Source organism: Piliocolobus tephrosceles, chromosome 5, assembly GCF_002776525.5.
Source record: "Piliocolobus tephrosceles isolate RC106 chromosome 5, ASM277652v3, whole genome shotgun sequence".
NCBI lineage: Eukaryota > Metazoa > Chordata > Mammalia > Primates > Cercopithecidae > Piliocolobus > Piliocolobus tephrosceles.
This window is the reverse complement of record NC_045438.1, coordinates 36,680,578-36,742,175: the sequence shown is the minus strand read 5'-3', so window position 1 is coordinate 36,742,175 and position 61,598 is coordinate 36,680,578. Positions and strand designations below refer to the sequence as shown.

Below are 61,598 nucleotides of genomic sequence, written 5' to 3'. Positions count from 1 at the left end.
TCCTTCCTTCCTTCCTTCCTTCCTTCCTTCCTTCCTTCCTTCCTTCCTTCCTTCCTTCCTTCCTTCCTCTTTTCTCCCTTTCTCTCTTTCTTTTCTTTCAAGATGGAGCCATACTTTGTTGCTCAAGCTGGTCTCGAACTCCTGGGTTCAAGTGATTCTCCCACCTTGGCCTCCCAAAGCACTGGGATTACAGGCATGAGTCACTGTGCCCAGCCATAGTTTCTTTTTCAGACAGTTATTTTGAGCACTTCAGGTGAGGTCCATTTAGCAGTAAGACACAAGGGGAATTTTTAGCAGGTGGGTGCAAAGAGTTCACTTCCTCACTTATAGAATAGAAAGAAAGATATTAATAACATGGCCCAGGCCATGCCTTTGAAACCTGGAAGCTCCAGCTGCCCAGGATGTGATCCTTGCTCCAAAGGAGCTAACCAGTTAGCACACGGTGCATAGACATGGAAAACATATGCTAATAAAGCATTATGGGGCAGGAAAGGCAGGAGTAGCTATTGCCATTTTTATTCTAGAGCAGGGCCTGCTACAGAGTTGGGCAAGATTGCAATAAAATATTGTATTCATTAGACAAGCACGCCATGCTTTGGTCCCTTATCATAGACATAGAAGAAGTGCATGTGTTTTTAAGTATTTGAGGTGGAGAAAGAGCCCAACTACTTCTTGGGTGTGGCTAAAACTATCCTTTTCAAGAGGCAACAGATGGGATAGGGGCTTTGGAGTCTGACAGATTTGAGTTTGAGATCTACTGCTTAACTTGAGGTGCTGAATCTTTCTGAGGTTTGGTTTCCTCATCTATAGAATGAGAATAATGTTATGTGCCTCAATGTGTTGAGTACAGACATAATGTGATTATATGTGTAGAGTGCCTGACATCTGGCAGATATCCAATAAATATTAATTTCTTTCTTTTCCTCCTATGTGGCTCATAATACTTTGCACATACTTTGATGTTATTTCTCACTAGTTTGATTTATTGTGAATTTCTTTTTCTCTTCCTTACTAGAGTCTCCAGAGGTCCCATTTAATCCATCTCTGTATTCACTGAACATGTCATAGTGCCTTCTCCATGCAGTAATCAGGAATGTTAAATTTAATTAAATAGGTGAAGAACATCTATTACAGAGAGGAAGAAGAACATCTTTGTCCAGCCCCAAATCTTGATCTTGGCTTTGAAATTCTCTTTATTTAAATGTCCTTTGGGCAAAGCAATAGAAATAGACTCTGGTTAACTGGTTAACTTAAGCTAAAAAGGACTTACAGGAAGGGCTCTTCAACAGTCTTAACACATTTTTTTTTGAGATGGAGTCTCAATCTGTCACCCAGGCTGGAGTGCAGTGGTGTGATCTCAGCTCACTGCAACCTCCGCCTCCCGGGTTCAAGTGATTCTCCTGTCTCAGCCTCCAGAGTAGCAGGGACTACAGGCATGCACCACCACACCCAGCTACTTTTTGTATTTTTAGTAGAGACAGGGTTTCGCCATGCTGGCCAGGCTGGTGTTGAACTCCTGGCCTCATATGATTCACCCAGCTTGGCCTCCCAAAGTGATGGGATTACAGGTGTGAGCCACTGCGCCTAGCCTCAGCAGTCTCATAGGGGAACTCAACAAGCAGCCCTGGGGAGCACAGACGCAGGGGAGCTCCAGAACCTGCAGTGCGGGAGTTGCTCTAGATGCCACCATCAGACCTGCAGTTCCAAATTTATCAATTACTGGGATCACCACCAAAAGTTCAAATTCCCAGAAGAAAATCCAACTTGTATCAGGTGCCTTTATTATAGCGAGAGCACTAAGATTGCAGAGGGAAGCAATAGTTGGTCCACATCGCAGATCCTGGGACCCTTCTAGGCATGCCTCCTTGCCAGCTTCTGGTCAAGCATGAGAACTTTAAGCTGCCACCTGTTTATACCATCTGTGTCAGGTGTCATCTCACATCTAATTCCCTCCCACTCAGCCATAAAATGAAAGCAAGTCAAGGGAAGCCTCAAGTAAAGAACTACTGGCTGGGTGTGGTGGCTCATGCTTGTAATCCTAGCACTTTTGGAGGCTGAGGCAGGCAGATCACTTGAGGTCAGAAGTTCGAGACCAGCCTGGCCAACATGACAAAACCTCGTCTTTATTAAAAATACAAAAATTAACTGGGTGTGGTGGCACACGTCTGTAATCCCAGCTACTCGGGAGGCTGAGGCAGAAGAATTGCTTGAACCTGGGACGCAGAGGTTGCAGTGACCTGAGATTGCACCACTGCACTCCAGCCTGGGTAACAGAGCAAGACTCTGTCTAAAAAAATTAAAGAAAAGAAAAAGAAAACTCACTGAAGAGCAAGTCCTAAAGCTAACAAAAAGCCCCTCACTCCTTCCCTCCCTTCCATCCTCCATACCTGCCATCCTGCCATGAAGACCTCTTTGGTGTCTGTTATGTAGCAGCCCCTATGGGGCACTAAGATACACACAACATGATTCTTGCTCTAAAGGAGGTGACTCCTAGCACAGGTACACAGACATGGAAAAATAATTTGTTAAAATGTAATGAAATGTAAGTAGGGGGATGGAGTGTCCAGTTGAAGAGGACAATATGATGCTGGGGAAAAAGCACAGATTAGATTACGATGAAGCTAGGATCCAATTCAGGAAGGCTGATGTAGTGTCATTACCATCCATGTGGGGATGGACATCTGTTTCCAGGTGTCTTCCCCCCTGCCTTAGCCACAACAAATGCCCAGGTAGTCCTTTAGCAATTATTCTAGGCTAGTCTTATTTATAGACAGATGTTCACTGTGCACTGGAAGAGTGTCAAATGGCCCCTTGCCCTAGCATCGTTTTCTTAACTCACTGCTCTGATACCCAAAGTTTCCAGATTGATTAGAATGATTGCCATGGGTAAGGCAATGTGTCCAGAAGGCCCCATTAGAATGCTAAGAGGTAACATCCACAGTTACAAATATGTTATCAAGAACTAGCTCATCTATCATACAGGCTTTCAATTAGCTATGAGTTGGATCCACTGAGAACTTGTCTCAAGACAAGTACAATCTATTTGAAATGAGGGGCAAGAAAACATTGAGGCTTGAAACATTGAGTACTTCACAAGAAAGGTTAGATCACAGAAGGAAAAATGTGAGGGGCACGAGATGGAAGGGAGGGGCTGAGAAAGAAGGAGAGGCAGTGGCCTGGAGGGAGATGGACTCTTCTTATTTTTGATTTAAGAGAGGGTGGTGTCTTTGAAGGCTTCTGAGGAGTACTAAAAATGTATTCTCCAGTCACATAAATTTGGGCAAAGGTGGATTGAACAAAGTAAAATTTCTATTCTAAAAATTCTCAGATTCTTAATTATGCCAACATGCCTGTAAATCTTAATAAAAACACCCATAATATCAATAATAATATTGATAATAACTAATACCTATTAAAGACTTGCTCCTTTTCAAGTACTACACAGTTTGTACTTTAAATGTTATAGTTACTGAATTCTCACAACCTTACAAGCAAGTGCTATTGTTACAGATAATGTTTTACAGATTAAAAAAACCCCAGAGATTTAGAAGAGGTTAAGAAACTTGGATAAGGGCACAGCTAACAAAGTTATGGCACTGGATTCTAGTTGGAATTTTTGCTCTGACTTCACCATTAAAATTCTTAACTACTAGTGTAGGGTCATGTTTTTTAGGGAATAATGTTCTAAAGCAGAGGTTGGCAAAGTTTTTTTTTGGTAAAGGGCCAAACAGAAATAGTTTTGGTTCTGTGAGCAATATGGTATCTGTCCCAACTACTAATACTGTTGTAGTGTGAAAGCAGCCATGGGTGATACATAAACAAAGTGGGTCGTGGCTATGTTCCCATAAAACTACACATACAAAAAAAAAAAAAAAAAAAGGCCTATCCTAAATACACCAAAAAAATAGTAGATAGTCTAAATGACCCTTCAAGTAACAGTAGTTGCTTACAAGAACTACCCTTAGCACTATAGCTGGGCCTATCAAAGCACAACAGCAAAAACTGATGTTTTTTGTGTCTTTGAATTTCAGGGTTCTCTCTTTCTTTGATGATGGAGAACAAGTTTAGTTTGAAATGAGAGGAGAGAAATAGAGGATATATTTTAGCCTGTTCTCTTACTGCTATAAATAAATACCTGAGACTGGGTAATTTATAAAGAAAAAAGGTTTAATTGGCTCGCAATTCCACAGGCTCTACAGGGAGCATGGCTGGGGAGGCCTCAAGAAATTTACAGTCATGGTGGAGGTGAAGGGGAAGCAGGCATGTCTTACAAGGCTGGAGCAGGAGGAAGGTGGGGAAGAGGTGCCACACACTTTTAAACAACTAGATCTCATGAGAACTCTCATGAGAACAGCACCAAAGGGGGGAATCCACCTCCATGATCCAGTCACCTCAAATCAGGCCCCCACGTCCAATATTGGGGATTACAATTCGACGTAAGATTTGAGTGGGGATGCAAATCCAGACCATACATAAAAGGACGTAAATATTCCCCCACCACCCTTTTTTTTTTTTTTTTGCAGGGTAAGTATAGTTGAATTCTGGTAAAATAAAAATGCATGTCTGGTGGCCATTCCACTAAATATTCTTTCTCAAATGATTTAACTCCCTCCTGCTTTGGGGCAGGAGCAGAAAATTTTATGAACTTAAAGAATCATGTAAAATTCTTGACAAAATGCTGCCTGGGATTATTTCAACATTCCCTTCCTGACTGGCAAGGAAAACTACCTTCAGAAACTTAGCTGGAAGAAATAGTTTGAGGTGGAAAAAGGTGAATAGCTAGCTCTGGAAGTTACCTACTAACCAGGTACCATGGAGGGGTAACTTGTTTGGATTGTGGAGATGATTTCTTTGGAGACATTTAACAGTGAACCTCTTGAGACCTAAAAGGAAAGAAAGTTTTGTTTTGGTTCATTGTAGGAACATGACTTAGGTCTGATTTCAGGGAAACTGAGACTAGCCCAATGGAAGTATGCATATTTGAAATACCCGAAGAAGTACTAAGAAGACCCCTTTGTGCATCATAATATCTCCTAGCTGGAGGCTAGAAGGTCACTAGTACAGATTTATTTCTCGTGATTAAAGCTGTGCTTTCTGAAACTATAATCTTTAGTTACAAGTGCCTTTGGAGGTACAAATGAGGGATGCAGTGTTGTATTATGGCTACATACCAGGCTTGTGTGTGCTGCCTGGCTCCATCCACCATCTACCACCTTCCTAACTTACCTGAGAATATCCAGCTCTTTAAGTCTAACTGACCTCTTAAAATGAAGGTAATAATAATGCCTATTTCCTAAAAATGTGCTAAAGGTCAAAATATTGCATAAATATAGCCTTTTGCTCAGTGCCTAGTATATGAGTGCTCAATAAACCTTAGCTATTATGATAGCTATTAGTCTTTGTTAGCTACTATCACTAGAGTGCATTTAGTTAATCAGATTGATTTCCACAGTAGTAGTTACCTAAGAATATTGGACAGGCAAGAGAGAGAAATCTTTCTTGATCTGTGAGGGGGAACTTTAGAAAGTATAATTGTGAATTGAGGAGGAGTGGAGGGCTTAGGCATGACACATACCTGGATTTCAAACCTGATTTTATTACTTGCAGTACTTAGGATATTAACTTGGGAATTTACATAATTCTCTTGGCCTCAGTTTCTTTTTACATAAAAAATGTGGAGGCCAGTCATGGTGGCTCACGCCTGTAATCTCAGCGCTTTGGGAGGCCGAGGTGGGTAGATCATTAGGTCAAGAGATTGAGACCGGCTGGGCACGGTGGCTCAGGCCTGTAATCCCAGCACTTTGGGAGGTCGAGGCGAGCGGATCATGAGGTCAGGAGATCAAGACCATCCTGGCTAACACGGTAAAAACCCGTCTCTACTAAAAATACAAAAAATTAGCTGGGCGTGGTGGTGGGCACCTGTAGTCCCAGCTACTCGGGAGGCTGAGGCAGGAGAATGGCATGAACCTGGGAGGTGGAACTTGCAGTGAGCGGAGATCGCACCACTGCACTCCAGCCTGGGCAACAGGGCGAGACTCTGTCTCCAAAAAAAAAAAAAAAAGTTGAGTCCAGGATTTACCCGGGCGTGATGAGGGGTGCCTGTAGTCCCAGCTACTCAGAAGGCTGAGGCAGGAGAAGCGCTTGAACACAGGAGGCGGATGTTGCAGTGAGCCGAGATTGCGACACTGCACTCCAGCCTGGCAACAGAGCAAGACTCCATCTAAAAAAAAAAAAAAAAAAAAGGGTGGAAAGCAATACCTGCCTGTTTTGTAAAGCAGTATCTGGAATAGGGTAAGTCGAGGATAAATGAGTACATGATAAATAACAGCTACCTGAGGTGGGACTCCAACATTTTGGAGCCCTTTTTATTAGTTGTTTATTTTTCCACATCAGCGTAACATATATATGTTTTTATTAGGGTCATGCTACAATTAAAAGTTACTGAGAAAGAGGAAGGAAATTATGACATGTGTTACAACATGGATCAATGTTGAAGTCATTATGCTAAGTGAAATAAACCAGTTGCAAAAAGACAAATACTGTATGATTCCACTTACATGAGGTGCCCAGAGTGGTCAGATTCACATGTAGAATGTGGTTGCCAGGAGCTAGGGGGAGGGGAACAGGAAATTATTGTTCAATGGGGATGGAGTTTCAGTTTTACAAGATGAAAGAGGGCCGGAGATGGAGAGTGGTGATGACTGGGCAACACTGACAACGTATTTGATCCCACTGAACTGTCCACTTAAAATGGTTAAGATAGTAAATGTTATGCTGTATGTCTTTTATTGCAAGGGAAAGATCACCTAGGGAGAACTGACACCTTCTTAGGATTGAGTTTTCTATCCTTGATATTAAGCAAATATCTTCATATTCATTCAGCTTTGTAATTGTATTCTTCAGGAGCACTTTTACATTTTCCTTATATACATTTGCACGTTTCTTATTAATGTTTTATCTGGGTATTTTCTGTTTTTAGAGGCTACTGTAAATATGAGCTTCTATCCCATTTATCTTCAGACTAGTAGTCATTTAAAATATAAAACATTAAGAAGCATCATGAAACAAACCATATATTGCAATAAGTAACTTATAAGGTCAGTCCAGGAAATGCAGAATGAATTAGCTCAGAACCATTTCAGTAAGCAAAATTTGTACAGACATTTGTTCCTACCATTAAGTTACTGTAATACATGCTAGTTATGTAGTTTCTGAAATCTTAACCACAAAGAGAGATGGCTGTTATTGGAAATAATAAAATACCAAAGCACAATTGGAGATACAGTTGTAAAGGATACAGTTTGTTCTCATTTATAACTCCTCATTGTCTTCTAATGGGTGACCTTAGTCTCTGGAGGGCCCTCTGCTTTGCTGATGGTCTAGCTGTGATAATATAAATTAAGCGAATGTTGGGTTGAGTGGGAATAAATGGTTTGGGTAAGAAATAGAAGAGAAGCCTAGACTTCTAGTGAAAGATCCTGGACTGCGAAAGCCTGGAATGAACTGGGCTGGAAATTGGAGGGGAAAGGAGTGAGAAGGAAGCCCTCTAGCTGGATGGAAAGTCTGGGAGTGGAAGAAAATCCTGCCCTGTGACATTTTAATTCGTGTGTTGAGAACTGGGCCATGTCAACCTTTTCTCAGGTGAAATGGTCCTTACAGGTTGAGAAATCAATCCTTATGAATATTTGCACCTATTTTTTTAAAAAAGCAATCCATAAACATTGTTATTTTTCCAGAATTGGATTACTTCTCCCATCATGACTCCCCTCCTGACTGCACAGTGTTACAGTCAATTCTTTTTTTTTTTAATGTTTTTTTTTTTTATTATACTTTAAGTTCTAGGGTACATGTGCATAACGTGCAGGTTTGTTACATCTGTATACATGTGCCATGTTGATGTGCTGCACCCATCAACTCGTCAGCACCCATCAATTCATCATTTATATCAGGTATAACTCCCCAATGCAATCCCTCCCCCCTCCCCCCTCCCTACAGTCAATTCTTATTTGTGAAATTTTGTGAGGAACCGTTTTAGAAACAAAGTTTCTCTTTCATTTCCAGCAATTGACTCTAATAACCCTGATTCTCATTGCATTTTGGATAAAGAGAAGGGCCTTGCTGAGGTCATTTGCATTTGCTGTGGCCTCCACTTTTGCTCCTCCAGAGGACCTCCACATTGCTGGCTTCTTATTGGGTAAGTTCTTGGCTCTCAGGTCACCATGTCTTAGCTTCTTTCTGGGATATACCCATATCTAAAATTACTTTTATTTTTGTTTATTTCTTTGTTGCAGCTTCTCTTCCTGAAAAGCTTTGGTGGAGAGATGAACGTGGATCTTGTCTACTTTGTCAACTGCTATATTCCTGGTTGTCAGAAGGGTGCACATGGTAAGGCCTTAATAAATATTTGTTGAATGAACAAATTAATAAGATATGGTTAAGCCTCTGTATTTCTTTTGCTCCCTTAAGTTGCAATTTGTATTTATGGCATTGGCTGAGGTATAGGTTGAGTATAAATAGTTTCATCCTCATTGCAATAATTAAGAAATGTATGACAGTAATAAATTAAGAAAATGACTTGAGTTTCTTCTCTGCTCACAGCTTTTTAATATTAAATGACCTTGTGTTCTCACAGAATAATGATAAAAAATACATAAAAAATACAGTAAAGCCAAAAACCTCAAACAATTCTAGATGTTAAATATTTAGCAGCACAGAGAAAGAAAGGAAAAATTAGGGTGAGAAAGAAAGGAAAAATTAGGGTAGGAAAGAATGGGTGGATTTGGTTTGTACTTGAGAGTATTTTGGTTTTTTTTTTACTTGCTATGAAGGCCCTACTTTTCTTCTTTATATGATGCAGACTGTGATTTCTAGCAATATATTTATTTTAGCCCAGTTATAAAATCTGTTTTTAAAAGCAAACATCATCTGCAAAATAGTAGATGGAAAACAGTTCAAAGCAGAAACATTTTTTGTTAATGGGTACAAAAATAGATACAATGAATAGGAATAGATGCAATGAATAGGAATCTAGTATTTAATAACACAACAGGGTGGCTACAGTCAGCAACAATTCGTGTACATTTTAGAATAACTGAAGGAGTACAACTGAAATGTTGGTAACACAAAGGAATGATGAATGGTTGAGGTGATGGATGCTCCATTTACCAGGAGGTGATTATTATACATTGTCTGCCTGTATCAAAATATCTCATGTACCCCATAAACATATATACCTACTATGTATCCATAAAAATTAAAAATAAAAAAAATTTAAAAAGAAGGAAAGATAAATACCTTGGTCAAAGGTTTGGAGTTAAATATATTAAATTTTAAAATAAAATTTTATTAGGTTCGAAAATATTTGTCACCAAAGCAATAATATTAATGTAGCCCACATTTACTGAGTAAATTTTAAAAACTAAAAGATGAACATAAAACAACTAGGCATTTAACTGAAGATTCTAGAGGAAAAAAAGCAACAAACAATAATAAGAAGAAATAAATAAAAATAAATGTGAAAATTAATGAATGTAAAAGCAAGTACACAAATTAAAGGTAAAAGTTAATAAGTTTGAATACATCAAAATGAAAGATATCTGTTAAGTAAAAGATTCTCAAAAAAGTTAAGGCATACACAATATATTAAGATATTCACAATATTGATAACTAACAAGTATTATCTAGAAAATGCTTCTAGATATTTTCTTCTCGGAACTTCTTGGTGGCTCATGCCTGTAATCCCAGCACTTTGGGAGGCCTGAGGTGGGCGGATCACGAGGTCAGGAGATCGAGACCATCCTGGCTAACACGGTGAAACTCCGTCTCTACAAAAGAAATACAAAAAAATTAACTGGGCGTGGTGCCGGGCACCTGTAGTCCCAGCTACTGGGGAGGCTGAGGCAGGAGAATGGCGTGAACCCGGAAGGCGGAGCTTGTAGTGAACCGAGATTGCGCCACTGCACTCCAGCCTGGGCCAAACAGAGAGACTCCGTCTGAAAAAAAAAAAAAAAAAAAAAAAGAAAAAGAAAAAGGAAAATGCAAGGAACTTCTTCAAATGAACAACAGTAACAGCTATCACCACAGCAAGTGAAACACTCTGGAAGAAAATGAGGAGCGGATTCCTAGGAAGCGGCATGGATAGCAAGCAAGCACATCAATAGATGGTCAACCACATAATAATCAGAGTGCTTCACAGGAAAGCCCCGGATCTTAGAGCTGGCCGGCAAGCTTTGATATGCAAATGAAGGCCATTAGAACCTGGATCCACCCAAACATGGCGATCCCTGCCCTCTTCTTCCTGCCCTTGGCCTCACATGTGCCTGGCAGCATGGCCGCCCCCATGTAGCTCCACGTGTGCAGAACATCATGGCGCCCTATATTTGCACATTAAAAGGCTAGGGTGGGAGGTCCAGCTTTTTCCACCAGCTATGTGAGTGACATACCTGGTCAAACCAATCTCCTGAGCCCTATGCAAATCAGACACTACCTCCTCCAGCCTCCTCACACAAGCAGCCACTTTTCCGAGGCACACAGGGTTTCGTCTCTTGGCTTTGGAACCCACTTCCTCGGTCTCTGTGTGCAGGAGCTTCTTCGTTCTTTCTTGCCTATTAAACTCTCTGCTCCTTAAAACCACCACAAAAAACAAAAACAAAAGCAAAAAAAAAAAACATAGTGCTTCAATGAAAACGGGAAACCATTTTATCCCTGTCATTGTAAATAATGAGAAAATCTGATATTACCATATATTAGCAGGGTGTTGACGAAAATTACAGTCTTCTTGCACCGCAGGTGAAAATGTAAAATGATACAGCCAATCCGGAGAGCGACCTGGGAATAGCTGGAGAAATGGCATGTGTGTGCACACAACAAGCTGGCAGTAGTTCTTCCCAGTATCACCCATGGCTAGTGAGTAGAATTTTGGTTTTGAAGGGAAAATTGCTGTCAAGTCCCCAAACAAAGGTGAACTTGGCAACAATCTTTTCACGGGATTTGTTTTGTTATGCAGTCTAGGTACTTGACACCCTTCCAGATGATGGGGCTTGGGAATTTGTGTCAGCTTTCCCCAGTCTCACATAGATGCTCAGGGGACCATGTTAGAGGATATTTATTGAAGAGATGTACGTGGTAGCAGCTGTCTATTTGTAGGGAATGGATAAGTAAAATATGGGGCAGATATGCCGCAGAACACCGCACTATTGTTAGAAGAGATGAACTGGATGAGCATTGTGGTAGGCTGAATAACCGTGCTCCAAAAATGGCTACATCCACACATCCACAACCTTTGCAGCTGCGGTTAGGTTAGTGATCTTGAGATGGGGGTGGTGATCCTGGGTTCCTAAGGTGAGCCAATGTGATAACAAGGCTCCTTATCAGAGGGAGGCAGTAGGATCAACAGTCAGGAGTGGAGTATGTGATGAAGGAAGTAAAAGGTGGGAGTGAAGCAAGCAATCAGCCATGAGCCAAAGAATGTGGGTGGCTTCAGAACCTCCAGAAAGGACCAATTCCACTGATACCTTGACTTTAGCCCAATGAGACTGATTTTGGACTTCTGACCTCCAGGACCGTAAGAGAATAATTTATTTTTTTTTGGTGGAGGCATAACTAAGAATCTTTATTGATGGACATTTACATTGTTTTCAATCTTACCCTTTTAAATAGATCACAAAATGTACATATGTCATTGTGTCTGTGTTAGTTTATCTTTAGGATAAATTTCTAGATGTACCTGGTTAAAGCATACACAGTCTTACATTTTTGATAGATTATTTGTAATTTTGCCATGTTGCCCTCCAGAGGGTTTGTAACTATTTACATTCCTGCTTGTTTTCCCACAGTCTTGCCAAGATAGTCACTAAACTTCTGGATTTTTGACCTTCTAATGAGAGAAAAGTAGTATTTCCATGTATTTTTAATGTGCAGTCCTTTTGTAAGTCAACATTGATCATCTTTTCACATGTTTAAAAATCATTTGCAGTTATTTTCCTGTGAACAATCTGTTCATATTCTTTGCTCAATTTTCTACAGGGTTGATGGCCTTACTGATTTGTAGGAGCTCTTTATGTAAGAGATTAGTCCTTTGTAATACGAATTGTGAATTTTAGCAAAATATTTATGACTTCTAACCTAGGTTATCATTTGTTTCTTTGTTTTGCCTACAGGGGTGTCTGTGTGTGTGTCTGTGTGTGTGTGTGTGTCTGTTGGCATGGAGGATTTGTAGGTTTTTGTATAGTCACTGTAACAATCATTGTTATGGCTTCTGGATTTTAGGTAATAGACTTTCCCACTTATAGGTTGTAAAAGAAATGTGCTACATTTTAGATATTTTTTTTTGTTCTTTGAAGCCACTAAGTTTGTAATAAGTTATTATAGCAGCATTAGGAAACTAACATAAGCATACAAGGTGTGTAGATGTTCAAATCAAGCAGTTGAGTAAAATAAATTTAAAAACATATTACATTTTTTTCTAGGATACACACAGACCCAAGGACTATAAGAAGTATATTCAGGAAAAGGGAATGGGAGTTAAGAGGAAGTAGAGTGAAAAGACAAAATAATTAAAATAGACTGTTTTGTCCAGAGTAAGTGTGATATGAGCCATAAAGAAGAGAGTATAGTGGACACATCTCTGCATCTGAGATCTTCCATAACACTCCTCCTATCACATTGAAAACAAAGAAAGAAGGAAAACAATGGAATAAAATTGGCTGAAAAACACAGAGCTGATTCTATGGAAAGACTTAGGTAAACCCCTGGCTTTTGTGACCACAGAAGAAAGGGAAAGGGAAGAAAACTGAGTAACATTATCATTTGGTGTAAAAAATTGGTTTGGCCGCAGATATAGAAAATACTTAGAAATTAAATACTACTTAGATGAAAAAACATTTTTTGGGGAGAATTGTAAATTACCAAAATTGATTCAAGGAATGGCTTAAAAAGCCCCAATGTGGTGGAAAATCAAAGAGGAATTTAAAATGTTCTCCCAAATCTAATCCTCCAGAAGCCAGATCCAGAGATTTCAAAAATAACCCAATTTCATCAATATCTTCAATAAATATGTGAGTCCTTAATCCGTTCTGCAATGTAGAAAATGACAAAAACCTTCTGTCCTACCCCAATAGTAAGCCCAGGGAAGATTAGCAGTGTGATAAAGAGGAATTCCTGTTTAAGAAGCAGGTGACCTGTTTTCTAAGCATGCACATTCCACTTGTAAACTGGATGCTCTTGAGCAGTTATCCTAATATCTGCCTGCCTTATATACTCATCTGTCAAACAGGTGCTTAATAAATGCTGACATTAGCTCTGCCCTTCATCTCCCAGCTGTTCTCTGATCTTCACTATTGGGTTTGCTGTTGCCTGCCCTCCCCCTATAATTCAGAGCACATATAGACTGGGGCTATATGCAGTCAGAATTGGCTCAGACACTGGAATGGGATAGAGCCTATATCCATAGGCTATATCCATAGGCTCCACAGGCTGGGATGGAGCCTATATCCATCCATAGGCTCCATCCCAGTCTAGTGTCTGAGCCAATTCTGACTGCATATAGCCCCAGTCTACTCTTCCCCATCTCTTCAATCCAAGACAGACTTTATCTTTGTGACTTTCATAGATTCTGGATGAAGAGGAGGCAGGGCTGACCACTGAACACCAACACGATTCCCTAGCAATCAAAGCTCCCCACATCCCACACTGTTAACCTCATCCCCCAAATAGCTTCATTTTCATGTCAAGGATTCTGGCTTTCTTCTTGCCAACCTGTCCATTTTTAGTCCAGGGTTTCCTGACTTGGTGACTAGGACACTAGAAGTTTGCAGGTATCAGTAGCAAGGGATTTCAGAATGCTTTCTTATACCAAATGTTATCTGTAGATTGAATATCTCATACACATAAGTGTTGCTATTTTTTCAGATGAACTTCTATCACTCTGAGCTCAAGCAAGAGACAGAAACCACATGGTAATGTAAATCAAGAGAAGTTTAATATAAAAAAATTATTCAGCAGTGATGGAAGAGTAACTATAACAATGTAAAGAGAACTTTCAAGGGTATCTGAGGATTGAGGGAGAGTACCCAAGGAAGGACAACTTGGAAAGAGGGTTTTCTCCCTAAGGCTGGGGTTCAGGCCTTGTTGGAGAAGGTGTGTTTGCAGTCCACCAGATGTCAGAGAAGCCTGCTATTTTCCAGGACCAGAGCTGGTCCATAGCTGCTGGGCAAATAGGATGCAATCTCTTGAAGCACAGGCAAACTGAGGCTGTGGTTAAGTGCACAGTCAGGCCACTGCTGGGGACATGAGGCCTGGAGCACACAGTGCCTGTGTTGCAGGGCTGTGAAGTGGCCACAGGCTCAGGATCAGGCCAAATAGTCAGTGAGGGACTGTGCCTCTGGGCAGGTGGTAGGGGCAGGGCACACAGCGGGATGGTCTTACACATAGTATCACTGATGGATAATGCAGCTGGAGCAAGAAGAAGAAAAGTAGCACACCAGAATCAGAAAGAGAAACTCGCTTTCTTCTGCATTACTGCTCCAGTGGCATCTGCTGACAAAGCTTAACGCTGTGCTCACTGTAAAGGAGAAATGCTTAAAGAGTTCAGTGCATGTTTGTAGAGCGGCTGCTGAAGAAATCTGGAACAAAGAGGTAATAAATTGAAAACTGGCATAGCACTGGTAGAATTAGTGAAATATAAATTTATGTTAAATCTCTGCTGATTCCTAGTTGATTTTTATCGTTATATATTTTTAATGAACAGATTTTTATTGTTATATATTTCTCAATTAACAGATATAAAGAAGAAGACAATTAGCACGTGGGGAGTCCACAAGACATTTTGATATGAAATGTGGGTCCTTCTTCTTGACAAGGTGGGAATATGCTGCTCTAGCAAGATTGCAGTGATGAATCCCAGGTGACGCCCACCTGTTGGCTTGACTCTAAAATAGCATTTTCCTGTCCAGCTGTCGGGTTTCTGTAACTCACACTATTAACTCTAGTGTGAATCATTTGCATAAATTATGGTTGCAATTCCTGAACTCCTGGTGTATCACTTCTTGACCTTCTGAGTCCCAGGATGCAATCAGCCCTGCAAATACCTGACGTTTTCTCTAACTACCTGTTCATTGTCTCAAAAAACAGTGTGGTCACTTGTCCTTCTCACGAGCTAGGACAATTGATTGAATGAATGAGTGAATGAATGCCTGTCCCCCTCCTCCATGGTTTTCAGAATTATTATTAAAAATGAATATAAAGGCTATGTCAAAATGTACCAAGCAGCATAAATCATCATAACTGCTATTACTGATAATAGCCACACTTTTAAATGAGGCTTTATTTGCCTTTCAGTAGATCTCATTTGCAAATGGTGGTTTGAAAAAAAAAAATAAGTGGTTTCTACTTATAACCAAGCTCATTGGTAACTAAGCAATTCAAAAATTCGGTGGCATATATATTGTCAACAAGACTCTGTTTTTAGACTCTACTCACTTGCAAACCCATGTCTAAACATTGCAGCTATAGCAACATGCAGGCCCAGGTGCTAAATCACCTGGTTGGGAAGATAGAAACCATCTCACATTGCATCTAAGAACTCTGACCTGAATTATATTTTCCAGGAAGTAGGTGGGAGTAGGGGAGAGGAAAGAAGAAGGGAGAATTAAGAGCAAAAGTTAGTTTCATTTAAACTGAAACAAGTAGGTCAGCTGACATTGTGCTAAGTGAGCCTGCTCACTTTTCAGGTTAAAGTTTTTCCTTAAACTCAATTTTTTGGTAAAAGAAAAAAGAACAAGACAACTCCGGGATACAAATTGTGAAACTTGTAATGATGATGTGATACCTTAATTTGGTTAAAATGCATGACAGTGTAAGTCAGGACAACCTTTGGCTGACACAAATGAGGAGTTATGCTCAAGTGCACAAAAGCTTTCCCATGAGCCACTTGTTTTTGGTTTTAATAAGGCTTCATCTCTTTAAGTGGATTACCAGTAAATTCTTCTGCTAGTTAATACTAGAAAACAAATGGGAAGCCTGAGGTTTTTCCCCACAAGATGGCTATTTCTAATATCAAGATTGTCACAGCCATTTGGGGGATGGGAGCACAAAGTCAAGAGAAAGCATCAAAAAGTGTTTTGGGGTCGGGAAGTAACATGAAGAAACTCGTGCTTAAAGAAGAATATGTTTGCAGGTTGGTGATGTACACAGCTAAGCAGCCTAATAAACCGATGTAGTAATTCAAGTATAAAAGCCCTCAGAAGTTAACTAGTCAAGCCCCTTTCTAGTACAAAGGAGGAAACTGAGCCCCAGAGATTAGAGAGGAACTTGCCTAAAATCTCTTACCTGGTTGTTGGCAGAGCTATGACCAGTCTAAAAAGGTTTGGCTACTATTCTTTTCACCAAATGTCACTGAACTTTAGAGGTGACATGACATTCTCATTTTTAATATTTTATATTTTGAGGTGATCTAAGAGTTGCAGATCCCAGGGGGATATTTTTCCTTTGGGATCTTAGTTATAAATGTTCTTTTCTCTAACTGCAACCTCCTTATAGGTTTCCTCTCTCTTTCCTCCAAGTCTACTCTAGTTGCTTTTCTTTCTCTTTTCTTTTCTCTCTCTCTCTCTATCTTTTTTTTTTTTTTGAGATGAAGTCTCGCTCTGTTGCCCAGGCTGGAGTGCAGAGGTCTCAGCTAACTGCAACCTCGGCCTCCTGGGTCCAAGCAATTCTTGTGCCTCAGCCTCCTGAGTAGCTGGGAATACAGGCTCACATCACCACTCCCAGTTGATTTCTGTATTTTTAGTAGAGTTGGGGTTTTGCCATGTTGGCCAGGATGTTCAATCTGGCCACTTGAACTCCTGGCCTCAAGTGATGCACATGCCTTGGCCTCCAAACGTGCCAAGATTGTAGGCGTGAGCCACCATACCCAGTCTACTGCAGTTGTTTTCAAACCAATCATAGCATAACAGTTTTGTAACATTAGACATATTTCTTAGCTATTTTGTGTCTCAATTTCCACTATAATATAGAGAAAACAATACCACCTACCTCATGGGGCTGTTTTAAGAACACATTAGTTAACATATATATAATACTTAGCACCTGGCATATCAATGCTATATAAATTTTACCTATTTTTAGAGATAGAAATGTAAGAGAAAGAGTTTTTGTGATACTTTGTTTATTTGTCCTATTCTGAAAAGTTTATGACACCTGAACCTGATCTTACATGAGCTGGTAAAGACTTGCTTGAAAGTTCTGAAGTTAATTCCATTCTTAAGGACTGCATAGTGAGCCTCCAAAATGCACATGGGGTGTTGCAGGGGTAGGTCTAGGATGGAAAAGATGGAAGGAAATGTCAGCTGGGGGATTGGGTGAATAGGAAGGTGAAAGATTAGAGAGAGGGAGAGACCCATTTGAGGAGCAAAGAGCAGCAACTCTTTTGATCCCAAGGAGTGTGTGTGTGTGTGTGTGTTCCAGGTATGGTATTATGATCACAACTGAGATATTATATTCATCTGATGCTCAAATCTCCAACCGCTCACCTCTTATGTGAGTAAAAGTTCTGTATCTCCAATAGTCTGTGAGGCATCTTCCCAGGAATATCCAGCTATTCACTCAGCACAACATGAGTTCATTTTTTTAGAGCCACCTCTGTTCAAAAACCTATTTATGCCATTAGTAACACCTTCCCTCCAATCACTCAGGCTTAAGATCTGTATTTATTTGCAACTCTTTACTCTTAAAATTTAAGCTGTAATGTATGCTAGGCAAGTGATCATGAGTAGACTATTTATATTTCTGATCTTTGTTTACTTATTTGTAAATCGTAGTTAATTTTAACTACCATATAATAGTTGTTGAAAAGAATAATAGAACTACTACAGTAGTAGTGTTTTTCTTTTCAACAACCAGTACAAGGTAGTGGAAATTAACTACTAAAAACTATTACTATAGTATTAATAGTAATGTGGCAGAATAGTATTAGTATTAGTAAGACTAAGAATATGGTATTAGAAATACAATACTAATAATAATAATGGCTAACATTTATTAAGTTCTATTTTCTCATTTAATCCTCATAACCACTCCATTGGGCAGGTTGTATTTTTATCCTTAGGTCATAGAATAAGAAAACGAGGCTTATGGAGGCTCATTCACATGTTCAGTAAATGTTTACTGGGTGTCTAGTCTGTGCCAGGAACTCGTCTAGAAGCTTCAGATTCACCAGTACAGAAGATAAGGTCCTCACTCTTATAAAACTTACAACCTAGTGGGGAAAACCAAGACAACAAATGAAACGATTACAAACTGTGAAGAATCCTGCAAAGTAAACAATAGAGTCTTGTGAGAGGGAGTAACAGGTAGCTGGGCCTGCTTTAGGTAGAGTAAGTCATGAAGGCATCTGGAGGAAGGTGACCTTTAAGCTGAGACGTAGGGATGAGGAGGATTCAACCCTGAAAAGGCCTGAGGGGAGAGTGCCAAGGCCTCTGAGCAGGAAGGAGCTGGCATACTTGACAGACTTCAAGACAGGCAGGGGCTGAAGAAAAGTAGGGGCAGGGATGTTGGGGAGAGGAGGATGAGGATAGGGAGGAGGGGCCTGGCCTAGAACATGGAGAACCCCATGCACCACGGCCAGCAGTTTGGAGTTTTATTCTCATGCAATGGCAAAGCTGAATACAGTGAAAGCTGAGCAGCGAGTGGCTGATCTAAGTTAAAACTTTTAAATATTCCTCTGGCTTTATTGTGGCAAAAGGCTTATAAGGGTGTATGAGATAAACCTGGCATACTAAATAGGCACCTATTGCAGTAGTCGAAGCAGGAGATGACGGCGCTTGGACCAAAGGAGCGAGTAGAGATGGATACAAGGGGATAGGTGGGGCCTATTTTTTAGCTGAGAGCTGTAGAGGAAAGCAAGGAGAAGGGAGGAGCCAGAAAGATGTTTCTAGCTTAAGTGACTGGGTGAATGGCAGTGCCAATAACAGAGTTAGGAGGACCAAAGTAGTAGAAACAGGTGTTAAGAAAGAGAAATGGGACATGCAATCAAGAGTTCTATTTTGGCCATGTAAAAAAAAGATGATCCAATCGTCAATTAGAGAGTTGAATACAAGAATCTTGATGAGGAATCTGGCTAGAGGTAAAAATATGGGATTATCTGCATATACACTGTTTAGAACCATTGGCCTGCAGGAGAAAATACACAAAGAAGAGAAGGTGCCTCTGTTGTGAGCTCTGTGGAGCCCAGACATTTCTGAGACAGGCAGAAGAGAAGAATCCAGGTGCGTGAGAAGGGAAGCTTGTCCCACAGCACCCAGTTAGTAAGGAACTGACTGCCGATGCAACGTTTGTGAGGAGTCTTACAAAGTGCCCTGGCCCCTGCAACCTCAATTACTGCAACAGCCCCTTCTGCCTCAAGCTCCTCAGTCTGACTTTCAAGGCCGGCTTTGACTCCTCTCTCCTTCTCCAACCTACTTCTGACACCACAAATATTCCTACACACCCTACAACTTACAAAGCTCTAGAAGGCTGTAGGATGCACTTTTATGTAACAGTAACCATTGCAATGATAACATTCGTTCATTCAACACATATTGAGTGCTTGCTGTGTGTCAGGCCCCCTTCCAGCCTCCGAGGAGACTCCAGAGAACAAAGTCTCTGCTCTTGTGGGTTGACACTGGGGAGGAGGCTTCTCTAGTCTGTTTGTTTTTTTTTTTTTCCCATAGATCCCTTATTGGTCACACTCATTTCCATCTCTACAAATGTTCCCTCCTTCCTTCTCAGCCTCTTTCCTCCCCTCCACTTATCCAAATCCTCCATTTTCCAAGGAAGCCAGCCAGGCTGAAAATAGCATGTTATGTTCCCACATATGAGCACTGATATATCTAAACATAAACACTACCTTATCACCGCTACTTCCTCCCACAGGGATGCACACCTACCTACCGAGAGACCTCCAAACAGAGACATCAACACAGAAACCTCCGCAGAGATAACCGGATCTCCATATTGCAAACCCATGCAAAAAGTAACCTAGAGAAACAGACGCCCAGATGAAGAAGGCTGTGAGTACAAGCTTTGGTGAGTAAAACCAAAGAGTGAATTTAGGGAGAAATGGATACCATAGAGAAAATGAATAGGGCTAGAGAAGATAGAGGAGAGGGTAAATAAAGCTCAACAAAGCAAGTTTAGGACATTCAGACAGAATGCTAAGCCTGGATAGCCCCTAAAGGGCTTTTGGTGGTATTCTGAGCTTACATGCCTAGCTCATTACCTACTGCCAAGATGAAAAGGCAGGGCTAGCCATGTTCAAAGCTTTTCTCAGGAGCCCAAATTCAGGGAAAGGCTCTTGCAAGGAAGGTCAGTGCATCTCCATCCAGCACAGGCTATATTAGGGAAATTTCACTGGGTGTTAACCTATTTAACACTAAAGCCTTCTCAACAATGTAGATTAGTCTAATGCTCTCTGATGGGGTTACGTAAGTAATTCTTTCCTCCGCTTACCTATAGCTAACAAACAACTTCCATTAGCACAAGTGACCTGGTCAAATAGTGAATTGTAATTTAGTACATGCGAAGGCTCATCTATATCAAACAGTGGGACACTGATTAGTTTCCTTCTATTCCAGCAGATGGAGCTACCGCCTGGTAGGACTCAGTGTGCTTCAATGGCTGATGCCCACTCCTCAAAAAACAAAACCAAACCCCAAACAACAAGTGGTGTAGAGAGAAACAAGAATTACCAAAAGGGAAAATAATTACTAGAATTATTTTGTGATTGTCCAACTACCTGCACCAGTGTCTGATCGATAACCCATACTCAGTAGATAGTGAATGATATATGTGACATAATCTGATGACCAGACTGTAGCTTGAGTTTAGAATAGTAATTCTGTCTGCCTTTTTCTGCTTTGTTTTTCACTCCTGTCCCTTTGATCTTTGTATATTCCTGTCCTTCGGACACCCACTTCCATCAAAGTGTCACAGAAAAATTCTGTGAAACCTGACTGCAGGGTCAAAGTGATGTCAAAGGGAGGTTTGGGGAGAGGCACGTGATAAAAACAGCCCAGCTGAGGTTTCCATCTGTTTCCCATGCCGTAGCACTATGCCTTAGGTGGTGTTTCTCGAAGTGTTTCCCCAGCGTCTGCATCAGTATCAGCTGGGTTGTTTGTCAAAAATTCCAATTCCCAGGCCACACCCCAAAGAATCTGATTCAGTGCTGCTGGGCTGGGGCACTCTAAGTAGTTCTGCAAAATGCAGCTTGAGAATCCCACTGGTAGGTTAAGGAGAGTGAACAATCTTTTATCCTTAATCCTGAAATCTAAAGAGTAGTGAAAACTGAAAACTGCTAGGCTTTCAGAACTCATTTTGGTGGCAAAATCTGATCCATGAAGTGACATCACACTATAAATGATCCTTATTTATTGCACATAATGTGGACATTCACACACTTTGCTGCAGAAATATTAGTGTGTTTGATTAGAAGTAGCTCTCCCTGGCCCTATGGGGAATGTTGATGGATGTGTAGTATGTACACTGTGCTGAACTGTCTTTCTAAAATCCAAAGAATTTTTTTTTTTTTTCTTGAGATGGAGTTTCGCTCTGTCACTCAGGCTGGAGTGCAGTGGCGTGATCTCGGTTCACTGCAACCTCCGCCCCCCAGGTTTAATCAATTCTCCTGACTCAGCTTCTTGAGTAACTGGGACGATAGACGCGTGCCACCATGCCCGGCTAATTTTTTGTATTTTTTCTGTAGAGACGGGGCTTCACCATATTAGCCAGGATAGTCTCAATCTCCTAACCTCATGACCCACCTGCCTCGGCCTCCCAAAGTGCTGGGATTACAGGCTTGAGCCACTGCGCACGGCCCAAAGAATTCTTGAATTCAGAAACACTGAATTCAATTCCCCTGAAGCCAAGGGGATTCAAGTAAAGGGCACCTGTACTAAATCCTCATGTGCAGTCTCTAGGTGGTGTTTGAAGTAGTACTATTTGATTTTTTTTAACAAAAAAAGCCTAATAAAAGGAATGTTGGTTTGGGAGCCAGAAGACTTCATCTTTCTGGCTTCAATTCTCTACCCTGAGAAGGAGATGGCATTTAAATCTTCTGTCTCTAAAATTTTGATTTCCACACTTTCTTGCTTTCTTAAGAGATGTTCAGACATTACTGCCATAAAGATGAGATTGTTGTGTATTGTTGTTTGTATTACAAATTTAGAAAGGTGAAAATCGTTTTCTTTCTCATAGGTTTCCAGCAGATTCTTGGCTGACATTTCTGTCAGTGATGTGAAAGGACATTTACCCAGATTCTATAGATATTTTGGTTATGCACTCAACAAACCTACAATGAAACTACCAGCATACAAAAGCAATTGTGAACTCCAGAGAGTGCTAGAAAACGTTATGGACGGGGGTATGGTTTATGTTAATTATAGAGGACTAAAGAGATGTAAAATAGGAGAACTGAAAAAGCCTCCAATTCCAGTGGCTCTTCGCGTGTAATTACTCCAAGGGGCAGCAAGCTGCCTTCTAGCAGAATCCTTGTGATCCCAAAGCCTGCGTGAGCGGGGCCCCTCTCTAGTGCTTTATACAGTAATTAATATTTAAATGATCTTGCTAAAGCCCTGTCAAGTCCTGAAGCAAGATTTTGAAAAACAAACAAACAAACAAAACCCATAAAACACAAAATGGAACAAAAAAATGAGCTCTGAGTTTGCTCTGTTGAAAGCAATGGGTGGAATTGCATCTCCCCATAATATGTATGTTGAAGTCCTAACCTCCAGTACCTTAGGGTGTGACCTTATTTGGAGATGCAGACATTACAAAAGTAATCAAGTTAAAGTGAGGTCATTGGGATGGGCCCTAACCTGATACAACTGGTAATTTGGACACAGACACGTTCAGGCAGAACACCATGTGAACATAAAAGTGGTCATCCACAAGCCAAATGGGAGAGGCCTGGAACAGATCCTTCCCTCACAGGCCTCAGCAGGAACCAACCCTGCTAACATCTTGAGCTTGTACTTCTGGCCCCCAGAACTGTGAGACAACAAATTTGTGATCTTTTGTTACAATAACCCTAGCAAAATACACTGTGACACCCAGTTTCTAATCTGATGACAAAGGGAGGCATCTATAGTCTCTGAGGATGTGTGTATTTGGGCACTCATTTCACCACTGTCCCACCACCATTTATGTCCTATTCTTTGTTTTCCATTTGTTTCATCTTTCTAATTTTATCTTCTGTTTTTAAAAAAGTTTACCGTACTAGACATAACTTTATACGCTGTCTGAAATTCGTCTCAGGTTTACAAATGATATAAATTCGTAAACAAAGATTATCTGACCTTAAGCACATATGGCATACATGGTTGGGATGAAACAACTAACTAGCAAAATATTACTTTATAAAACAAATTAAACAGCAAAAAATTAAATAGTAAACTCCAACTGTTCTGGACCATTGGAGGAGGAACTGCAAGGGATGACGAAGATTTCATAGAGCAAATGATTTCTGCACTCTGGGAAAGAATTCTTCAGGCAGCACACCACTTTAAAATGGTGCTTGACTCACCAGAACATCAGGGCTGTCTTCAACTTTTCACAACACAGAGCAGAGAGAGAGGAAGATCACTTCCAGATGGAGTGTGGCAGGAATTTTGTGAAGTGTATGAAGAAGTTAGCAAGTGTATAAAGAAGATAGCCATTTACTAAGCATCTGCTATGTAGCAGGCACTCTGCTAGACATTTGTTATGGAATGAATCATTTAATCCTTATAATAAATTTGCAAAGATATATTTTAGCCCACCCGCATTTAAAACCAATAAATATGTGGCTTAGAAAAGTAAATTAACTTGTCTAAGAGCAAGTAATTAGTAAAAAGTTGAGCTAAGATTTGATATAAACAAAAATCTGATCTAAACTTGACAAGATTTCTGCTTCTCCAAATTGCCTCCTTAAAGTTTACACACTGTTTGGTCTCTTCCATACACATCAAAATTATCAATACCTATAGAAATGTCTGATGAGAAGTCGTCCTTTAAATTAGAATATTTAGGAACTTTAGGCCCAGAGACTAAAAAGTATGTGAAATTAGTATAAAAGTATGTAAAATGTTTGTGAAGAAATGATGATGCTTTCGTAGACCAATGCGGCATGTAAAACATGGGCCACAGAGGAAGATTAAGAAAAAAAAATATGCAATCATAATAATAAAAGTGGAGTTACTCCAGACTATGCTTTTTGCCAATTCCTTAGTGAGAAGGGATTGATAGTTAATTATAGAACCACTTTCTATATTAATTCTAGATATTATATTCTAATCCTTAGAAAGTAGACTGTGGAAGGACTAATAATTGCCCTCCAGGACCCAATCTCTTCTTCTCATAAGAGAATTTATGGTTGCCCAGCTAAAGCTTCTATTTTGCAGCATTCTTTGCAGATAGATATAGCTATGGACTCAGTTCTGGCCAGTGGACTCTGAATAAAGGTACTGTGTGACACTGTTGGCTGTGCTCTAAAGCTAAGGGATGTGTCATCTCATCCCCTGTGCTCCCTTTGTTGGCTGGGAAGCTGGCAGGGTGATAGGAGTTAAGCCAGCCATTACAGACTTTCAGACGGAAACCAGTTGTTGAGGATGAGAGAGCAACATAAAGAAGACCCTCAAGATTGTGGGGCTAATTTACCAGCCTGAATTGCTAACCTGCGTTTTTGTATTACAGGAAAATAAAGTGTGTGTTTTTAAAGCCACAGTTATTTTGAGTCTCATTGTAACTGCAGCCAAACCAATATTCTAATGAATAAACTATATTCTAACTAATAATTAAACAGAACACTCCATTCCCCAAATCTCCTGAATATGAATGTATGCAAGAATTCTCCATGTAGAACTATATCATTTATTTTGGTATTCATATTATGGTCCATTTTCTCCCGACAACTCATTAGGACTTGTCGTTTCCTTGGTTTCTGAACTCTCTTCAACGAAAAGTCTGCCAAGGGATTCTGGCTTCTCACGTTGTCTTAGGAGTATCTTGACTGGGTCCAGAAACCCTGGGTCATTCCTTTTAAGTGCAGGATAGGTACAAAAAGTGGGTACACACTGGGAAAGTGTACACACAACTGGGTGCACACAACTGGGAAAGTGAAGACACCATAGGATGATCTAATATTTATTAGCGATTTTGTTTATGCCCAAACAGTCCAAAAAGTGTCTGGAAATTTCTTCCATAATCTGATTTATAAGAACCCTTTGAAACCTGTGCAGCATGTTGGATCAGGATTTTCTCAGACTTGCCTGAGGTTTTTAGATCTAGTACATGGGCAGCTTCCTGAAGAGTGGTACAGGGGGAAGCATGTGTATGGAGGAGGTGCTATAACCAGAATTCCCCTATAGTTGCCTTTTCTAAAATAGGGTTTAGAGAAGATGTGGGAGGAGTCCCCCTAAACCACTAAAATGTCTCAGTTGTAAAACTGATGACTCTTTGGTGAGCACACAAAGCCAACAGCTTCACATTCTATAGTCCATTTAGATGAAGAAAGAAAAAGTAAAAGGGCATTTACCCAATTTCTGTGGATGATTGAACAGGCTATTGCACTATGCAAAACTAGGAAGTACTAAGCAAATACTAGAAAGCTTATTACAGAGTTTGAAGCAGAGTTAGTTTCAGGTAGGATCAGGAATTGCACATAACCTCTTGAATTCTTTGTCTTCACTTTACATATCCTATAGCAGAAAACAAGGGGTCAGCCTCATATAATGGATGCTAGAGTTTAGGGGGGCAAGGTGGGATGGAGGAGGCAAGGAGACCACCTGGGGATATTAGCTATATCCTGCCTTATAAGAAATGCTATAGGGAGTCGGGTGCGGTGGCTCACACCTGTAATCCCAGCACTTTGGGAGGCCGAGGCGGACGGACCATGAGGTCAGGAGATTGAGACCATCCTGGCTGACATGGTGAAACCCCGTCTCTACTAAAATACAAAAAAATTAGCCAGGCAAGGTTGTGGGCATCTGTAGTACCAGCTACCTGGAAGGCTGAGGCAGGAGAATGATGTGAACTTGGGAGGCAGAGCTTGCAGTGAGCTGAGATTGTGCCACCACACTCCATCCTGGGTGACAGAGCAAGATTCTGTCTCAAAAAAAAAAAAAAAAAAAAAAAATGCTATAGGGAGTTCTTCAAGTTGAAGCAAACAGCAAAAAATGCTAACAATGTGAAAACATGTGAAAGAATAAAACTCACTGTAAAATAAGAATATAGTCAAATTCAGGATACTCTGATATTGTAATGTATGTGCATAAATAACTTTTAACTCTGATATAAAAGTTAAAAGACAAGAGTATTAAAAATAACTATATCTATAATAATTTGTTAATGATACATGATATAAAATAGAGGTAAATTGTGACATCAATAACATAAAATATGGGGAAGGAAAGGTAAAGTGTAGAGCTTTTCTAAATTTGACTACTTACTTTTACAGTGAGCTTTATACTTTCATATGTTTTCATGTTGTTAGTTAGAATCTTTTCATTTGTTTTCATGTTGTTAGTTAGCATCTTTTCATTTCAACTTGCAGAACTCCCTTTGGCATTTCTTATAAAGCAGGTTCAGTGGCAATGAACTCCCATATGCAACTGAAGTTGAGTTGTTTTCTGCTTAAAACAGACTATTATAACTACAAGATGCTTTATGTAAGCCTCATGGTAAGCACTCACCCAAAAAGCTGTAATAGATACACAAAAGATAAAGAGAAAGGAAGCAAAGCACATTACCATCAAAAATCATTACATTATAAAAGAGGACAACAGAGGAAGAATGGAACAAAGGAACTAAAAAATAGTGAGAAAACAACATGGCAGTAATAAGGTCTTCCCTATCAATGATTACTTTAAATGTAAATGGGTCAAATTCTCAAATATAAAGTCATAAAATGGCTGATGGATTAACAAAAGACCTCCCTATGTGCTGCATACAAGAGACTCACTTTAGCTTTAAAAACACACACAGGCTGAAAGTAAGGAGATGGGAAAAAAATATTGCATGAAAATGGTTACCAAAAAAAGAGCAGGAGTGTCTATACTTACATGAGATAAAATATACTTTAAGTGGAAAACTGTCAAAAGAGTCAAAGAAGGTTACTATATAATAATAAAGAGATCAATTCATCAAGAGGATGTAACAATTGTACATATATATGCACCCAACATTGGGGCACCTAAATATTCATAGATTAAGCAAGTACTAAAAGAACTGAAAGAAAAAATAGACAACAACAAAATAATAGTGCGAGACTTCAGTACCTGACTTTCAACAATGGATAGATCATCCAGACAGAAAATCAAAAAGAAAACAGCAGACTTGAACAATGCTATAGGCCAACTAGACCTGATATACATGTACAGAATATTCTGCCCAACAGCAGTAGAATACATGTTCTTTTCAAGTGCACATGGAACTCTAGGATAAATTATATGTTAGGCCACAAAATAAATCTAGGAAAATTAAAATCTTATCAAATATATTTTCTAACTGCAATAGTATGAAACTAGAACTCAATTATAGGAGGAAAATTGGAAAATCCACAAATATATGAAAATTGAACCACATACTCCTGAGCAATAAATGGTTCCAAGAAAATATTTTTAAAAATCTTGAGACAAATGAAAATGAAAACACAACATACCTAAACTTATAGGATGAAACAGAAACAGCTGAAGAGACAAGTTTATAGTAATAAATGCCTACATAAAGGAAGAAAAAAGATCTCAAATAAATAATCTAAACTTACACTTCAAGGAACTAGAAAAAGGAGAACAAACTAAGTCCAAAGTCAGCAGAAAGAAGGGAAAAATAAAGACCAGAGCAGAAGTAAGTGAAATAGAGGCTAGAAAACCAAAAGCAAAATGCAATGATACTAAGAATTGGTTTTTGGAAATAATAAACAAAATTAAGAAACTAGGTAAATTAACTGAAGAGAGAAAGAAAATTCAAGTAAGTAAAATTTTACATAAAAAGGAGATATTACAATGATATCACAGAAATACATAGAATCATAAAAGATTACTATTAACAATTATATGCCTGGCTGGGCGCGGTGGCTCACGCCTGTAATCCCAGCACTTTTGGAGGCTGAAGTGGGTGGATTATGAGGTCAGGAGATCGAGACCATCCTGGCTAACACAGGGAAACCCTGTCTCTACTGAAAATACAAAAAATTAGCCGGGCGTGATGGCACACGCCTGTAGTCCCAGCTACTCAGAAGGCTGAGGCAGGAGAATGGCGTGAACCTGGGAGGCGGAGCTTGCAGTGAGCCGAGACCGTGCCACTGTACTCCAGCCTGGGTGACAAAGTGAGACTCCGTCTCAAAAATAAAAAATAGGCCGGGCGCGGTGGCTCAAGCCTGTAATCCCAGCACTTTGGGAGGCCGAGACAGGTGGATCACGACGTCAGGAGTTCGAGACCATCCTGGCTAACACGGAGAAACCCCATCTCTACTAAAAATACAAAAAACTAGCCGGGCACGGTGGCGGGCGCCTGTAGTCCCAGCTACTCAGGAGGCTGAGGCAGGAGAATGGCGTAAACCCGGGAGGCGGAGCTTGCAGTGAGCTGAGATCCGGCCACTGCACTCCAGCCTGGGTGACAGAGCGAGACTCTGTCTCAAAAAAAAATAAAAAATAAAAAATAAAAATAAATTATATGCGAACAATTGGGTAATCTAGAAAAAATGGATATATTCCTAGAAACATACAATTTACCAATACTAAATGATGAAGAAATAGAAAATCTTTACAGGCAAAAAGCAAGTAAGGAGATTGAATCTGTATTTGAAAGTCTTTTAGTGAAGAAAATTCCAGGATCTGATGTCTTCACTGGGGAATTCTATCAAAGAATTCTTCTTAAAGAAGAATTAATGCCAATCTTTCTCAAACTCTGCCAAAAATTTAAAGAGGAGGGAACACCTTCAAACTTACTTTACAAAGTCAGCATTACCCTGATACTAAATCTGGAAAAAGACATCACAAGAAAAAAAATTGTAAGCCAAGATGAACAATGATGTCAAATCCTCAATAAAATACTAGCAAGCCATATTCAATTGCATATTAAAAGATCATACACCATGATCAAGTGTGATTTATTCCTGAGATACAAGGATGGGTCAACATACACAAATCACAATGTGGTATATCTGTTATGTGGTACACCACATTAACAGATTGAATAATAAAAATAATATAGTCATCTCTATAGATGCAAAAAACCCACATTTGACTAAATTCAACATCCTTTCAAGATTAAAACTCTCAACAATGTAAGTATTGAAGGAATGTACTTCAACATAATAAATGCCATACATGACAAGCCCACAGATAACATCACACTCATTGGTGAAAATCTGAAAGCTTTTCCTCCAAGATTAGGAATAAGAGAATGATACTCACTCTCAATACTTCTATTCAAGGTAGCATTAGAAGTCCTAGCCATAGCTATTAGGCAAGAAAAAGAAATATAAAACTTCAAATAATAAAGGAAAAAGCAAAATCACATGATCATATGATCTTATATATAGAAAACAGATCACATGATCTTATATGTAGAAAACCTCAATGACTATAGATTCAATGCCATCCCCATTAAGCTACCAATGACTTTCTTCACAGAATTGGAAAAAACTGCTTTATAGTTCATATGGAACCAAAAAGACCCCGCATTGCCAAGACAATCCTAAGCCAAAAGAACAAAGCTAGAGGCATCACACTACCTGACTTCAAACTATACTACAAAGCTACAGTAACCAAAACAGCATGGTACTGGTACCAAAACAGAGATACAGACCAATGGAACAGAACAGAGCCCTCAGAAATAATACCACACATCTACAGTCATCTGATCTTTGACAAACCTGACAAAAACAAGAAATGGGGAAAGGATTCCCTATTTAATAAATGGTGCTGGGAAAATCAGCTAGCCATAAGTAGAAAGCTGAAACTGGATCCTTTCCTTACTCCTTATACAAAAATTAATTCAAGATGGATTAGAGACTTAAATGTTAGACCAAAAACCATAAAAACCCTAGAAGAAAACCTAGGTAATACCATTCAGGACATAGGCATGGGCAAGGACTTCATGTCTAAAACATCAAAAGCAACGGCAACAAAAACCAAAATTGACAAATGGGATCTAATTAAACTAAAGAGTTTGGGCACAGCAAAAGAAACTACCATCAGAGAGAACAGGCAACCTACAGAATGGGAGAAAATTTTTGCAATCTACTCATCTGACAAAGGGCTAATATCCAGAACCTATAAAGAACTCAATCAAATTTACAAGAAAAAAACAAACAACCCCATCCAAAAGTGGGCAAAGGATAAGAACAGACACTTCTCAAAAGAAGACATTCATACAGCCAACAGACACATGAAAAAATGCTCATCATCACTTGCCATCAGAGAAATGCAAATCAAAACCACAATGAGATGCCATCTCACACCGGTTAGAATGGCGATCATTAAAAAATCAGGAAACAATAGGTGCTGGAGAGGATTTGGAGAAATAGGAACACTTTTACACTGTTGGTGGGACTGTAAACTAGTTCAACCATTGTGGAAGACAGTGTGGCAATTCCTCAAGGATCTAGAACTAGAAATACCATTTGACCCAGCCATCCCATTGCTGGGGATATACCCAAAGGATTATAAGTCATGCTGCTATAAAGACACATGCACACGTATGTTTATTGTGGCACTATTTACAATAGCAAAGACTTGGAATCAACCCAAATGACCATCAGTGACAGACTGGATTAAGAAAATGTAGCACATATACACCGTGGAATACTATGCAGCCATAAAAAAGGATGAGTTCGTGTCCTTTGTAGGGACATGGATGCAGCTGGAAACCATCATTCTCAGAAAACTATCGCAAGAACAGAAAACCAAACACTGCATGTTCTCACTCATAGGTGGGAATTGAACAATGAGATCACTTGGACACAGGAAGGGGAGCATCACACACCGGGTCCTATTGTGGGGAGGGAGGGATAGCATTAGGAGATATACCTAATGTAAATGATGAATTAATCGGTGCAGCACACCAACAAGGCACATGTATACATATGTAACAAACCTGCACATTGTGCACATGTACCCTAGAACTTAAAGTATAATAATAATAAAAAAGAAAACCTCAATGACTACACCAAAAAAAAAAAAAAATCCCCAAAACTGTTGCAATAAATAAATTTGGTAAGGTTGTAGGACACAAAATCAACATACAAAAATTAGTAGCATTTCTGCTACTAACAATGAACATCCAAAAAAATCTAGAAAACAATCCCATTTACAATATCATAAAAATATTTAGGAATGAATTTAACCAAAGAGATAAAAGATTTGTACATTGAAAACTATAAAACATCTATGAAAGAAATTGAAGAAAAAAAATTGGAGGTATCTTGTGTTCATGGATTGAAAGAATGAATATTGTTAAAATGTCCATACTACCCAAAGTGATCTATAGATTCAATATAAACTCTATTGAAGTTCCAATGATGTTTATCACAGAAATAGAAAAAACAATCCTAAAATTCATATGGAACCACAAAAGACCACAAATAGCCAAAACGATCTTGATCAAAAAGAACAAATCTGGAGGCATCACATTACCTCAGTAATTGAAAGAGTATATTATTGGCACAAAAACAGGCATATAAGTTAGTGGAACAGAATAGGGCCCAGAAACAAATCCACACATTTATTGTCAATGATCTTCAACAAAGGTCCAAAAACACACAATAGGCAAACGACAGTCTCTTCAATAAATGGTGTTGGGAAAACTAGATATCCACATAAAGAAGAATAAAATTAGGCATTTATCTCAAAATGTACTAAAGACTTAAACATGAGAGCTGAAATTGTAAAACTACTAGAATAAAACACAGGAAAAAAGCTTCTTGACATTGGTGGGCTGGGCAATGATTATTTGAATATGACCCCAAAAGTATAGGCAACAAAAGCAAAAACAGACAAATGCAATTGCACCAGACTAAAAAGCTTCTGCACAATGAAGAACATAATCAACAGAGAGAAGAGACAACCCACAAAAATGAGAGAAAATATTTGCAAACGATTTATATGGTTTTGGGTTAATATCCAAAATATAAAATGAACTCAATCAACTAAATAATAAGAACATAAATAACTCAATTAAAACATAGACAAAGGACTTTATAGACATTTCTCAAAAGAAGACATATAAATGTCCAACATATGTAATAAAAAGAAGCTCAACATTACTAATCATCAGGGAAATGCAAACCAAAATCCCAAGGAGATCTCACCTTACACATGTTAAAATAACCATTATCAAAAAGACAAAATGTAACAAGTGTTGGTGAGGATGTGGAGAAAAAGAACTCTGCTACACTGTTGATGGAAACATAAATCATAAATTGGTATAGCTATTATGGAGGTTCCTAGAAAAATTAAATATAGAAGTATCATATGATCCAGCAATGCCACTTCTGCATACATATCCAGAGGAAATGAAATCAGTATGTTGAAGAGGTATTTGCTCTCCCATATTCATTGCATCATTATTCACAATAACCAAGATATGGAATTAATGTAAGCATCCATTGGTGAATGAATGGATATAGAAAATGTGACACACACACATACATACACACACACAGACACACACACACACATAGGGGAATATTATTTAGCCCCTCAAACAAAGGAAATCCTGTTATTTGTGGTTACAGGGATGAACGTGGAGGACATTATGCTGAAAGAAATAGGCCAGGCACAGAAAGACAAATACTGTATAATTTCATGTATTTATCTAAAAAATGTCAAACTCAGAGAGTAGAATGGTGGTTGCTAGGGGGTGGGTGGAAGGGGGAGGTATTGTTCAAAGGCTACAAAGTCTCTGGCAGGATGAATAAATTCTGGGGATCTACTATGCAGCATGACAGCTATAGGTAATAATAATGTAATGTATACTTGACATTTGCTTAGAGTGTAGATCTTACATATGCTTGTCACATATACACAAAAAGTTAACTATTTAAGGTGATGAATATGTTAATTATATGTTAATTAGCTTGATTGTGATAATCATTTCACAATGTATGCATATATCAAAACGTCATGTACACTGTAAACATATGCAATTTTTATTTGTCAGTCGCACCTCAATCAAGCTGAGAGAAAAAGGACATTGGGAGGGAATTATTTTGTAAGGAGAGAAAAAAGTATAAATGTAATTTTTTTTTTTTGCCTAATATAAGAAGTCTGTTCATCAAATTGACAAAGTCTAAGGTCCTAGGACTAATATTTGAATAATGTCATCACATAATATCTCTAAGTCCTAGGCAAATATTAGGTGAAAAAAATTAAACAGATATGGCTCCTGCTTTTGACAATAAGTTCTGAGTAAAGTCTTGTTTACTGTTTACAGATGACAGTGATCTAGCTTGAAGAAAGCTGTAATGCTCTAAGCTATGAAGTTGGTGTTTAGACTACAATATCATTTTCAACATTCTTGCTACCCTCCCAACATTTCTGCTGTGGTTGTATTGAGTTGAGCTACAATTCAGAAATATATGGGTTATGAACAGAGGCAGTGGCTTATGCTTATAATCCCAGCTCTTTGGGAGGTCTAGGGGGGAGGATCGCTTGAGGCCAGGAGTTTGAGACCAGTTTGGGCAATATAACTAGACCCCATCTCGGCTGAGGCAGGAGAATGGCGTAAACCCGGGGGGCGGAGCTTGCAGTGAGCTGAGATCCGGCCACTGCACTCCAGCCTGGGCGACAGAGCGAGACTCCGTCTCAAAAAAAAAAAAAATAAATAAATAAATAAATAAATAAAATAAATAAATAAAATTAAGAAAAGAAATATACGGCTTAAAAAACCTTCTCCAGAAGGAAAACAGGTTATACAAGAAGCAGCCTGTTTTAATAGAAAGTAACTGTAGGCACCTAAAGACTACCTCTGCATGTGTTTATTTTTATTTTGTTGGCAGGGCATTACTGGTAGACAAATGAGTATTCTATAACAAGTTTGAGTGAATAAGCTCCACATGTGGTCTCAAGCCAGGTCCCATCATCACATCTGGCACGAGAAAAACACCACAGTTCTCTGAACCTTTTCCCCAGACTGCCTGAGCCTCTTTGCTCATTGGAAGGAAGAAATGCTGATGCAAGTTGGTTTCCAGACTGAAGTTGATACTCAGCCTTGCTGGCCAGCTCTCTTGTTTGGCAGACCAAGGTCTTCTCATGCCTCAGGCTAAATGGCAAGGAAATGCCCAAGGCCAGAATTATTTGAAATAAGAGGAAAGTTGGAGGTGCTGCCCAGTTCATGACTCAATGAAACCAAACTCTGAAACACAGCAATCCAGAATTGAGAAGCTAAAATAGGAAGGCCTGAATGGAGCAGTAACCCAGCCAGGACTTGACAGAGTATTTGGAAACAGGTGGCATAAAAGATTAAATACACCAGGCCTGAACGGGATTAATTAAGAATGGCAGGGGCCAGCTGAGTCAGGAACACATGGGCGGATCTGGAATAAGGCTTGGTTGATAAAGATAGGTGAGCCCAAAGTGCTTCAGATTATATAAATGATCCCTACCTTAAAATTTTGTACTGTAGCCCACATACAGATCTCAGACACTAAAATCACAGAGAAATATTTGCCAGAAGCCTTTCTCTTGACCCTGCTGACTTGCGTTCTATGAATTGTCAGCACTGACCTGGGGCAAGAATAAACAACAGGTAGGTAGACGTCCATCTGTTTTTCTAAGACAGGAAGAGATAGATATGAACTCAACATTTTTATTAGAACAAAAAGAAGAAATACATTTTAAGGCCTAACCTGTTCAATTTAATACTCTAATATCATTTTCTTACTTTAACATTTTTGTTTATTGAAAGTCTAACTAATTTAGTTGAGTAATAGAAATCCTCCATAGAAGGCAGGGGACCTGACTCTGTCACACAATCAACACAGAATCCTAGTCACCAGAGTTAGCTTTTATGAACTTCTGGTTTACCTTCCTGAAAAATGGTTTTGTTTTTGAGGATCAAATATGATAATATTTATGAAAGTACTTAGAAAACTATAAATTTTATATAAATGGAATGTATAATTTTATGAAATCATTATTCCTTTTTTTTTTGAAACAGAGTCTCGCTCTGTCGCCCATGCTGGAGTGCAGTGGCGAGATCTGGGCTCACTGCAAGCTCTGCCTCCCGGGTTCATGCCATTCTCCTGCCTCAGCCTCCCGAGTAGCTGGGACTATAGGCGCCCGCCACCATGCCTGGCTAATTTTTTTGTATTTTTTAGTAGAGACGGGGTTTCACCGTGTTAGCCAGGACAGTGTTGATGTCCTGATCTCGTGATCCACCTGCCTCGGCCTCCCAAAGTGCTGGGATTACAGGCGTGAGCCACCGCGCCTGGCCATGAAATCATTATTCTTTGCTCACAGAATCAGAATCATGGCTTGATTACCCTAGGGACCAATCGGGTTTTTTGTTTTACTAAAAACAAAGAAAAATAAAAATAAACTTTATTACTTATCATTGACTTATAAAGAATTCTGCTATAAGTCAAATTATTTAAACCTAGCCTAGCAATTATCTTTCTTTTTCCTTGTTCCTGAAAGGTAAGATTTTGTACACAACTTGCTACTAAGTACTGCTGCAATTTGATTAGAAGGCTTAACACTTGAGCATCACAAAGAAACATCTTTTATGTCTTCTGAATAATAAAAGGGAATATTCATATTCTTACATTTCTTTGAACAGAAACATGTCTAAATGCTTCAGGTCAATGTTTAAAAGACAGTGGAATAAAATATTTAGACTACATCTGATAGATAAAGTATTGGCAGTTTATAAAAGAGCCCCTCAAGATAAACAAAAGTCAATACAAAATAAAAGTGGCCAAATGACATAAACAGGCAATTCCTAGAAGTGAATGTGCAAATGATTAATAAACATATGAAATTTAAAAACCAATGAGGTATATTTGCACCCAACAAATAGTGCACAATGAAAAAGACTGATAATATGTGATGCTAATAAGAATATGGGAAAATAAGCAGGCTTATATATTGGTAGTTGGTAGTACAAATTATTGCAATCTTTTTGGAAAGACTCTGTGGATCACAGTAATTCTAAATATTAGTGCCAGAAAGGATGGTTGACTACCATCTTCATTCACTTATTCATGAAACAAATGTTTACTGCACACCTACCTTGTGCCAGGGATACAGGCTTACATCTGTAAAATAAATCTCTGCCCCTGTAGAGCTCACAGTTTATTGTGGGAGAGAGAGACAATAGCCATAATAAGTAAGTACAGTGCATAGAGTATAAGGAAGTGATATGTACAACAGAAAAAATACAACAGGCCAGGGAACACCTGTAATACTGATATGAGAGTGTGGGCAGCAACTTCAGGTGGGGAGTCTATATAGGTCTGGACTGAGAAAGTGAAATCTGAGCTAAGACTTGAAGGAAATAGGGAGTGCGTCTGAGGATGTACAGGGGAATAAGGTTCCAGGTAGAGGAAACAGCCGGTATAAACATAAATAAGTAAATATAACAAAGTGGTTGAATATAAATATAAAGATGTCAATGAAAGAAGAGTGGATGGAGACTTCCCTTCCAAGGTTAACAGTTTCCTTTCTGCGTATTTTCTTCATTTATTTATTCAGTTAATGGGATCTGTGTCTGTAACATCTAGGAGGGTGTGTTGATCTGTCAGTTATCAAAGAGAGTCTCACTTTTGGCCAATCAGGCATGCTCATAGAGTCCAGAGACTTTTGGCAAACGACTTCCTTATTTTTTTCCATGAAATTGGTCATCAATCCATACAGAGTCCACCTGCAACAAGAGTAGCTTGAGTGGAATCACTGAATCTCCTTATCTGGTCCCCTCTCTTGTCTCCTTGGAGCTTTTTTTTTTTTTTTTTTTTTTTTTTTTTTTTTTTACTTTTCTGCCTACACTCAGAATCTGCTGGCAGCTTCAGAGCCTAAAGATTTTGCCAACTCCTTTAGGTCCTTCATATTGTTCGGCGAGGAACCCTTATGAGGGCAACAGACTTATCTCTTGTTAGTGTGAACTTCTGTTATTGCATTAATATTATGGCATTAATTTTGCTAACAAAAATGCTATTACTTTACTCTGTCAAAGTAAAAAATTATCAGAGACCTCTATAATCATATAGTGGTAATCATTATACTTGACAACATTACGATAGATTTTCCTGTACTCCTTTACCATCTCTTCTGACCATTTTTCATACTTCACAAGTTTTCTAAATTTCTTTTGAGGTATAACGTACTTTTTGTATAGAGTTTGGTGGATTTCAAAATAAACGTGCCCTATTTACCACCCAGATTAACACTGCCAGCACTCCAGAAGCCTCTCTCTCATGCCTCCTTTCAGTCAATAACCATCCCAAGGTAGCCAATATTCTAATTTGGATCACCATATGTTAATTTTTGACTATTCTTTAGACTTTATATAAATAGAATCATTTTGTAAGTACTCTTTGTACAACATTATGATTGTGAAATGTATCACTTTTGTAGATAGCAATAGTTTGGCTGGGCGCAGTGGCTCACACCTGTAATCCCAGCACTTTGGGAGGCTGAGGTGGCTGAATCACAAGGTCAGGAGTTCGAGACCAACCTGGCCAATATGGTGAAACCCCGTCTCTACTAAAAATATAAAAAATTAGATGGGCGTAGTGGTGGGTGCCTGTAATTCCAGCTACTCAGGAGGCTGAGGCAGGAGAATCTCTTGAACCCAGGAGGCGGAGGTTGCAGTGAGCCAAGATTGTGCCACTGCATTCCAGCCTGGGCAACAAAGTGAGACTCCTTCTCAAAAAAAAAAAAAAAAAAAAAAAGCTGGGCACAGTGGCTCACACCTATAATCACAGCACTTTGGGATCGCTTAAACTGGGGAGGTGGAGGTTGCAGTGAGCTGAGATCGTGCCACTACACTCCAGCCTGGGCGACTAGAGTGAAACTCCATCTCAGAAAAAAAAAAGCAATAGTTTGTTCTTTGTCATCAATTTATAGTATTCCATTGTGTAACTATACCAAGATTTATTTGTTCTACTGTTGGCAGACATTTGGGTGGGTTTCAGTTTTTGGCAATTGTGTGTAAAACTGTTACAAACATTCTTACAACATACTGCTTTGTGAATATATGCATTTATCCTCCCACGCAGACAGAGTGGCACACTTCTGCTGTAAAAGGTCAAATAGTAAATCCTTTAGGATTTGCACGTCATATGGTTTCTGTCTGTTGCAATTATGCCATTGTAGTGCCAAAATAGCTCTAGAGAAGACATAAACAAATGGATGTAGCTGTGTTTCAATAAAGTGCTATTTACAAAGACCAGATTTGACCTGTACACCATGGTTTGTTGAACCTTGCTCTGTTCTTAGGTCTATACCAAGGACTGGAAATACTGTGTGTTAGGTAATGCTGTGTGTTATACACCAAGGAATGGTAATGCTGTGTGTTAAGATGTTCATTATGCTTTACCAGTTTTCTAAAGTGGTTGTATCAATTTACACTCCCACCAGCAACGAATGGAAATTTCATATATTCACCAAGATTTCCCAAATATTTTTAAATTCCTGAAAACATTCTATTTTCTCTCATTTGTAAATCAGTGCCATTATTGCTATAATAGTAAAATGTTATTTTTTTCTTCTCTAAGGAGTCACTATGTCAATGACCTGTCACTAATGCCTCTTATTCTTGCAAAGGAATATTGAGGACCCCTACATTGTGCTTTTCTGCCCCTTTAATTTGATGCAAAGAGCACTTTATTGGCAGTTGGGAGACTTAAGCTTAACCACACTATGACTTTAGTATAGGCACTTCTGTGTCTCATTTCCTTTTTCTTTCCTTCTTTTTTTTTTTTTGAGACGGAGTTGTGGTCTGTCACCAGGCTGGAGTGCAGTGGCGCAATTTCGGGTCACTGCAACTTCTGCATCCTGGGTTCAAGCAATTCTCCTGTCACAGCCTCCCGAGTAGCTGGGACTACAGGCATTCGCCACCACGCCCAGCTAATTTTTGTATTTTTGGTAGAGACGGGCTTTTATCATGTTGGCCAGGATAATCTCCATCTCTTGACCTCGTGATCTGCCTGCCTTGGCCTCCCAAAATGCTGAGATTACAGGTGTGATCATTTTCTTAATCTGTGAAATGGGGCTAAAAACATGTGCTCTGGCTATTACCCTGGGTTTTTATAATAACAAATGAAAAAAAGATGGATAAAACTAAATGATAAAAAACTAATTACACTACACGAACTGAAAAAAGCCATGTTATAGAACAGTATGTCTAGTATGATCCCAAATGGAGGAGTCGGGCGGGGAGCTGGGGGGTGACGATGAATATTTAAAGGTATAGACAAAAATGCTAGAAGAATATTTCCCAAAATATTGAAGTGCAATTTTGGGTAGATGATCTAAAACAATAATTTTTTCTTCTTAATGTTCTGCAAATTTTCTCAAAATTTCTGATGTAAACGTGAATTACCTATATAATCAGAAAAAAAGTGAATGTTTACAAGTACACTGTAGATTGAGAGACTGCACCTTCTCCCCTTGCTGGGTGGCCTCACTTGCACTCCATTGTTTGATCCTTGGCTGAACAAATCAACAACATAAACTAACAACAACAACAACAACAACAACAAAAATACACAGACTATGACAAAGTAAGGAATTATCATGATGGGCATTAATAGGCAGCGGGAGGCCTCTGTCTTTGGTTTTGTAAAATGTGATTTTGAGTATTCTCTCGGCACTTAGGGGCTTTTGAAATATTACATTGTGTCAGGACTTAGCAGTGGAAATAAGTCAAGGAAAGATGTCTCAAAATTGCCTGAAAACAGATGACAGAAGCAGTTTGCTTTGCTGGGAATCCTCAGCCTCTGTCACTTTGGGGTTGCACAGTGGAGGGAGGTGGGAGGAGCTTTGCTGTGGGTGGCAGAGGCCTGTCCTGATGCCAGTTTCTGCAGAATGCTGCAAACATCAAGAATGCAGAAGTGGCCCAGGCAGGCTCATTGGCACTCTAAACACAGTCCGACCCAAATTCAATGTGGAAATGAACTTTGAGGAAGAGTGTAAGGATGGGACAAGTTTGGCTTTCTTTATAAAGTGACCATTATCTTTCCTATATATAAAATTTACAGAAAGAAACTGCTACATTTTCCCTTCAGGCCATGGTAAAGGTTAGAGACATGTATGAAGTATATTTTCCAAAATGCAAACCTTTTTTGTTTTTCAAAGCAAATACAAGCTGTTTTATCAAGAAATGCTGGCAAAAGTCCAGAAACTAGCACAGAACTGAGATGAAGGTTGAAAAGGAACGATTCAAAGGAAAACATCTGTTTAAGTGGGAACCACACCAGCACGTGGGATTTGGCTCCCACCAGAGGAGCCCGCAGACACCAGGTGTCACGTTTAACTGATAGTGCTTGTTGCTGACCCTGTGGGTGGCAGGAAGGAAGAGGAGTGACTGTGGCCTTCAGCAGAGGATGAGCTTTGTCCTATCGCTGGCACAGAAGTTGAATTCTTAGATGGCTCGACCACGGGGTTGTGTGGTGAAAAGGGGGATTTCCACTTTCAAAAATAGTATGACTTCAGTTAGGTTTGAGATTGCCTTTTTGGGAAGTTTATTATATTTAGAAACCCCCATTCCCCCCACCCCTCAATGACTTTTAAAGTCCATCTGCAGCATGGCACAAGTTTTCAAAAGTTTAGTGACTTAATTTATGCCAGGGTCCAATTTGGAGTCAATGTGTTTTCTTAAAATGTCTGAAACAACCATTGCATTGATAAAAATACATTTTAATTAAAATGCTGAAAGTAGGAAAATGGCAAGGGACCTTTTTTTCGTCTTCAGGTTTCTCTCTACTTTTCAAATTGCCTATTTTGTGGTTTTCACAAAGGGTATTGATATCCCAGCTCTGGGCAGTGTGCTCTGCTCGCTAGCTTCTGGGAGCCACTGCCTGAACCCAGGCAGCCACAGGGATCTCCATATCACCTAGAATATCAATTACACAAACTGCAAAAATAGAATCAACTAAAATAATTCAATAATGAACATTTTTGTTTAAAAAGTAAAAATCAATGTATTGCATTTAGAAGAAAAAAATCCTTTTAAAATGTAGTAGTCCCATAAGGAAAGATGAGTTTTCAAAGATGAGCTTTTCATGGAGGCTAAGATGACAGCCCACTTCCAGTTCAGCAGGACCCCCTTGGTATGCTTGACCCAGCACAGTGCAATGTGAGAAGGCAGGCGGATTATATATCGTGGATTTAATTTTGGATTTAGGGAGGCACATGGTCTGCCCAATTTGGTTTCCATTTTTTTCTATTCTCCTTGAAAACAACTTTCTGTGCAACTTCAATGTGCTGTTCCTTTCAGTAACTCCAGCCTGTAGCTAATTTGGACCAGGACAAGGAGAAAAGCTATTTCTTGCTATGAATTGCTAAAGGATTCCTAGAAGCTAATTCTTCGCCTCCATCTGAAAAGTGGAAGGAAGGTAAAGAATTCCTACTGATCTCCTGTTTGCTGCCTTGGAGCAGTGATGTCAAACTCTATAATCAGCGGTAGCAGCTTTTTATCACATATTTCAAAATATCTCCTTTACCTGATTACCATTAACTTGAAATCACTGATTTTTTTTGGTGCAGTCACTGCCCCAAGTTTCTACAGAATGTTTTATAACAAATCTTTTGGGTTTTTTTTTCCTTCCCAACCTATTAACCATTTGCCAGAATAAGCAGTAACATGACCAGCAGACAGTCTTTTTGGGTAACCCTGTGACTACCTTTCTCTGTTGGTGGAATTTTGGAACCATGTGTAGCAATGCAACAACTGAGCCTGCCAATCTCTAATGAGAGCTTGGGCCATTTCAGGCTACTCTTTCGTCCTAAATTCCTCTCCTCTCATGGAAACTTTCCTTTCATCTATCCTATCCTTTTGCAAGACACATTCCAAGATGTTGACCAACTGATCTCTTAATGAGCTTCTGGGAGTAAGTGAAAGGGAGTTTAGGTGCCTATAAATGAAGTCTTATAAGCCCAACCCCTTTGTTTACTCAGAGGGCTGTAACTACAGCTGGCACGGGGGAGGGTAACTGGTCCTGGCAGGTCAGGATAAAGAGGTGTTTGGAATATTACCCCTTCCCTTAAGAGGTGGGCTTGGTTTAGTGATGGTGATTGGCACCCAAAATTGTACTTGGAAGCCAACCAGCAGTCTAAAGTTTGGAGGTAATTTTCTCTTCGAAGCTGGACCCAATCCCCCTTTTCCCTCCAGCTTAACTACTTTATTCCGGGCCAGGGCCAGTTTTGTTGATGTTTTTCAGAGTGCCACCTACAGGTATCAGCAAAACCCCTAGCACAAAAGAAGAGATCAATGCCAGTGTCTGGGGGGTAGAGAGGAAGTGGGCTCGAAGGGGTGGAAATTGGAGCAGTTTTGGGAACAAAGCACACAGCCGGAGGCCTGAGAGGAAGACTTCCAGTGGGCAGGACAGTTTGGGGGTCCCACTACCACAGGGAGAGGAACCGGAGTCTGGTGGAAAGGGAGGGGAAAGGCAGAGTGGCAGAGCAGGTGCTCCTGCCGTATCACCAACAGGGAAGTCTGGCAAATCATATTGCCCTTCCAGGACTCCGCTTCCTACTTGGCAAATTGAGGGAATTAATTTCTTTGGATCAATGCTTTCTCTCTGACGTTCCTTCATCTAGCTTTGCTTTTGAGCAAGATGAGTTTCAGTGGAGCTTCTAATCCAACAGAAAGCTCTTAAAGAGAAACGTCGACAGGTCCTGGAAAGGGAATACTGATGGGATTCGTGAATGGCGAGAAGAAAGAAAAGACTGAGAACTGAAATTGTGAGGAGCAGTACAGAGGGGTGGGTGAGGGTGGCTCTGCTGCGCACTAGCTGTGCCTCCTGTGGCTGTGATAGCATCGCTCTGAAGCATTCTCAGCTATAAAACATAAAACCAGGATAATACCAGGACCTGTTGAATTGGTACCTGTGCAAATTGTGAGGTTACCTGACGATGAATGTGAAGATCTCAGCTCAGAGCCTGGCACGTGGGTGAGAAATGTTGGTTGCTGCTGTTATGCACATGAGGATGGAGTATGGAGTACAGTAAAGGAAGGAGAAGAGCACATTGAAGACTTTCGAGGGTGCTGTGGCTTAGGGAAACTCCCACTGGAGGTGCATGATCCACACAGACAATGAAGCAGTCTGGGTAAATCAGAAAAGACCCTGATGAAGGAAACCTATCAGAAATAGATAGATATCCCAGGCCAGTGCTATGCCAGGTTACATTGCAGCCTGCAGCAAAAGGAAAACTCAGTATTATTGACCTCAGGTTTATTTAAAATTATCATATTTTGCTCGTCATAGATTTTTTTTTGCATTAGTGTCTATTTTTAAAAGGCACATTAAAATACTATTTATCTTGGTTATTGAGTTTTTGGCCATCTCCTTAAATATTGTGCTCACGGCAAGTGCTTCACTAACCTCATCCTAGTCACAGCCTTGTCTAAAACAAGGTTGAAGACTTGATCAGTCATCAAAGTCGATTCTATAACAAACTGTAGTAACTTGGTATAGAAGGCCCAGAGCCATCTAAATGATGACAGCAGCAAGGACAGAAGGAAATATGTCTTTCTTTCTACTGACAATGGAAGGAAGTCTGAAAATACGAAATACCCCATCCTAGCACCCATTCCGTAAAGAAATAATCTGGGCCTCTTTAGATCCAGATTCTAGGAAAATTACTACAGCATCATTAACATAGCTTTGCTCCAGAATGCCAGGCATGAGAAAACTCTAAGGAAGCTTTCTAACTTAGGGAAGGAACATGAAATGCTTTACAGGATTTGAGTAGGAGGGGGTAGGTCAAAATTCAGCTAGCTCCAAAGCTAGGTGGTCCAGGAAACATTCTCTGAAGAAGGAAGAGCTGTTCTTACACAGTAGCAGCTATTGGGCAATTTGGATTTTGTCATGATGAATGAAGAGAAACAGAGGCTACAGTCTTGTGCAAAAGGGGGTGTGGAGAAATAGTTGCAAAGGATAGGACAGGCAAAGGCCACTATGGATGATGCACAACCCTTCAGGGCCCCTCTCAGATCTGTCCTGGGCATTCACAGGTGGGAGTATTCTAGCAGATGTCCAGCAGGAAAATCAACATTTTCAAGGAACCTCTGATTATTACCTTACAGCTGGTTGATGACAGTATCTTGGAAAGTTCTTGTTTCCCTTAGGCTCTTATCTGATTTCAAGAGAGACAAAAGCACCATTCACAGCTAAAATGACAGGCAGCATAAGCAGCAAACCTACTCAACAATGCTCACTTCCAGTTCTATGCTAGACCTGGGGGCTGCTCACAAGGGCCCTGCCCAAATAGCTGATGCAACAAACTCCAGGACACCTAAGTGACCAGAACATGATGGGAACAGTGCTTTGCTATCTATATCACTTCACAGAGCATGGAAAGGGTTTTACTGTGAAGAGATTTGACATGTATTACTTAGTTTTGATTTGCACTATGGCACTGTGATTAGGGCAACAACTTTTAGCCATTTCTTTTATGGACGAAAAGACTAAACCCTTGAGTGGTTAAGTGGCTTGCCCAGTGTCATTCAGCTGGTTAAGAAAAAGGCTGAGGACTGAGTTTTTAAATTCCCATACTGCAGTTATTTCTAGGAGGCCACATAGTGGAAAAGTTTGCAGCTATGTACCCCTCTGACCCCATAAGACCTCTCCTTCTTTCAAAAGTCATCACGGTGCTTTTGTTCTCTGATCTCCCTGAAGCAGGTTGGGAAAAGGGTGATAACCTGAGCCCATCAGCCAGTCTTCATGGGCCAGAGTCCCCCAAGCTTCCTTTCACCCCTTCCTTCTTGCCTTCATCCCAGGGAAATATCAGTATCTAAGTGACCCCACCACCAGCCACCAAGAACATTTCTGACTGGGCTCTGTGGTCTAATCCTGGTTCTTTCTCTACTGGAAGGGAAATACAGCAGAGGAAAATCCCCAGTGTGTCCCAGACAGTATTCAAATGTATTCATTAAGTGATAAAATATTGGTTCAAAGCCAGGGACATCATCATCATTATCACTGTCATTATCAATAAGTACTGGAATTAGAAGGAACATAGAAGACTCTCTGTCTTCAGGGAATTTCTTGTAAACAGGGGCATCGTAGGGAGATTTTTAAACAGAAAATCTCCACACTCTGTGATTGCTGAGGGGCAAAACCGAGTCAAGGTGCAATGGGAACTGAGAGGAAAAGGGACCATGATCTCCCTGGGGGTCTAATGAATAAATTCCCTGAATGCAGACCCCTTGTGAGGTTGTGGCCACGTGTATGTGCATGTGTGGAACATTCTGAAGAAGGTTCATTATATATAAATGAATCTTACTTAATCTTTTAGAATTATGCTTGGGGCTACAGGGTCACCCATATTTCTATGGCCAGGATTGGCCAAAGAATTAAGTAGTTGAATAAGACATTCAGTGACAATTTTGACTTTATCATGTCCTTGGGGCATGGTGCTCTGATCTGCTTTATAATCAGAGTAAAATGCAAACACAATTTGTTGAATGCCTACGCTATGTCAGCTAGTCTGGGCACTCAGGTAATTTCTGTGAACAAAACAGGAAAACGAGGCTTATATTCTAGTGGTGTAAGTTGGAGACCATCTCAAATGACATATGCTACCCTTGAGCAGTGGTTCCCAAGCTGCCCATCAGAATCACTGGGGACCTTTCAAAAAATTCCCAAACCTGGCCAACCCAGGCCAAATTCAGAATCTCATGGGTGGCTTATAATTTTTTAAGTTCCCCAGGTGATTCTCACGTGCAAGGTGGGTTGAAAACCACTGCCCTCAAAATTCTGGTGGACTTCCCTAAGGAGGCATGTCTTCCCCGCCCCACTTCCAACCACCCTTCGAAAATCATTTATATAATTCACAGATGAAGAAACCCAGACCTAAAGGCTCAGAGTGACATGTCCAAAAAAAAGGGGGCACATCGAGGTCACCAGGCCAGAATTTGAACCTAGGTCTTCTGATTTTAAGCCTAGTGTGTTTTTCATCACTTTGAAAGAGTTAAGAAAACTGAATATTGTTATTGCCTATAGCAAAAATCTGAGGGACTCCCCAGGGAAGAGAAGAGATTGTCTGCAAGCCTCCTTGTCTCTTCCTGTCACTCATTAAAAACTTTAGCACCTGGACCAGTCTTCATTCTTCTAAGAAAAGTGAATATCCAGGGGCACATTCAACATCGAGCCCACTGAATGAGCTCTTTCCTGGGACCCCCTCATTGCCAATACATGTTTTCTGCACTCCATCTCAGACATCCACTCCCGCGGCCACCCGCTGGACATTACCGCTACTGTTACTTCAAATAAGAACTTCTCCATTGAGGAAGCCTTTCCTTCAGTGCACAGGCTTGAGGTCCCTCGCTGAAACTGTTCTCCAATCTCGGTAGACTTGGTCAGACCACCAATGTACTCACTCGCTTTTTTCTTTTTCAGTACCTCCCTCTTTCATTTCCCTTCATGCCTGGTTTGCATCCCTTGGGCCATCATTTTCATCATTATGCGGCAAGTACCATATTTGTAACTCCCATGCCCACTTCTCTAAACACTCTTTCCCTCGAACACCAGCTCACACACCTGCTGTTATTAATGTCTGAAGCCCTCTTCCCCCACCATTTTGTCTAATTCCTAATCATCCTTTAAGTTTCAGTTTAATTACTTCAAGAGGTCCTCCCTGATCCTTCAGTCTAAAGGAGGGACCCCCGTGTTACACCATTCCTTTTCAATTCTTATCATAAGTTGTATTTGTACGTGTATTTCGGTGCTTTGTTTAACATGTCTTTCCCTGCCAGGCATGGGCATGGGGCTGTCTGTTTTGATTACTGATATATCCCCTGTGATTGACACACTTCTGGCACATAACAGTTACTTTATAAGTACATGAATGAATGAATGAATGAATGAATGAATGAATTTTATTCATTCAAAGTCACCCAGAGTTATTTAGTGGTAGAGCCACAACTTACCCATTTGACTACAGTTTGACCTTTGAGATGATTTTTGCGATTAAATTTTGCAATTGAGCCCCCTCAGATGCTCATTTGCATGGGCCCTGTTGACTGGACTGTGCCAGAGGTAGAGTTTGCCCAGTAGTGAATCCTAGAATCCCATGTGTTCTACATGATAGCATCAAGCAATTGTCCATGGAGATGAGTTATGAACCCAAGAGGCCAGAGTGCATTGCAGTGGGGTTGAGGGTTACACGTTTTAAGAAGCTATGCCTCTGGCTCTGCTGTCAGCCCTAGAGATGGCACCTTTAATTCTTTCGTAGACTAGGCCAAAAGTGCCTTGCTTAAAGTATCATTTCTCTAATCCAGTAGTAAGTGGGTCTTTTACATGCAATTTAAAACCTTTCTTCACATAAAATGTTTCTTTACATAGAAGGACCTTATAATTCCTGAATGTCCTCAACTGCTCTTGAAAAGGTCACCTTCAGACTGGGCCCCCCAGCTTTCATATGAGTCATTATGGTAACATTTTTCCCTATAGGCTATTTGAGATCCCTCAGAAATCTCAAACATGTGTTACTACTTTGAATATTTATTTAGTTTCTGAAGGAGAAGGCTGAGCTAGAGACCTGAGAATGAAATAAGGTATTAGTATCTACTGCCTTAATTGGTTAATTGATTGAGCACAAATGGGAGGCTGACTGTGCTCAGAGTTTTATAGAAAGTAACAAGATGAATAAGTTGGAAAGTTTGGGCAATTGGCCATCCAAAGAGAACTAGGGAAGAAAGGTCCCGTTTATTGTCTGCATGGTGTCCCACCAAGGACAGCACATGACATGTGCTTCTGTCATTCACAGGTGTCCAAATAGAACACATGGTTGGGTGGCCTTCTGTAACTACTGCTTTCAAGTAGCCCTGTATAACCTTGGCTTCCAATCTCACACTGATTTTGATGCTTGAGCCCCTACCCCCTAGAGATCTGATGAAGAGGAACTGGAGAAGTTGGATGTCTGTAGCATCAAAAGGCTCTCCATGTGAATCTGATGCTCTGCCAGCATTGGGCGTTTGCCACCTTCATAGACATCTCTGAGCAGGGGGCCTTTGGTGATTTAGGTTACTGATGGTATGTATTTTTTTTAGTGTCAGAATCATCTACTCCCTGCACTTTAGAGAGTCCAGTGTTTCACAAAGAATATAAATCTATTGACGAACACACGGTGGCCTTTGTTGCTTGGAATTTGCTGCCCAGTGCTGCCTTAGTGTATAACCCATAAACTTAGACATCCACTCAACAAGCAATGTTCTTCAAGCCCCAGGGAAGCTCTACAGTGTTAGGGGTGGGCCTGCATGACAGCACAGAAATCCAGGTCTTTTCTGAGAATAAGTCCCACTAGGCCCCACATCACACATGTTCCTTTTTACCCTTAGCCTACCCTCTTTTTCTGCTTCCCAAACCAGCTAGACTATCTTTTAGCTCTGCTAAGATGTTTTGATAAAAAAAGGAATGATCCACTGGAAGTTCATTCTCAGAAGATCTGTTTTCTTTTGAAAAAGAACCCAGGGAGAAACCAACTGGTGAAAGCTGTAGCTTTGTTGGGGCTATTAGTCTTTATTGAACCATGAATTCCCCTGGATGGAGGCCTAAGCAGAAATCCCTCATTCTTTACATAAATAAACAAATAAATAAAATATTTTGGCTGGTACCTAATAAAAACACACACAGGCAAATCAAGTTTAGCACATATCCTGGAAACTCCCAGCTTTCAAACTTCAATAAGATAGTTAGTTGTAGGGTATTCAGCCCAATTAAAGCATATACACAAAATCCCCTTTTAGCTTAAAAAATAACAAGTAACAGGGTCTTTTTCTTTATTCTAGACCCTTTGATTGTGGTTTAGTGGCTAAGACTGAGATTAGTGAAGAGAAATATTACTAATCCGAAAACTTTTTTCTTGGGAGGAAAATGCCATGAAGTATCAAAATGTCCTAAGCAATTATTCAAACAACACAAAACAAAACAACCAGGCTAAAGATGATCTTCTACAAAGGGATTTGCCATGCTTGACTTCTGGGCTTATTTTGAAAGGAATGAGGGAAAATAGATAGGCATCATACCCTCACTCTGGCCATATGGTTTTAGTTTTATTTGGATCAGTTTGAACAGAAACTTTGAAAAGCGGAGACAGACAGACACAAAGAAAGAGAAAGAAAAAGGAAGAAAGAAAGAGAAAAGAAAAGAAAACAAAGAAAAGAAAAGGGAAGAAAAGCAGCGATTGTTCAGATTTCCGGCTTTCAAATAATGCCAAACCAGGATATATGCCCAGGCAATTTTGGTCTCAAGGCCCAAGGCCAAAATCACATAATGAAGAATCCCCAGCAGACATAACTTACTTTTAGTGGCATGCATTTCCCATTTTGAGTTTAGAAACTCTGCTCTAATGTGACAGAGGTACAGATTTTAAGATCTTTGGGGCCCTTTTGCTTTTCTTCAAAAGCACATAATGCCGTGATTCTCATGGGGGGTGGTTTTGCTCCTCCTAGGTGCATTCGACAATGTCTGGAGACGTTTTTGGTTGTCACAGATTGGAGATGGGAGTGGGTGGGGATGTGGAGTGGGCATTTTCTAGTCTGGAGAAATCAGAGATACAGCTAAATATCCTACAATGCTCAGAACAACCAAAAAATATCTGGCCCAAAATGTCAATAATGCCAAGAATGAGAAACCCTGACTTAGTGGGCCCCCTTAGCCGACTACAGAAGTTACTGTGTGATGGACACACTCCCCGGGAAGATAGAGATTAAATAATTACAGCTATTATTCATTGATGATTACTTGTGTATCAGATGCTTCATGCACATTAACATTTTACATTAATAGACTTTAATTTTCAGTGCAGTTTTAGGTTTACAGAAAAATTGCATAGCAAGTTATCATGTGGCACTACATCCACCCCTCAGTTTTTCTATCACTGACATCTTGCAGTACTGTAGTATATATACTACAATTGATGAACCAATACTGATATATTATTATTAACTGAAGTCCATAGTTTACATTAGAGTTCAGTTTGTGTTGTAGATTCTATGGGTTGTGACAAATGTATAATGTCACGTGTCCACCATTATAGTATCAAAAACAGTAGTTTCTTATCCCTAAAATCCTTTGAGCTTCTCACATTCTTCCCTCATTTCCTCCCTTCAAATCATTGGCAACTACTAATCTTTTTACCATCTCCATAGTTCTGCCTTTTCCAGAATGTCATTTAGTTGGAATCACATAGCATGTAGTCTTTTCAAATTGGCTTCTTTCACTTAGCAATATGCACTTGAACTTCTTCCAAGTCTTTGTGACTTGGTAGTTCATTTAGTCTTAGCATTAATAATATTCTGTTATATGGATATACCACATTTTGTTTATCCATTCACTATTAAAGGGCATCTTGGTTGCCTCAAAATTTTGACAATTATGATGAATACAACTTCTATAAACATTTGTGTGCAGGTTTTGTGTGGAAATAAAATTTCAACTTATTTGGGCAAGTATCAAGAAGTGCAACTGCTAGATTGTATGATAAGACTATGTTTAGTTTTCTAAGAAACTGCACACTCTCTTCCAAAGGAGCTTTGCCATTCTGCATTCTCATCAGCAATGAATAAGGGTTCTGTTGCTCCACATCATTGCCAGCATTTGATATTGTCAGTGTTCTGGATTTTGGCCATTCTAATAGGTGTGTAGTGGTATCTCAGTGTGGTTTTAATTTGCAATTCCTTGATGACATAAGATATCGAGCATCTTTTTATATGTTTCTTTTTTGTCATCTGTATATCTTCTTTGGTGAGGTGTCCAGACATTTTGCCCATTTAGAAATTTGGATTGTTTATTTTCTTATTGTAGTTTTAAGAATTATTTGTATATTTTGGACACTGGTCCTTTATCAGATATGTGTTTTGCAAAGATTTTCTCTCAATCTGTGGATTTTGTTTTCCTTTTCTTAATAGTATCTTTCACAGAGCAGGAGTTTTTAATTTTTATAACATCTAACTTATCAATGTTTTCTTTTAAAGGTCATGCTGTTGGTGTTGTGTCTGAAAAGTAATTGCCCACTTGAAGGTCACTTAGACTTCCTCTTATGTTTTCTTCTAGGAGTTTTATAGTTTTGTGTTTCACATTTAGGTTGATGATCCATTTTGAGTTAATTTTTGTGAAAAATGCAAGATCTGTGTCTACATTGATTTCTTGAATGTTCCTTGTGTACCAGAACATTTCATGTCTATACTTATTTTTTATTTATTTATTTTAGATGGAGTCTTGCTCTGTTGCCAAGACTGGAGTGCAGCGGTATGACCTCGGTTCACTGCAACCTTCACCTCCCAGGTTCAAGGGATTCTCCTGCCTCAGCTTCCTAAGTAGCTGGGATTACAGGTGCATGCCACCATGCCTGGCTAATTTTTGTATTTTTAGTAGAGACAGGGTTTCGTTATGTTGGCCAGCCTGGTCTTGAACTCCTGACCTCAAGTAATCCATCTGGCTTGGCCTCCCAAAGTGCTGGGATTACAGCATGAGCCACTGCGCCCAGCCAATGTACATTATTTTTAATCCTCATACTTATTTTCAAGATTGGTACTTTCATCATTTTAAACTTGAGGAAGCAGAGGCTTAGGGGATTAAATATCATACCTAATTTAATTATGTACTAAGTGATAGAGGTGAGATTGCAGTTAGGTGTGTCTTGAGTCTGACTCCCAAAACCATAATCTTTCTACAACACTATGCTCTCTTTCAAAATGAAACAAAGATCCTTTTTGGAATGGGTTTGTAAAGTCTAATCTTTCACTCTAAAAATCCATATCCATTTCCGGGCAAAATTTATTTTGAAAATAAATAGCTTTTTTTTTTTTTTTTTTTTGAGACGAGTCTTGCTCTGTCACCCGGGCTGGAGTGCAGTGGCCGATCTCAGCTGACTGCAAGCTCCGCCTCCCAGGTTTACGCCATTCTCCTGCCTCAGCCTCCCGAGTAGCTGGGACTACAGGCGCCCACCACCTCGCCCGGCTAGTTTTTTGTATTTTTAGTAGAGACGGGGTTTCACTGTGTTAGCCAGGTTGGTCTCGATCTCCTGACCTCGTGATCCGCCCGTCTCGGCCTCCCAAAGTGCTGGGATTACAGGCTTGAGCCACCGCGCCTGGCCTTGAAAATAAATAGCTATTTTAAGCTATACTAGAATGCTGAGACCCACACTGTATAACAGAAATTCAGGGCTTGACTTATCCAATAAGCTACAATGTATGCAATTAAGTAATTCAAGAAGAGACCACAAAACACTAGTGCGGACCCTCAAAATGTTGTGAATGAGACGTTTTAATAACAAAGATGCATTAAAGTACGTTACCTAACAAGTACCTGGAGGTAGGGAATCCAGTCCAGCAACATCATCAGAGACACTTGCTCTCTCTCACATTGAGTTCTATAATTCTTAGTGGGCTACGCTTCTGTCCTCGGGCTTGTTGGTTCATGATGGAAAAAATGGTTGGTCCATTCATCACAGCTATACTCTACACAGAAAGAAGGGGGAGAGAATGGCACCTGCCTCCTTCTATTTATTTTATCTGGAAAGAGAGAACCGCTGATAGGGTTTGGCTGTGTCGCCACCCAAATCTCATCTTGAATTGTAGTTACCATAATCCCCACATGTCATGGGAGGGACCCAGTGGGAGGTAACTGAATCATGGGGGCAATTACCCTCATGCTGTTCTTGTGATAGTGAGTGAGTTCTCACAAGATTTGATGATTTTATAAGGGATTTTTCCCCCTTTTGCTCAGCACTTCTTCCTGTCACCATGTGAAGAGGGACATGTTGCCTTCTACCATGATTATAAGTTTTCTGAGGCCCCTCCAGCCATCTTGAACTGTGAGTCAATTAAACCTCTTTCCTTTATAAATTACCCAGTCTTGGATATGTGTTTATTAGCAGTGTGAAAATGGACTAATACACCCTCTCACAAACTTTCCTTTACATCTCATTGTGTTACACGGCTGCTTTTAGGTATTCTAGACTCTATAATAGAGGCTGGCAAGAAACTAGGGGGCTGAAAAAAGATGTTGAATGTATCCACTTAAAAATATCTGTGGTTGGGCAAGATGGCTCATGCCTATAATCCAATCACTTTGGGAGGCCGAGGTGTGTGGGTCACTTTAGGCCAAGAGTTCGAGACCAGCCTGGTCAACATGGTAAAACCCTGTGTCTACTAAAAAACACCCAAATTGGCCGGACATGCTGGCACATGCCTGCAATCCCAGCTACAGAGGAGGCTGAGGCACGAGAATCCCTTGAGCCTTGGAGGCGGAGGTTGTAGTGAGCCAAGATCACGCCACTGCACTCCAGCCTGTGTGACAGAGTGAAACTCTGTCTAAAAAAAAAAAAAAAAAAATTGCCTTGGGAACCTCTTATCATAAAAGAGTCCTTCTCTTTCATCCTATCTCTTGCCCAACCTGTTCCTGTGTATAAAACCCCCAGCACAATGACTGCTTAAACTTCCCATCCAATTCTGGCTTCTCTAATCATTAAATACATTTTTCTTGGACTATATATATTTACTTAGAGAACCACTGGAACTGCCCACAGAACCTCAGTAAAGAAGCTAGATTGGTGAAATGGGAACTGCTACTTTAGAGAAAGAGGACCTCCATTGGCTGTCTCAAATCCTGGCATCGTCACTTAGAAGTCACTCAGTTCAATGAATTCATAAGCACCACGTTAGTGCCAGGGAACACATCAAGAACAAAGAAGAGAAATATATACTAAGGGAAAAGGGATCCAATTGTTACACTAAATCTCAAAAAAGCTTTCCTTTTCTCTGTGGTCATCTCCAATACCCAGTAGAGTACACATTCAGATGCATTTTGGAAGTCCTACCGAGAGTAAGCAGAGAAGAGAAAGAAAAGAAAAGACATCCAAATAAAAAAAGAGGAAGTTAAATTATCTCTCTTCACTGACAGTAAGTTTCCATACCTTGAAAACCCTAAAGATTCTGCCAAACGACTTTTAGACAAGATAAATGACTTCAGCAAAGTCTCAGGATACAAAATCAACATACAAAAATCAGTAGCATTTCTCTATGCCAATAATGTTCAAACTGAGAATCAAATCAAGAATGCAGTCCCATTTACAATACACACACACACATACACACACACACACACACACACACACACACAGAGCTAAGAATACATCTAACCAAGGAGGTGAAACATCTCTACAAGGAGAACGCTGAAAGATTCCATCACTGCTGAAAGAAATCATAGATGACACAAACAAGTAAAAAAGCATTCCATGCTCATGGTTTGTAAGAGTCAATGTTGTTAAGATAAAGTAATCTACATATTCAATGTTATTTCCATCAAATTACCAACATCATTTTTCACAGAATCAGAAAAACCTATTCCTAAATTCGTATGTAACCAAAAAAGAGCCCAAATAGCCAGGGTAATCCTAAGCAAAAAGAATAAAGCTGGAGGCATCACATTACCCAACTTTAAACTATGCTATGAGGCCACAGTAACCAAAACATTATGGTGCTGGCACAAAAATAGACCTATAGACCAATGGAATAGAACAGAGACTCTTGAAATAAAGCTGCACAGCTAAAGAATACCCTATCCAATAAATGGTGGTTGGACAATTGGCTAACCATATGCAGAAGAATGAAACTGGACCCCTATCTCACACTACATACAAAAATTAACTCAAGATGGATTAAAGATTTAAATGTAAGACCTTACACTATAAAAATCCTAGAAGAAAACTTAGGTAATACTCTTCCAGACACTGGCCTAGGCAAAGGATTTGTGATGAAGACCTCAATACAACACAATAAAAAAATAGACAAATGGGACTTAATTAAACTAAAGAATTTCTGCACAGCAAAAGAAACTATGAACAGAGTAAATAGACAATCTACAGAATGAGATAAAATATTTGCACACTATGCATCCGATAAAGGGCTAATATCCAGAATCTAAGGAACATAAATAAATCAACAAGAAAAAAAAAAAAAACCATTAAAAACTGGGCAAAGGACATGAACAGACACTTCTCGAATGAAGAAATGCAAGTGACCAAGAAACATGACAAAATGCTCAACATTACTAATAATCAGAAAGATACAAATCAAAATCACATGAGATGCCATCTCATACCAGTCAGAACGGCTATTATTAAGAAGTCAAAAAATAACGGATGTTGGTGAGGTTGCAGAGAAAAGGGAATGCTTATACGATGTTGTTGGGAAGGCAAATTAGTTCAGCCCCCATGGAAGGCAGTTTGGAGATTTCTCAGAGAACCAAAAATAGAATTACCATTTGACCCAACAATCCCATTACTGGCTATATACCCAAAGGAAAATAAACGGTTTTACTAAAGAAACAATTGCACTTGTATGTTTATCACAGCACTATTCACAACATCAAAGACATGGAATTAATGCATGTGTTTGTCAACAGTGGATTGGATGAAGAAAATATGGTACATATACATCATGGAATACTACACAGCCACAAAAAAAGAATGAAATCATGCCCTTTGCAGGAACATGGATGCAGCTAGAGGCCATTATCCCAGGCAAATTAATGCAGAAACAGAAAATCAAATACCACATGTTCTCACTTAAAAGTGAGAGTTAAACATTGGGTACACATGGGTGCAAAGATGGGAACAACAGACACTGGGGACTCCAAAAGCAGGGAGAGTGGGAGGGGGCAAGGGTTTAAAAATTACCCATTGGGTACTATTTTGGCTTGGGTGACAGGATCATCAAAAGCCCCAATCTCAGCATCACACAATATATCCAATAAAAAACCTCCACATGTACCTGCTGAATCTAAAATTTAAAAACAAGAAACTAATGTATTTCATCATCCAACCTGATATATACACATATCTTTTTATATTCTCACAGGCAGTTAGTACTTATAGCATGTGGACCATTATATGAGTTCAGCACTAAGACTACAAGTGACCTGATACTGAACCAAGAATGTCTTTCTGGGTCAAGATGGGTCTATGCCAGAGGCATTTAAAATCCAGTGCAAGACCACTGCTTGGATATATCAGTGTAAGTGTGAGCACGTTAGTGGGGGCACAATATTGTGAAGCAGAATGATTTTTTATAAGTACAGAACACAATACATTCCTTTTCTCAAGAAGCCTACCTTTTAATTGGGGAGGTCATTCACTCACACTGACAAGTTGAAGGGGGGCATTGGGAATATAAATGCTAAAGAGATGCACAGAGGGGCGATCATAAACTTGGATGGGATTAATCAAGTCTTTTAGCAAGAGGTAAAATTTTCAATTATACTGATAAATGCAAGACTGCTTTTATAGTTCAATTTTATTTCAAAGAGCTTAATTAAGAGAGTTAAACATGATGGAGGATATGGTAGACAGACAAAAAAGGAAGCAATCGTGCCTGTTGGATAAATTCATCAGTACACCCTCAGGGCCTGCCCAGGAAGAATCTCTAAACAGGAAATGAATTAAAATGAAAAGCATGGCCACCAGAGAAGAAGAGCTCAAGGGGCAGGATGAAGACAATTTGGCCCCGGGATCCTGTTGTTTCCCTAACACATTCCCTGACTGTCCTCCTGCCAATGGACCTGCTTTGTAGCATGAAGGTGTTTCCCCAGCACTAACAAATGGTGAAGATGCCAAAAAGGAATGAAGCTTTAGCCGTCAATCTTCACTATCATTCATTTCCTAAATCTGTTTGTTTTTCTGCTTGGCTTGAAGGGAGGAGGGTTTTTTTTTTTTTTTTTTTTTTTTTTTCTGCAGAACAGCCTGGTGAGAGACTGTGGCTGTCTGAAGCGTAGAGGGGGACTCGCACTGCAGATGGTACCTGGTCTGAGGGTTTCAGCTGCAGCCAGCTGAAAGTCATATGGCCAGACAGGGCATTTCACATCCTTTAACTTCATTTTGGTTCAATCAGCATTGTCCAGTGCCTACACAGAGGTCGCCCTCTAATGTGGAGGTTGTGCTGGGCATTGGGGATTAACAGGTGAGTGCAGCATGCTTGCCCTGTGGGGTTCACAGTGGAGTCTCTAATATAAGTGTCTGAACAATGGAGGTAGGAAACCAGGGGAACACAGTGAGGGGCTCACAGCCCCCCATGAGGGTCATAGGAGACTTGTGAATGGGCAATAAGCATTGAGCGCCTGTAAACAGCACTTTTTAAGAATGAAAACAACTAAGCCTTTGTTTACTTATAGGAAAATAAAATGGGAATAGAAAATATCCTGTTACTAAAAAGACGATTGGCTGGGTGTGGAAGCTCACATGTGTAATCCTAGCACTTTCCGAGGCTGAGATGGGAGTATTGCTTAAGGCCAGCAGTTCAAGAGCAGCCTGGGCAACACAGATCCTGCCTACAAAATAAGTAGGTAAAAATTAGCTGGGTGTGGTGATGCATGCCTATAGTCCCAGCTACTCAAGACTGTGAGACAGGAGGATCCCCTGAGCCCAGAAGTTTGAGGCTGTAGTGAGCAATGATAGCTCTACTGCACTCCAGCCTAGGTGACAGAGCAAGACTTTGTCTCCAACAAAACAAAAGAATAAGATAACTGGGTTGGGGAGGAGACTTTGAAAAAGTTATGAATTTGAAGCTACATAGTTCAACTGGTGAAAACAATGAATAATCCCCAAACAATTCATTTATAGGTGCCACAACAGCAGATATGGCTACATTATACTTGAAACTAGAAGTTTTAAAGTGGTAGATGGTAAGGCAGAGACAAGGAACCTAGAAACCCTATTAGCTAAGTAATACCTCTGGAAAAACATAGTATGGTATTGTAAGAAAGAATCATATAAATATGTATGGATGTGTTGGCTTTATTTTAGATGATAGAAATTCCCTGGGTTTGTGTTTCTATAAATGGATTATACTTTGGAAATTGTGCTTGAAGTCATAAAGTGGAGAGGAGCACAGACGAGCACAGAAAGGGACCTCAGCCAAGTCACTGTGGTTTGACTTCCCCCAAGCCATCCTCAGTCCTTTCCTCCTTTCCCTCCTCCCAGGAGGCAAGCAGAACAGTCATGCAGTCTCTTTCCCACCCTCCCTTGGAGCTGAGGATGGCCATTTCACCCATTTCTGCTAAATGAGGCATTAAGTAGATTTGCAGGAGGACTTTTGGGAAAGTTATTTTGCTTTCTGATTAAAAGGACAGAACCTGTCCCTTTGATTCCAGCTTGAGATGCTGAATTGAGGACAAAATCTTACAACCATGAAGCAAAATCACAAGGACAAAAAACAACACCTAGAGGTTATGCAGCCCTCTAAAGGACCCAGGAAGGGACTACCTCAAGACTTCTTGTGAACATTACCACTGAAAACATGAAATTTTTGGTATATGCCAATAAAAACATTCTTAATTTCTATAGAAGGATTAAGAAAGATGCCAACTGGTAGAAGCAAGATTTTCTGATCTCAACCCTGCCCCTAATCATACGCTTTCCCCTTCACCATTTCAGTTAAGGTAGATGGATGTTCTACGACAGATACATAAAATATACGTGAATGTTGTCTGAAAGGAGATAAATAACCGATGTTTATTTTCTATTTCGGTATGCACAGCTGTTATGGACGAAGAAAACAACTGAGGAAGGAACCGAATAGTAGATAAATAGATCACTGAGGAGAGTTATAGCATGTCTGCCTATGATGTCTTCAGTAGTTGCCATCTTGTTGAGAGCTGGGATTGAATTACCCCATCTTTCAAGACCCACTTGCACCGTCGGAGTAGGAGCATCTGAGCAAATGGGAAGGCTGTATTCTTGATTTCCTACACTTTGCTTCATTTTTCTGTTGGAGGTGAGCCCCGGATATTGGTGTTCTGTGTACCTCTTCTTCCTCTTCTGTCTACCTTCCTCTGCTTTGACCTCTTTCTATCCCATCAATTTCTCACTCAACAAGTGCCCAACTGGCATCCCTACCTGCCCCTCACAGGGCTCCTCTCTGCAATGGCACTGCTCTTCCTCCTTGTGTGCTTGCCTGTTCCCTCGCCTGGCTTCTCTCGCACTTTCTCTCCTTTCCCTCCTTTTTGTCATTCTCATTTTGTTGTGTTGTCCCGCCCTCTCCTCTCCCCCTCTACTCCTTCCCTCCTTTCTTTAAAGGAAAAGAACAGGTAATAAACCATGAAATTACACCTTCTACTGAAAATACTCACGATTGGCTAAGTGGATTACTGAGCAGAATTGGAAGTACCAAAGATGGTGATGAAATGATGAAATTCTCACACCCTCTACTTTTCATAAACTGACACGATTTAACCTTCTTCTACTTTAAAACCACAAAAGGAGAGAGACTTTCACTCCTGCTTCATGAGTCTCCTCTCTTCCACTCAGTTCCTGTCTTTATCCAGTCTCCTTCTTCTTTGGAGGGTCATTTTGATCATCTGGAGTGGTAGACCATGGAATCCACATTAAGACATCCATCAAGGATCAGAGGTGATGACTTAGGCAAATTAAATCTGAATCTCAGGGGCAAGGCTCAGACATGGATTTTTTTTTTTTTTAATTCCCTAAGTGAATAAATGTGTAGCCAGATGTGAGAACCAATATTCTATCACATGCAATTCTCAATATAACACTGCCCATTACAATTGTGTAAGTTCAAGTTGGGCCAAGGATATAAGGAAATCCCACGTTGGTTTGAGAATGAAGCAGAAAAAAAAAACCTCCTCATGAGGCTATCAGGACTTCCCAAAAGGGTAAGAGGGGGCTGAGATGACAATGTGTAGGCGCTGCCCACGTTCAGGGGTATGCCCGAAGCTAAAATTATTTCCAAAAACCCCTACGTGACCACGGACAGCTCTGAACCTGTCATGCTTATATTTAGAAACAAAGCAGTACATACATGAAGGGATTCTATCAGACATAATACAATTAAAAGAAATAGCTTATCTCTACCCTATAAAGAAAGGAAAATAAAGTATTATACACTAGTCATCTTGTTGAGAAGTACCCAGAAAATAAATAAACTTAAAAACAAAAAAACAAACAAAAAAAGTCAGTGGGAGCTAGCACAGCCATTTCTAGGGTAGGTAATTTTGCAAAGTTTTCCTAGGTAGTTTTAGTGAAACTTTTAGGAAGTTTTTGGTTCCATTTAATGATTCAAGTTTAGAGTCCTGGGGTGTGTGCGTGTGTGGTGTGTGTGTGTGTTTGTGTGAGAGAGAGACAGAGAGAAAGAGAGAAAATGATTACAGAATGGATCTGATACACAGTTGGTGAGAGTCTATATTGGGACAAAATCTCTGGAAGATAATTTGGCAATGCTATTTAAAAAATGTAAAATTTTGCATTCGACTTCCAGACACTTATTCTAAGGGAATCATCATAGGATGATAGAAAGTCATAACTATTTATAATAACAAAATATTGAATACAGTACATATGCAATAACACTGATTAATTATAATACATACAATGAAATATACAATGTATTCAACAAAAATAATGTGGCAGAAGAATTTTCAGTAATGTCAAAAAATGGTTACATACATAGTTTGTGAAAAATATTAGGTTGCATAACTGCATGTACAATATGACCTGTTTGTGTTAAAAATATGTATTCACTTCTAGAAAAAAACCCAAATGAGTATGCTATCAAAACATTTATGGTAGTTGTTCCCCAGAAAGCAAAATCTTTGAAAATAGGAAATAAGTAGTGCATTTAGAGCATATGGTAAGTCATTTAAAACTATATTGTTGAATTCTAATTAATTGTGTGATAGGATTATGGGCATTGTGATTTTCTTCTTATGTCTATTCTCTAAGTTTTCTGAATGAATAAATATTACTTAACTGAGAAAACAAATAGAAATTTATATATATTGACAGAGAAATGAAATAAATATATAAAATAAAATTTATTTTTTTAAAGTGGCAAAATAACAGAATAATGAATACTTTTTGAGTCTTTAATGTATTTTTAAACACACACACACACACCCACCTTCAAAGTCACCCTTCAGATGACACAATTGTGTTTATGAAGAACCCAAAAGAATCCGTAGATATTAAAATGCAAATATTTACATAAAAGTCAATTGCATTTTTATATAACAACAAACAAGTTAAAAAAAGAAACCAGCCTATAATCTCAGCTACTTGGGAGACTGAGGCAAAAGGATGGCTTGAGGTCAGAGGTCTGACCTGATCAACATGGTGAGACTCTACCTCTTTAAAAAAAAAAAGGAAAGAAAAAGACCCCCCCCCCAATTTTTTTTTTAAACGCAGCAGTCACAAAAGCAAAAAGTTAGAAAAGGAAACTAAATTGAAAAAAAAAAAAAGACACTAGTCACAAAAGCAATTAAAAACGTAAGATACATATAAAAACCTTTTTCAAGAGAGGAGCAAAAATGTTATGGAGAAGATTGTAATATTTTAATTATAGAGCCCATATGGTGTGGTTTCAGACTGTGGCTCCCCTGAATTCGTGGAAAAAATAAAATTCAAATTCCTGCC

The 61,598-nt window shown here is 39.6% G+C and overlaps 1 long non-coding RNA gene across 3 annotated transcripts; it reads left to right on the top strand.

The window, feature by feature from the left end:
* The first annotated feature begins 8,060 nt into the window (after positions 1 to 8,060).
* LOC111525559 lies at positions 8,061 to 24,815 on the top strand. 3 transcript variants are annotated; one of them, XR_002726144.1, is made up of 5 exons: positions 8,061 to 8,194; positions 8,292 to 8,385; positions 14,779 to 14,858; positions 19,906 to 20,058; positions 22,225 to 24,815. It is a non-coding gene; the product is annotated as an uncharacterized LOC111525559 (long non-coding RNA). The 3 variants fall into 3 exon arrangements; XR_002726145.1 differs by having other exon boundaries at positions 14,779 to 14,902; XR_002726146.1 differs by lacking the exon at positions 22,225 to 24,815 and adding an exon at positions 20,607 to 21,560.
* The last annotated feature ends 36,783 nt before the right edge of the window (positions 24,816 to 61,598 follow it).